This window comes from Pristiophorus japonicus, chromosome 7 (genome assembly GCF_044704955.1).
Source record: "Pristiophorus japonicus isolate sPriJap1 chromosome 7, sPriJap1.hap1, whole genome shotgun sequence".
NCBI lineage: Eukaryota > Metazoa > Chordata > Chondrichthyes > Pristiophoridae > Pristiophorus > Pristiophorus japonicus.
The window spans coordinates 55,329,153-55,401,241 of NC_091983.1; the positions used below are offsets into that span (position 1 = coordinate 55,329,153).

Below are 72,089 nucleotides of genomic sequence, written 5' to 3' on the forward strand. Positions count from 1 at the left end.
CTGCTGGCAGCACCACATCACTGCTTCCTACACTCGCACATGCCAGCTCAGAAACTGGGAGTACGCGGTCCTTAATGTTAGACTTAGCAGAGGGGTCTGCACTGGGTGATGTACCGGGGCCTAGCGGGATGCAGCATGATGAAGAGCCAAGGCAACCTCGGGTGCCATCTCTCCGGGGGTGGGGGGCGAGGTCGCAAGCGAGTTCTGCTGAAGAGGACTCAGACAAGCCCATCGATGTTGGGGCTTATGAAAGAAGGGTGGAGGCCATGCATTTTCAGAAGTTGGGGGCGATAACAAGGGGTGCCACGGAGCCTGTCGCAAGTGCTCCGGAGCGTGGAGGAGTCCGCCTCCCACATTGTGGACAGCTCTGCGCACACTATCATTACCAGCGTGCAGACGATGATGGACCCCCAGATTGTCCGTGCGGATCCTGCTGTGATGCCGCAACTCATTGGGGATGTGTCAGCTGCCATTACAGCACAGGCGCAAGGGAACAAGTGCATGTGTGCTCCTTTGGAAAAGATAGCCACGGCCCTGGAAGCTCAGAATGCTCATATGCATCTGGGCAACAGGTGACGGAGCATCTTACGGCTGTCATGTCTGGTGGCATCGAGGCTGTGTCTGCTCTCATGCAGTCTCACTGGTTGCCACGCAAGAGCTGATTGTTGCCGTCGTGGCTGGGTCCACCACAGTCCATGGGGGAGCTTCCAGTGTCGCACCACACCACCGACCTGTGCTCCCTCAGATTGGTGGGGATGGCGATGTGCTGCCCCCAGGGAGTGGCGCAGGCTCCTCGGACCAGGATGAAGATGTGCTCTCTCAGGATCACAGCAGTCCTGACCCCAAACCTATTACTTCACCATTGTTGACAAGCATGGACTCACCTGAGCCAAGGCCGACTGAATGCACCGAGAACACACCCAGATCCATGATGCAGCCACAGGGGAGACACTGCAGCATAGTTCGAGAATAGAGTTGAGTAAGAAGGAATACAAGGAGATGCACAAGGGTGAGAAATGATTATGTGTATTTTTTTTGCAGCTTTATTTCTTCTGTATTAGATCTTTGTTCCCATATCTGTGCAAGTCTCTCATTTCACTGTGGGCAATGATGTGTGAATGAGCTCATTGGGATGGCCATGGAGATGCAAAGATGCAGGGTGAAGTGGGCATGAACTCATCGGAAACGAGCAGCAATGAGACGGTTCTGCACTTCCCTTGCAGGGTTTGGATGGCGACGACGCCTCCTGCGTGGCCAGCGACACTGCGTCCTGGTCCCCCTCCGGCGCCTCCTCCTCCTGTGCGTCACTCCTGCGCCTCCTCCTCCTGATCCTCTTCCTCAGGTGGTACTGGTGGCTCGTCCTCCAATGGTTGTGCCCTCATGATTGTCAGGTTATGAAGCATGCAGCAGACCACCACGAATTGGAGATCTGCTCAGGTGAGTATTGCAGCACTCCACCAGAGCGATCCAGGCAATGGAACCTCTGTTTAAGGATTCCGATGGTCTGCTCAATGATGCACCTAGTGGCTGAATGAGAGTCATTGTAGGATTGCTGCGCAGCAATTCTGGGGTTGCGAAGGAGAGTCAGCAGCCAAGTGCAGAGTGGGTAGCCCTTGTCTCCAAGGAGCCAGCCGCAATCTTGGTTTGGGCCCAGCAAACACGCCAGGCACACCAGTCTGCTGCAGGATGAAAGCATCGTGGCTGCAGCCAGGATACCAGGCATTAACTGCCATGATTTTGTGGTGGTGGTCGCACACCAGCTGCACGTTGAGGGATTGGAATCCCTTGTGGTTTCTGAACATCTCAGGATTGTTTTGTGGCGCCCTCAATGTGACGTAGGTGCAGTCTATGGCGCCCTGAACCTTAGGGAAGCCCACAATGTGCACATATAAGTCTGCCGCTCCAACTCCTTCTCCCTGCTCATCGGGAAGGAAATGTAGTCGCTCCTTCTCTTATAGAGAGCATCTGTCACTTGACAGATAGAGTGATGCGTGGCGAACTGAGAAAGGTTCGATATGTCCACCGCAATCCTCCTTCCCAGGAACTCCACTTCAGGCACCAGGAAAACGCACTTTAAGCATTTTAACCTGAGCCCCACGCGGTTGAGTCGACTAAGAACCGCCTCCAGGTTCTGCAGATGCTTGACTGTGTTCCGACCTGTGACCAAGATGTCGTCCTGGAAAACCACGGTGTGCAGGACCAACTTCAGTAAACTTTCAAAGTTTCTCTGGAATATCGCCGCCGCCAATTGGATTCCAAGCGGGCATCTGTTATAAACAAAAAGACATTTGTGCGTGTTGTTGCAGGTGAGGGCCTTTGATGATTCCTCCAGTTCCTGCATCATGTAGGCTGAAGTCAGATCCAGCTTCGTGAACATCTTTTCTCCTGCCAGCGTTGCAAAGAGATCGTCAGGCTTTGGTAGTGGGTATTGCTCCTGCAGAGAGAAACGATTGATAGTTACTTTGTAATCGTCACAGATTCTGACGGTGCCATCTCCCTTGAGGACTGGGATGATAAGACTGGCCCACTCGTTGAACTCGATCGGGGAAATGATGCCCTCTCTTTGCAGCCGGTCTAGCTCGATCTCTACCCTTTCTCTCATCATGTACGGTACTGCTCTCGCCTTGTGATGGATGGGTCGCGCCCCCGGAATTAGGTGGATCTGCACTTTTGCTCCCAATGCCTGGTTCGAACAGTGAAGGAAATTTGTTTAAGACCTGAGCATACGAAGTGTCGTCAACGGGCGATAGCGCTCGGATGTCGTCCCAGTTCCAGCGTATCTTTCCCAGCCAGCTCCTGCCAAGCAGCATGGGACCATCACCTGGTACCACCCAGAGTGGTAGCTTGTGCACCGCTCCGTCATAGGAGACCTTTACGGTAGCACTGCCGATTACACGTATCAGTTCTTTCGTGTAAGTTCTTACTTTCGTGCGAACTGGAGTTAAGACTGGCCTTGAGGCCTTGTTGCACCACAACCTTTCGACAGTCTTTTTGCCCATGATGGACTGGCTCGTGCCCGTGTCCAGCTCCATTGACACTGGGAGTCCATTTAGTTCAACATTCAGCATTATCGGGGGACAATTCGTGGTGAATGTGTGCACCCCATGTATCTCTGCCTCCTCGATCTGAGGCTTTGGTTCTCCGTGGATCTGTCCTCCTCTGCAACATGGTGGTTTGCAGGTTTAACAGGCTTTGCAGCTCAGCTGCACACTAGTTGGAGGTGTCCCATTGTTCCACAGCCTTTGCAAACGTACTCTTTGAATCGGCATGAATGGAAACGATGATCACCCCCGTAGCGCCAACAAGGTGTTAATGGCCTTGCGTTCATCACCCTTGATGATGGACTCTGAGACATCTGCAGACGTGCAGCTGCAGTGTTCAGTCTAACTCTTTCTCCATACGCAATAACTGGCAACGAGATACAGATAGTGAACCCAAAGATGCAGAGAACAGTGGGCATCCTGGAGAAATTCTCAGATGGAGATGATTGGGAAACTTTTGTGGAACGACTCAACCAATACTTCGTGGCCAACGAGCTAGATAGAGAAGAGAGCGCTGCCAAACGAAGGGCGATCCTCCTCACCGTCTGTGGGGCACCAACGTATGGCCTCATGAAGAATCTGCTCACTCCAGCGAAACCCATGGAGAAATCGTACGACGATTTGTGCACACTGGTCCGAGAGCATTTGAACCCAAAGGAAAGCGTTCTGATGGCAAGGTACCGGTTCTACACCTACAAAAGGTCTGAAGGCCAGGAAGTGGCGAGTTATTTCACCGAGTTAAGACGCCTTGCAGGACATTGTGAATTTGAAGGACATTTGGAGCACATGCTCAGAGACTTTTTCATACTTGGCATTGGCCACGAAATCTTACTTCGCAAACTTTTGACTGCAGAGACCCAACCTTGAGGAAGGCTTTAGCAATAGCCCAGGCGTTCATTGCCACCAGTGACAATATGAAGCAAATCTCTCAGCACACAAGTGCTGCTACAAGTACTGTGAACAAAGTGATGTTGTTTTCGAATTGTAACGTACAGGGCAGGTCACACATACCTGCAGCTACATCTCTGCAGATGTCTCAGAGTCCACCATCAAGGGTGGGTGTACAGAGTAAATATAAGCTTACATATATAACAGGAGCCAACACACGGGTTTGACAGAATAGGTCTTGGTCCAGTGGCAAGGATTAACCAAGACTACTGGAGGCCTGCTCTGCTGCTCGGGTCTAGTGCGCACACATATCGTAGTGTGGGTTGGCCCGTGCTGCCCCTGTGCCCTCACCTCTTCTGGCCCCGAATTCATGCCTCTCGTGGGCCCCGATCACATCCCGCTCCTACGCCCCATCTCGTCACTCCTGCTGTATCTGCCCATGCTCCAATCACTGACCTGGACCTTGCTGCCGTCACCCTCCTGCACCAGCTCGTGCTGTACCTTGAAGTGGTACATGCCACGGCTGCCCATGGTCACCGCTCGCCGCTCCTTTTATGGCCCCGACCTGCCGCTGATGGTCTCTCGCATATATGCGCACACACACACACACACATAAACACAGTCACACACAGATACCTATATGCACACACGCACACACACACACACACACACACACAGACATATACACACCAATGAATCCTCAAATTTTGTTTGGCTCTGCACGGCCCCTTTAAGGGACTGTGTATGTTTGTATTGAAGAGCCGGTAAACGGGCTGCGTGGCCTCCCTGGAGCGCTGCATTGCCGCACAGCCCGTTTGCCGGCTCTTCAATACAAACACCATGCAGGCCTGGTATTTTGAATGGCCCACGCAGTCTCTTAAAGGAGCACTGATACACACACATACACATACACACAGACAGACACAAATATACACACACATACACACAGACAGATACAAATATACGCACATACACACAGACAGATACAAATATACGCACGCACATACACAGACAGACACACTATGACACATGTGTATACACAAACACAGATATACATAGACATACACATGTACATAGACATACACAAACAAATAAATACACACACGTATAGAGACATACACGTACGTAGATACAAACACACAAAGCATACAATCGTATAAATGGACATACAAACCTATGCACAGACATCCACATATGCCAACATACATGTTGCAAGAGAGTGTTTGAAGACCAGGACCTTCAATCTGGCACAAAGCTTATGGTCTACAGGGCAGTAGTGATACCTGCCCTCCTATATAGCTCAGAGGTGTGGACTATGTGCAGTAGACACCTCAAAACGCTGGAGAAGTATCACCAGTGCTGCCTCCGCAAGTTCCTACAAATCCATTGGGAGGACAGACACACCAACGTCCGTGTTCTCACTCAAGCCAACATCCCCAGCATCGAAGCATTGACCACGCTCGATCAGTTCCTTTGGGTGGGCCACATCGTCCGCATGCCTGACACGAGACTCCCAAAGCAAGCGCTCCACGCGGAGCTTCGACATGGCAAGCGAGCCCCAGGTGGGTAGAGGAAATGCTTCAAGGACACTCTCAAAGCCTCCCTGTTAAATTGAAACATCCCCACCGGCACCTGGGAATCCCTGGCCCAAGACCGCCCAAAATGGAGGAAGAGCATCCAGGAGGGCGCTGGGCACCTCGAGTCCAATCGGCAAGAACAAGCAGAAACCAAACGTAGACAGCAGAAGGAGCGTGCGTCAACCCAGTTTCCCCAACCTTTCTTTCAACCACTGTCTGCCCCACCTATGACAGAGACTGTAGGTCCCGCATTGGAGTCCTCAGTTACCTGAGAACTCACTTTTAGAGTGAAAACAAGTCATCCTCAACTCTGAGGGACTACCTATGATGATGATGATGACATATGTACAGACACACACAAGCAGACATAGACATGTGCAGCAGTCCAGCTGTTATATCAGTTACTGGATATTGTGATGTGGTATTAATGAGAAGAACAAGACCTCCGAAATCCTAATAATATTAATGCTGTGATACTTTGATGTCCTCATAGTCTACTGTTAGGGTTAAACCCCACCTGGCCTCTTTCATCTGATCTATGAGTAAGCTCGCCACGCGTATACAGAGACAGATTAACACACACACATACACACACACACACACACACACACACAGAAACACACAGACATGAGCACACAACATCATCATCATCAGAGGCGGTCCCTCAAACGAGGATGACTTGCTTTCACACCAAAAGGAATGAGTTGGCAGATGTTTCAATGGAGGACCCGATATTCCAGTCCTGAACTTGAGGGGTGGAAGATGCCTGTGCGTGGATTTTTTTAACGTGTGGTGACTGTTGCACATCAGCCACCACATGGGCTTGACAGAGCTAGGCCTTTATCCAGTGGCAAGGGTTAACCAGGATGACTGGAGACACACACACACACAAACAGAAACATCATCATCATAGGCAGTCCCTCGAAATCAAGGAAGACTCTAAAAGTGAGTTCTCAGGTGGCTGTACAGTCCATTACGGGAATTACAGTCTCTGTCACAAGTGGGACAGACAGTCATTGAAGGAAAGGGTGGGTGGGGAGTCTGGTTTGCTGCACGCTCCTTCTGCTGCCTGCACGTTTTCCGCATGCTCTCGGCGATGAGACTCGAGGTGCGCAGCGCCCTCCCAGATGCTCTTCCTCCACTTAGGGCGGTCTTTGGCCAGGGACTCCCAGGTGTCAGTAGGGATGTTGCACTTCATCAAGGAGGCTTTGATGGTGTCCTTGGAATGTTTCCTCTGTCCACCTGGGGCTCGCTTGCTGTTTAGGAGCTCCGAGTAGAGCGCTTGCTTTGGGAGTCTTGTGTCGGGCATGTGAACAATGTGGCCTGCCCAGCGGAGCTGGTTGAGTGTGGTCAGTGCTTCGATGCTGGGGATGTTGGCCTGATTGAGAACACTGATGTTGGCGCATCTGTCCTCCCAGGGGATTTGCAAGATTTTGCGGGGACATCGTTGGTGGTATTTCCCCAGCGATTTGAGGTGTATACTGTATATGATCCATGTCTCTGAGCCATACAGGGGGGCGGGTATCACTTCAGCCCTGTAGATCATAAGCTTGGTGCCAGATTTGAGGGCCTGATCTTCCTCACACATACACACACAGAAACATACACACACGGACGCACATGCACACAGAAACACACACACACAAAAACATACACAAACAGACAGACAGACACAGACACAGAAACATACACACACAGACACACACAGACATACACCTACACGCAAAAACATACACACAGACACACGCAGAGACACACACACCAACACACACGCAGAGACACACACGCAGACACACGCAGACACACACACAGACACATACACGCAAGGACACACACACACACACAGTCACACACAGAGACACACACACAGACACACACACACAGACACACACACAGTCACACACAGACACACACACACAGACACACATGCAGACACACACACGCAGACACAGCACACAGACACACGTAGAGACACACACACACAGACACAGACATACACACACACAGACACACACACACGCAGACACACACACAGACACACACACAAACACAGACACACACAGAGATCTTCCTTTGCTCCAACACCGGGTGGGAGGAGTGTAATTCAATCCACATTCCTGTAATTCCCCACAGAGTTTCGTGAAGACCTTTCAATCTGCATGCATCGGTCTAAAGGAATTGCCAGCGTATTAGGAAATGCAATTGAGATAATTGAAAGCCTTTTGATGCAGGCTAGAATTTTATTGCCTGAATATAGATATGGGGGAGCCTTAGGCCCAAATCTGCAGAGTTAAAGAGAGTAAGATCTGCACAGCCCACCACAGCCCCTGGTGCCATCCTTTGAAGTAATGGTAGACACTTCGCATCATTCATAGTAAAAGCTCTTCAGTGCCCAATGCACCTGACCCCAGGGTCTCTGTGTCACTCACACAAGCAGCTTCCCGGCCAAGTTATTTAAGGTAGTGGAAAGTTAACCTCAGGGGTCAGACGCACAAAAACGTGGGTTAGTGTTGTGCTGTTTAAAGATGAACATTGATTTACGTTGGGGTTAAGAGCAGCAGCAGTTTGGCTAAATAGTCACCAGGTACTAAAGAGCCAGACTTGGTCAAGGTTTCTGGACTGAAAGTTGCAACATTGTTGGCAGATTTCTACGTAATTTTTATATACCAAATATATTATTTCCCATTAATGGATTATTGGTCAGTAGGATTGTAATCTCCCAACCCAATCTCCTGGCATAACTTCAGTAGAAGAATTATGGAAACTTCTGCCAAAGTTATGGCAAGAGATCGGAAGAAACCCCACCGAAATTTCAGGTGTAACGTTTTTAAAAATGTAATCACTAGATGTGTCTTTATAATATGTATCCATTATGGATTTCAGCAATACTGGGAAATAAGGAAATTATTACCCTTATAAACTAGTTGAGGTACTTTAAAATAATACAATGGAGCCCTGTTATTACACTGAGCTATTACAGATCTTGTGATTACAACCTCTCAGTGCAAATTATGTTATTTCAGACTTCATTGCAGATGTCTTATTAATCTTTATCACACTCTGGCATTGCTGACTTGTATTATTACTCATCTTTCATTAAGCTGCATTAGAAACTTACCGTTTTTTAACAAAAAAACCTTCCTGCTCATCTCTGTCAAAGTTCTGTTGCAGTAATTGGAGAAGCTCAAACCTCGATATGGATGATCTCTTGTTAAGAAATCAGATTTATTAAGCCTGACTTGAGTTTATAGTAAGTAGATTTGACAATTGGGTTCTCCCACTTTCTGGGTGGTGGTGTGAGCTGTGGGGAGGACGCTAAGAGGCTGCAGGGTGACTTGGACAGGTTAGGTGAGTGGGCAAATACATGACAGATGCAGTATAATGTGGATAAATGTGAGGTTATCAACTTTGGGGGCAAAAACACGAAGGCAGAATATTATCTGAATGGTGGCAGATTAGGAAAAGAGGAGGTGCAACGAGACCTGGGGGTCATGGTTCATCAGTCACTGAAAGTGGGCATGCAGGTACAGCAGGCGGTGAAGAAGGCAAATGGTATTTTGGCCTTCATAGCTAGGGGATTTGAATACAGGAGCAGGGAGGTCTTAGTGCAATTGTACAGGGCCTTAGTGAGGCCTCACCTGGAATATTGTGTTCAGTTTTGGACTCCTAATCTGAGGAAGGACGTTCTTGCTATTGAAGGAGTGCAGCGAAGATTCACCAGACTGATTCCAGGGATGGTTGGACTGACATATGAGGAGAGACTGGATCAACTGGGCCTTTATACATTGGAGTTTAGAAGGATGAGAGGGGATCTCATAGAAACATATAAAATTCTGACGGGACTGGACAGGTTAGCTGCAGGAAGAATGTTCCCGATGTTGGGGAAGTCCAGAACCAGGGGACATAGTCTTAGGATAAGGGGTAGACCATTTAGGACTGAGATGAGGAGAAACTTCTTCACTCAGAGAGTTGTTAACCTATGGAATTCCCTGCCGCAGAGAGTCGTTGATGCCAGTTCACTGGATATATTCAAAGGGGAGTTAGATATGGCCCTTACGGCTAAGGGGATCAAGGGGTATGGAGAGAAAGCAGGAAAGGGGTACTGAGGGAATGATCAGCCATGATCTTATTGAATGGTGATGCAGGCTCGAAGGGCTGAATGGCCTACTCCTGCACCTATTTTCTATGTTTCTATGTTTCTAATAGATTAAAAATTAGATCCATGCACAAAACTCCCAGAATAAAGTGAAATTGTCAATAAATGAAATGAAATATGTCCCATTAAATGTGCTTAACTAGCATCTTTTTATGTTGCAGACATATAAGTGAATTTAAATGGTGAACAAAACAAGTTTTGACATTATCAGGTGGCTCCTAGATAAGAACAGGACATGCCTGATATTGAAGTGATTTGGTGCATCATTACAGTCAACATTTTAGATTTTATCCGTCTAAAAGTCTTCTGTCTCTGTTCACTGTAGAAATCATGTCTGAAATAAACTTGGTTGCAACTCGGTTTTTTATTGGACTTCCAACAATTTGATAGAAACTGCTGGTAAATTGGCAATGTCGCTTAAAGGCCAAGGATAGCTACTGTGGGAAATTAAACATTTACACTGGTACAGCAGCAGGTGCTTTCCTGAGGTCCAGGCTAATGGGACAGAATAGATGGAGATTTATTGCATGTGAGTAGACCTGACCTATAAGTATTTGCTGATATGAAATTTGGCATTTAAATCTCCCCCGTTTTACTCTTGTAGTTTGACATAATCTTAAATCCACTCTCTCACGCCCCAACCCCACAATTACTGATTTTCTTCATTATTCATTATCCTCTATGTAATTATGTACTGAATAGTGGATACCATAATGAACCATTCATGTTTCGTTCGAGTAGAAGATTAATTCACTGTTTGATTTGTTTAGTCACCAGCATTGGCCAAAGTTTTATTGGGAAAGAGCTGATCAAAAAAGTCTTGTTTTGTCATTATTCGGGGTCTAAAATTGTGGTCGGAGACTTCCTGCGGGCAGATGCTTGCTGACCTGAAAAATTTCTATGCACCTACCTGATGGTCCCACAGGTTCGGACACTCGTGCTCCTGGACCTATGTGCGTAGGCCTACGTAGAGGCCCACATATCCCAGGGGTGCACACCATTCACAAGCATCGCTGGGATCATGTGGACTGGCCCAACCAATGCAAAAAGGGGGATCCCCATTCATACTAATGAGGATTCCATATGTACAGAACCCCCATAAGTATGAATGGGAATACACCCAAAACTATTTTTTAAAAACATCACATATTTAAAATTAATCAAAATGCCATTTAATTAAATATTTAAAACAAAAATGTAATTTTTTGAAAGATTAATTAACATATTTTAAAGGATCTAAAAGTAACCTTACCTTATTTTCGTGTGTTTTGGGGACGGATTTTCATGAGGTTTGCGATCGGGTTATCGCCGCGATTTGACCCTCCATGGCGAAAACCCAGTCGCAAAGCACGGGCGGGTTCCTCGGGTACCTGTTTGCGGCGGTGCTTTCAAGTAGCACTGGGGAGAGGTGCGCCAACGTGCAACAACGCAGATTGCGTTTGCGTCCAAGTTTGGGCTCTCTCTCAACCCGTACGCCACGCCCAGAATAGCAACAGGTCAAACCTGTCGGTGCAGCTCTGCCAGCAGCAGTAAGTATCAAAATCTGCAAAAAAAGGTATGTTAAAGTTTTTATTTTTTTTATTTTTTTGCAGTGATTCGATAGATAAGGGTCTTGCAAATGTTTTTGAAATGTTTTTTTCTTTTTCTTTCCCCCCCGCACCCCCTCCCAAGGCCCCTCTCGCAGCACTCCCGGCCCTGGACTAAAGTTGCCGAAACTCACGGTTTGCGCCACGAATGCCTGTGCAACGCCTCCCTTATCACAGACATAAAGGCCAAAAGTTCAGTCTAAAAACGGTAGCGCAGCGAAAACGGTAAGTTTCACATATCGCTACCGTTTCCGTTGAAAAACCCCGAAAGCCAAAATTCCGGCCCTGAATGTTTAAATGAATGAAAAAAAATATATTTTTATGTCCTTTAAAAGTCTTACACTGGTAAAATCAGGTCTTCTACGTGCAAATAGTCCAACTCTCTTCCCGCGGAGGCCCTTTTCCTGGGAAAAGATTCTTGACAGATCGCAAGTTCCATGTTTTAGCGCGTGCACATTGCATGCCTAAACCTGGAACTTGTGTAGCCCCTGTAGGAATGTGCACATCTCGTATGCACCCGTAGGGGCTGCAAATTACGGCCCACCAATTGTCTCTTGGATTGTATAAGAGATGGATCAACATCCTTTAGCCATGCATTCGGCCACCTCCGTGTCAACTTCACCATTTTTGCCGACGACTGTCTTCAATTTTAAATCATGCCGCTGCTTAAAGAGATCTGGCATACATTTGAACACTTGAAGTTATTGATGCCAAAAGAATTAGACAGAATTTACAGGATAGAAATAGGCCTTTCGGCCCAATGTCTATGCCATTGTTAATGCTCCACACCAGCCTCTTCCCACTCGATTTATCATTTCATCCTATTAGCATAACTTTCTATTCCTTTCTCCCTCATGTAGTTATCCAGCTTCTTCTTAAATGCCTCTATGCTATTCAACTGTGGTAGCAAGTTCCACATTCTCACCACTCTCTGGTAAATACGTTTCTCCTGAATTATGTTCATAACACCTAGAGGAGAAATTCGGTCGTGATTCTGTTGCAGTGTTAACCCGGGCGAAGCGGTAATTTTACCGCCTTGAAAAAGTTTGGTCCTCCCGACGATAAATTTGTCAGAATCGGATGACGAGGTCAAGGAGGCGCTAAATCAACCGTTACACAGTTGACTTGGTGGCACACTAACACAAGTTCTGTTTCTAATTTTTGCAGAGCCATTGCACATGAGCAGCTCTAGCTCCGCAGTGTCTTCAGAGTGCGAAAATGGAGGAGCAAGGAGGACGCCAGCTATCTCCCCGCTTCTCACCCACCGCCCTTGATGCCTTGCTGGAGGCAATGTAGAGTCGCTGGAATGCCCTCCAGGCTGCAGGGGTACGAAGGCCACCGCCTAGGGTTCTGATAAGGCCGTGGAGGGAGGAGACACAGCACATTGCAGCCGGAACACAGTGGCCACAACAGCGATGCAATGTCGCAATAAATTCAACGACCTTACTAGGGTCGTCAGGGTGAGTACCCTTTCTATTCACCTTCCAATGCCTTCATGTGAACCTCACTGTCTCACACAATGTAAAGACTTTTCAGTGCCTATGACTTCTCTATGCCTATCAGGCCATGCTCCTCCTTGCTGAAGCCAGCCTGAGACCATTGTATCGCCTCATCAGACATGTCCTGTCCATCCAAGCGTCTCTCCCTTCTAGCTTCTCACTCAACCTGAGCCCACCTAGCTGTACCTTTCAACTCTTCATATGCAGTCACAGGCCTCGGTCTCATACTTACTGGTAGTTGCTTGTGCCCCAGACCCACTGTTCACACATCCACCGTGTGATGCCATGCAGCATGAACTGCTGATATGCAAACTTCGACATATTACTCGTGAGTACCCTACCCCACACACATGTGGCACACACAGCCGCTAACAACTTTTAGTTTTTATCATTGCAGGTCAAACTCAAGCATAATATGCGCGAGCTGCATCGTAAGGGAGAGGGTCAACCCTACCTCCAGGACCTGACCGAGGTGGAGGAGCAAGTGTCCGCCCTCATGGGCACTGCAGTCGTGGCGGTGGAGAGTGGAAAGGCAGAGCCCCTGTTCGACAGTGGCGGTATGTGACTGAGATGGACATTTTGTGTGAGTTCCCTTAGCCTTGAGGCCACATGCCTTACAAAATAACATTGCCCCTCTCCTTCTTGCCTTCCTGCCCCCTCCCCAGCTGATAACCACACTTCTGTTGCTTTGTACTTAGTTGATGGGCCAGAGGAGCGGCAGCCTGCCCGTGCACCTACGTCTTCAGACAATGGGGAAATTGAGGAGGTGGTGGAGAGCAGTGTGCCAGGACAGGGCGAGACATCCACATTTGGATCGAGTGGGGAGAGCACCTCGGTCAAAGAGGCTGTGTTCCCAGGGTTGGATGAACCTGAGGCTCCTGACCCCAGTGGCCTGCAGCAACGCCCTGCGTGAGGGGCAGCTCGGGGGCCAGTTCCCCGGAGGGTAAGTCAGCCTGTGAGTCCTGTCACAGACAGGCAGATGAGCACCTGGATTTGAAGGCTATGTCCAGGGAGTCAATGGAGATGCACCGCGAGCTAATGGGTATATTAGCGAGGATCCTGGCAAGAGTAGATGCACTTGCTTTGAGTGTGATGGTGGCCACCTCAACCTTTGCATTTGCATCTCAGCAGCCCATCGAGCCCATCCTTGGTAGATTCCAACGGATGATGGACGCCACGAGTGACCATGGGGTCCCAGACATGATGGCGTAGGCCATGGCTGACGTGGCAGTAGTCATTGAGCGAGAGACCGAGACCACGCTACACCTGCATTCTACCATGTCATCAGTGGGTGCTGGCATCAATACGCTCTGTGCTCTGATGCAGGCACAAATTGATACCCACAAGCACTGACTGCTGCCATCATGTCTGGGTCCCCATCAGGCCAACAGGAAGCTAACGATGTCGAAGTTGGCCAGCAATCTGTGCTCCAAGAGATTGCTCCGGATGCTGAGGCTCTGCCCCGGGGGAGTGGCAACCAGTCGGTCAAGATGGAACCTGATGTCCGCTCTCAGGAGGACATCATTCCAGGTCCTACCACTGCCATTCCCCCTTTGCACCTGCTGCAGTCTGCACCACAGATTGCTTCCGCCTATTCTCAGGCGGTGCTGTCAGCAGCCGGGCCTTCCACACCCAGAGCTGGTCCAGGGCGTCCTGCTAGGCTATCTGTCCTCTCTCCCTCAGGTACACAGCAGCCCTCAAGTGGCCTTGCTGCAGGCACTGAGAACCCATTGCGGAGTGTGGTGCATGGAAGAACTCCACGAGGCTGAGTACTGGGAGCTAAACTTAGTGTGACCTAAGTCTTCTTTATTACAACTCCAGAGTGCCTAAAGAACATGGCAGCCAACCTTTTATACTGGCCCTGCACGTGTGTGCAGGTGACCATTAGGACTCCAACAATCACGCCCTCTGGTGGCAAGTATTACATAGTTACATACATAACATCACTCCCCCCCCCCCCCCCCCCCCGCCCAAAGTCTTCAGTACAAGTTATTTACAAGTTGAGGTGATCTGGAGCCGTTCGCTCCTTGGTTGATCGTCTAAGTTCAAACCCTGGCGAGTGTGAGTTGGCCGGACCATTGCTGCACTGCACCGTGGCTGGTCTGACCAGACTGTCAGGAATGGTGGGTACATCCTCGTGATTGACAGCGAGGTCGATTGCTGGTTGAGTGTTTGTTGGTGGATCGTCGATGGTGATGTCCTCTGCAAGTTGTTCCTGGTTGTCAATAAATCGCAATTTGGTCTGATCTAAATACTTTCTGCATGTTTGGCCATTTAACAGTTTGATTATAAACACCCTATTCCCTTCCTTGGCCAAGTCAGTGCCAGCAACCCACTTGGGACCGTGACCGTAATTCAGGACAAACACATGATCGTTAATATCAATGTCACGTGAAACAGCCACGTGGTCGTAGTACATGTTCTGCCGGTGTCGCCGGGTTTCCACGTGATCATTAAGACCTGGGTGGACTAGGGAGAGCCTGGTTTTGAGGGCTCTCTTCATTAACAATTCTGCCAGGTGAACCCCGGTGAACGAGTGGGGTCACATCCAGTAACTGAGCAGAATGCGAGACAAGCGGGTCTGCATGGAGTCATCCGCCACGTGTTTCATGCTCTGCTTGATAGTTTGGACTGTCTGCTCCACTTGATCATTAGACACGGGCTTAAATGGAGCAGACCTGACATGCTTGATGCCATTGCGGGTCATAAACTCATTGAATTCCGAGATGGTGAAACACGGTCCGTTGTCGCTGACAAGGACATCAGGCAAGCCATGGGTGGCGAACATGGCCCGGAGGCTTTCAATGGTGGCTGTCAACGTGCTGGATGACATGATTATGCATTCAATCCATTTGGAGTAAGCATCCACAACTACTAAAAATATCTTCCCTAGAAAGGGGCCGGCAAAATCTATGTGGATCCTGGATCACGGTTTGGAGGGCCAATGGAGCCTCCCTTGGTGCATTGCTCAGTTGCGAGCAAGAGTTGCACTGATGCACGCATGACTCCAAGTCCGAGTCAATGCCAGGCCACCAAACATGCGACCTGGCAATTACCTTCATCATGACAATACCTGGGTGGGTACTGTGTAGGTCACATATAAATGTTTCCCTGCCTTTTTTTGGCAAAAGCACGCGATTACTCCATAAGAGACAATCCGATTGGATGGACATTTCAACTTTGCGTCGGTGAAACGGCTTAATTTCATCTTGCATTTCCCCGGGAACGGTCGACCAGTTCCCATTTAGGATGCAACTCTTTACTAATGATAGCACAGGATCCTGGCTGGTCCAGGTCTTGATCTGGCGAGCTGTGACGGGTGACCCCTCGCTCTCAAAAGCATCCATGACCAGTACCAAGTCTGCGGGCTGCGCCATCTTAACCCCAGTGGTGGGTAATGGTAGCCGGCAGAGAGCATCGGCATAGTTTTCAGTACCTGGTCTGTGGCGGATAACATAGACATAAGCGGATAATGTTAGTGGCCACCTTTGGATGCGGGACGAAGCATTGGTGTTTATACCTTTGCTCTCTGAAAACAGCGAAATGAGCGGCTTGTCATCAGTTTCAAGCTCAAACTGGTCCAAATAGGTATTGGTGCATTTTCTTAACCCCATATACACATGCTAACACCTCTTTCTCGACCATACATGTCGGCTCTCTCAGCCTTAGACAGACTTCTAGGCGCGAATGCAACCGGTTGGAGGTTGCCCGATACATTGGCTTGCTGTAACACACAGCCGACCCCATACAATGAGGTGTCACAAGCTAGCACTAAACTTTTACACGAGTCATAGTGTACAAATAACTTATTTGAACATAGCAGGTTCCTAGCCTTCTCAAAGGCTGTGCCTTGGGATTTGCCCCAAACCCAGTCATCACCCTCACGTAGCAACATGTGCAAAGGCTCTAACAACGTGCTCAACCCGGGTAGAAAGTTACCGAAATAGTTCAGGAGTCCCAGGAACGAACGTAGCTCCGTCACATTCTGTGGTTTGGGTGCATTCTTGATGGCCTCTGTCTTTGAGTCCGTGGGCCTGATGCCATCTGCTGCAATCTTTCTCCCCAAAAATTCGACTTCTGGCACCAGGAAGACACACTTTTCAGCCTGAGTCCCACTCTGTCTAGGTGACTTAGAACCTCTTCCAGGTTGTGTAGATGTTCAATGGTGTCACGACCAGTGACCGTCTTGAAACACAACGGTGCGCGGAACAGATTTCAGCAAACTCTCTATGTTTCTCTGGAAAATGGCAGCAGCCGAGCGAATCCCAAAAGGACACCTGTGGTATATAAACAGCCCTTTGTGTGTGTTGATGCACGTCAGTCTTTTTGAAGATTCAGCCAGCTCCTGTGTCATTTAGGCGGAAGATAGGTCCAACTTGATGAACGACTTCACCCCCCCGCTAACATTGCGAACAGGTTATCCAGCGGGTACTGGTCCTGTAGTGAGCTTCGGTTATCCGTTACCTTGTTGTCTCCGCAGATTCTGACCGTGCCATCGCTTTTCAACACCGGAACAATTGGACTGGCCCACTCGTTGGACTCGACTGGCTGATATGATTCCTTCGCGTTGGAGTCTGTCCAGTTCGATCTCGACTTTCTCCCTCATCATGTGCGGAACCGCCCGAGCCTTGTGATGGACGGGCCATGCATCGGGGCCTAAATGGATCTGTACCTTGGCGCCTGTGAAGTTGCTGATGCCTGGTTCGAAAAGCGAGGGAAATTTGCTCAGCACTTGAGCGCACGAGGCATTATCCACTGAAGATAGTGCTTTGATGTCGTTCCAATTCCATCTAATCTTTTCTAGCCAGCTTCTGCCGAATAGCATTGGGCCATTGCCTGGAACAATCCACAATGATAGGTCATGCACAGCTCCATCATATGATACCTTCACTGCCGCACTTCCAATGACTGATATGAGCTCTTTGGTGTAGGTACACAGCTTTGCATTAATCGGGCTCAGTTTGGGACTTTGTGCTTTATTGCCCCACAGTTTCTCGAAAGCCTTCTGGCTCATTATTGACTGACTCGCGCCCGTGTCCAACTCGATGGATACTGGAACTCCATTTAATTTGACTTTCAGCATCATAGGAGGGCTCTTGTTGGTGAAGGTATGTACCCCATACACTTCTTCCTCAGGTTGAGTTGTCTGTGCTGCGTGATCTGCGCCGGATCGATCATCCTCTGCCACGTAGTATTTCGCAGCACATTTGCACATTCGCTGGAGGTGCCCCATCGTTGCGCAGCCTTTGCACACATAGTGCTTGAATTGACATTGATGGGCCCGATGATTACCCCCGCAGCGCCAACACGGTGCTAATGGATTCACATTCACCCCCGATGGTGGACTCTGAGTCATCACAAGTCTTGCAGCCGCAGACGTATAGGCCCTGCCATATGCAGTTCGGCCTGCTGGTGACGTCATTTTATGCACAGTACTTGCCGGTGAGCTTCGATGTTGAGTGTTATCGTCCGTGGCCATGCACGCCTGGGCGATCGCGATGGCCCTGCTCAGGTCTAGGGTTTCGGCAGCCAGCAGCTTTCGAAGAATGACCGCGTGGCTGATGCCCAGCACGAAAAAGTCCCGCAGCATTTGCCCCAACGCAGCTCCAAAATCGCAAGGTCCTGTGAGGCGACACAGGTCGGCGACATAATCCGCCACATCCTGGCCCCCAGAGAGATGGTGCGTGTAAAAAGGATATCTGGCCATGAGGATACTCTCCTTTGGCTTGAGGTGGTCCCGAACCAGCGTGCACAACTCTGTATATTCCTTCTCCGTTGGTTTTGTTGGTGCAAGCAGATTCTTGATGAGGCCGTATATTTTAGGCCCAAAGACAGTGAGGAGAACCGCCCTGCGCTTGGCCGCGTTAGTGTCTCCTTCCAGCTCGTTGGCCACGAAGTACTGGTCGAGACGCTCAACGAAGGCTTCCCAATCATCACCCTCTACGAATCTCTCTAATATTCCAATGGCAGCCATGGTTGCGTGAAGGTTCATATTCTGTTGCTCATCGCCAATTGTGGTGTATAGAAGAACTCCACGAGGCTGAGTACTGTGAGCTAAACTTAGTGTGATCTTAGTCTTTATTACAACTCCAGGGTGCCTAAACAACATGGCAGCCAACCTTTTATACTGGCCCTGCACGTGTGTGCAGGTGACTATTAGGACTCCAACAGTCGCGCCCTCTGGTGGCAAGTATTACATAAGTACATACATAACACGGAGGAACAGTAGGTGAGGGAGGGGGTTGAGGCAGAGGGGTGGGAATTGTCAGTGTAAGACCCACGAGTAAATGTGTCTCCATGGGACCTTTGTACATATGTTGGGAAGTTTCAGCATCTGTTGTGTTTTTTGAAGGGGCGGGTTCTCCATTTTGTTTTATTGGAGGGTGTGGGATAGTTGGGGTTGTTTAAGGCATGTTTGCAAAATAAAATGTTAGTTTAACCGTATCCTTCAGCTTCTGGTGTCTGATTGTTCAGTTGTGACGGAGATGTGGCATTATCATGGCACAATCATGATCATTATTAGTTGCATCACTCAACTACTTCCATTAAGCAAAGCGTTCCCTTATGAGCTGCCGCCGAATAGCCCTTGCGCCTCTGTGGCTGCTGCTGGTCCTCGTCGTGTTGCTGTTCATTTGAGGCATCTGCAGACTCTTGGTCCTCTTCCTCCTCCTCACCCTGCTCCTCGTCCTCCTGAGGTGGGCCTGCGATCCCCACTGGCAAGGCTGGGCCCTCATGGTGGCCAAGTTGTGAAGCATATCACGATGAATAGTGAGACCTATTGAGGGGAATATTTAAGGCTGCCTTCAGAGCGGTATAGGCAGCGGAATCACTGCTTCAGCACCATTATAGTCTGCACTATGACATTGCGGGTGGCAGCATGGCTCTCATTGTAGCATTCCTCCGGCTCTGTGGTGGGATTGCCAGGTGTCCAGGCCATATCCCTTGTCCCCAAGCAGCCAACCTCAGCCTTGCCATGGGGGCTGAAATAGTCAAGGCACAAGCTTTCCTGCAGGATATACGCATCATGTGCGCTTCCAGGATAGCGAGCATTGACTGCGAGAATGCGCTGCATGTGGTCGCACACCAGCTGCACATTTAGGGAATGGTATCCCTTTCTGTTTCTGAAAACCTCTGTATTCTGGAATGGTGCTCGCAAGGCCATGTGCATACAGTCAATTACTCCTTGCACCCTAGGGAAGCCCGCTTTCCTGGCAAACCCACATGTGCGCTCATCCTCTTTCTCCCTGGTCATCGGGAAATTAGGACGTCCATTCTACGAGTGTAGCGTGCCTGTGTGACGTTGCAGATGCAGCGATGTGCTGCGAATTGTCAGATGCTGCATATGTCCCCTGATGCAGCCTAGAAGGAACCCGAAGGAATAGAAGGTGAGTGCCACCGTGACCTTCACTGTGATGGGCAGCGCAGTCCTGGTGCCAATGTGAGGCTGCAGGTCTTCCTGCAGGAGATAACATATCTCTGTAAATACCTCCTTTTGGAAGCGCAGCTTTCTGACACACTGCTCGTTGGACAAGTCCAGGTATGAGCGTTGCCGCCGGTAAAGCCATGTGAGGTAAGGCCTCCTGCCCTGATGTCTAGGGGCTCTCCTCCTTCGGCCACCGAAATGGCCAACAGCCCTTCTGTCTTGACGCCACCTTGATGGAGCATGTAGAATGTGACGCTGGCAAACTAGTAATGCCATTAAAGTTTTCCAAAATACTTTTTCTCAAGCTAAACTGTTATGTCTATCTGCCGCTACAAACTTGGAGGCTCACACACCGTGTTCTGTGTAAACATTGCACTGACTGTGGCCTCCGAGGGAAGCGTTTCCTCATCCCTTTAAGTAGCCACCTGTTAACGACTCTGCAAGCCTGTACCAATTGTTTTTCCAGACGTTGTTATTGGCAGGCGCTAAATGAGGCAGCTGCACCTGATTTAGTGAGCTGGGTGCTAGTGTGGGCATTGCACCAGGACTGACGTCATGATCGGAGTGATCGTCAGCAGCCAGGCGCTAGCGGTTTGCACCCCCACTAAATCAGCAACGAATTTTCTGGCGGGCACTAAAAGCTACGTGCCCGGTCGCTAAACTCTAACACTCGCATTAACGCCCTCTCTGGGCACTAACTGAGGCTTATAGACAACCGAAAATCCAGCCCATAGTTTTCTCCACATCTACCCTTTCATAATCTTAAAGACCTCTAACAGGACACCCTTCAGTCTTCGCTTTGCTAGAGAAAATAGCCCCAGCCTGTTCAGTCTTTCCTGATAGTTGTAGCCTTTCAGTTCTGGTATCAACCTTGTAAATCTTTCTTGCACTTTCCTCAAAGCTTCTATAATTCTTTTTGTTAAATGGAGACTAGAACTGTACACAATACTCTGTTAGAAATATGCCAGTTTAAGACTATTTCTATTCACTTTAATAATCAGGATCGACTGTAAACCAATCTGGTGGATATATTGGGTCCGAAATTGGTGGATTTAGCGTCCACTGCCGCCGAGTTTTCTCAGCGGTCTCCCTGGTTTCTGGGTGGTCTCCGCTCCGAGCGAGTTTGGTGGAGGCCTCCTACTGGCAGGGAGAGAAGACAGCTGAGTACCGCCCACTGGTGTACGCCGGCATGTGCCGCTCAGAAGAGTCCTCCTGCCCGCCGAGCTGCCAGTTTGGTCCGGGCGGTCCTCCGCTCCAGCAGGGGAAAAGACCACCGTGTGGAGGCAGGTCTAACCTCAACGGTAAGTATGAAGATCTGCAAAAAAAGGTTAGTCCACTTCTTTTCTTTATTTTTTTTGCAGGAATTTAGGTGGATGGAGTCCCCTGAAGGATTTCTAGTGGATTTTATTTTATGTTTTCAAAATATTTTATTTGATCAGTTTCACCCCCCTGGGCCCGACTCAATCCTTAGCGGTACTTTGCCGAGTGTTCGACCAGCTAAACTTCTGTTCCGCTCTCCCCTCCACCGTCTGTGCTAAACAGATCTCTAAGTATTACTTTTATTCTCTTTTTAGGGGTGGGCCTGACCCTAGATATTGACAAGACCTTTTGACCGATAGGGCTTCCCCTAAAAACATAATATCCAATAAGACTTCTAGTTCTTTGTCTTGATCTTTGTTTCAAGAACCCATCTTAAACAGGTCTTAAGATTTTGGCCAAATGTCACTCTGTTTACACTAACTCAGGGTTTCTTCCTGTGGAAATCTCTCTTATCCCTCTCTTCCTGATCCTCTCTTTGATCCCAGAGGCCAAACCAGAAAACTGCTCACTTTAGAATCGTTATCTTTTACGATGTAGCAACATGTTTATGTTGACTCTTCCATTCATTATCTTCGCAAGCAGTTTAGTTAAGGTAACTAAACAGTATTCTTCGCTTTATGCATAAAATACATAAACACGGTTCAAATCTTAACTTAAAAACAACAGATAATCGCTGAGCAACAGGGAGATTGTATATAGTACAAACTATATCCTCCATTTCTAAACATAGAAACATAGAAACATAGAAAATAGGTGCAGGAGTAGGCCATTCGGCCCTTCTAGCCTGCACCGCCATTCAATGAGTTCATGGCTGAACATGCAACTTCAGTACCCCATTCCTGCTTTCTCACCATACCCCTTGATTCCCCTAGTAGTAAGGACTTCATCTAACTCCTTTTTGAATATATTTAGTGAATTGGCCTCAACAACTTTCTGTGGTAGAGAATTCCACAGGTTCACCACTCTCTGGGTGAAGAAATTCCTCCTCATCTCGGTCCTAAATGGCTTACCCCTTATCCTTAGACTGTGTCCCCTGGTTCTGGACTTCCCCAACATTGGGAACATTCTTCCTGCATCTAACCTGTCTAACCCTGTCAGAATTTTAAAACTTTCTATGAGGTCCCCTCTCATTCTTCTGAACTCCAGTGAATACAAGCCCAGTTGATCCAGTCTTTCTTGATAGGTCAGTCCCGCCATCCCGGGAATCAGTCTGGTGAACCTTCGCTGCACTCCCTCAATAGCAAGAATGTCCTTCCTCAGGTTAGGAGACCAAAACTGTACACAATACTCCAGGTGTGGCCTCACCAAGGCCCTGTACAATTGTAGCAATACCTCCCTGCCCTTGTACTCAAATCCCCTCGCTATGAAGGCCAACATGCCATTTGCTTTCTTAACCGCCTGCTGTACCTGCATGCCAACCTTCAATGACTGATGTACCATGACACCCAGGTCTCTTTGCACCTCCCCTTTTCCTAATCTGTCACCATTCAGATAATAGTCTGTCTTTCTGTTTTTACCACCAAAGTGGATAACCTCACATTTATCCACATTATACTTCATCTGCCATGCATTTGCCCACTCACCTAACCTATCCAAGTCGCTCTGCAGCCTCATAGAATCCTCCTTGCAGCTCACACTGCCACCCAACTTAGTGTCATCCGCAAATTTGGAGATACTACATTTAATCCCCTCGTCTAAATCATTAATGTACAGTGTAAACAGCTGGGGCCCCAGCACAGAACCTTGCGGTACCCCACTAGTCACTGCCTGCCATTCTGAAAAGTCCCCATTTACTCCTACTCTTTGCTTCCTGTCGGACAACCAGTTCTCAATCCATGTCAGCACACTACCCCCAATCCCATGTGCTTTAACTTTGCACATTAATCTCTTGTGTGGGACCTTGTCGAAAGCCTTCTGAAAGTCCAAATATACCACATCAACTGGTTCTCCCTTGTCCACTCTACTGGAAACATCCTCAAAAAATTCCAGAAGATTTGTCAAGCATGATTTCCCTTTCACAAATCCATGCTGACTTGGACCTATCATATTACCTCTTTCCAAATGCACTGCTATGACATCCTTAATAATTGATTCGATCATTTTACCCACTACCGATGTCAGGCTGACCGGTCTGTATTTCCCTGTTTTCTCTCTCCCTCCTTTTTTAAAAAGTGGGGTTACATTGGCTACCCTCCACTCCATAGGAACTGATCCAGAGTCAATGGAATGTTGGAAAATGACTGTCAATGCATCCACTATTTCCAAGGCCACCTCCTTAAGTACTCTGGGATGCAGTCCATCAGGCCCTGGGGATTTATCGGCCTTCAATCCCATCAATTTCCCCAACACAATTTCCCGACTAATAAGGATTTCCCTCAGTTCCTCCTCCTTACTAGACCCTCCGACCCCTTTTATATCCGGAAGGTTGTTTGTGTCCTCCTCAGTGAATACCGAACCAAAGTACTTGTTCAATTGGTCCGCCATTTCTTTGTTCCCCGTTATGACTTCCCCTGATTCTGACTGCAGGGGACCTACGTTTGTCTTTACTAACCTTTTTCTCTTTACATATCTATAGAAACTTTTGCAATCCGTCTTAATGTTCCCTGCAAGTTTCTTCTCGTACTCCATTTTCCCTGCCCTAATCAAACCCTTTGTCCTCCTCTGCTGAGTTCTAAATTTCTCCCAGTCCCCGGGTTCGCTGCTATTTCTGGCCAATTTGTATGCCACTTCCTTGGCTTTAATGCTATCCCTGATTTCCCTTGATAGCCACGGTTGAGCCACCTTCCCTTTTTTATTTTTACGACAGACAGGAATGTACAATTGTTGTAGTTCATCCATGCGGTCTCTAAATGTCTGCCATTGCCCATCCACAGTCAACCCCTTCAGTATCATTCGCCAATCTATCCTAGCCAATTCACGCCTCATACCTTCAAAGTTACCCTTCTTTAAGTTCTGGACCATGGTCTCTGAATTAACTGTTTCATTCTCCATCCTAATGCAGAATTCCACCATTATTATGGTCACTCTTCCCCAAGGGGCCTCGCACAATGAGATTGCTAATTAATCCTCTCTCATTACACAACACCCAGTCTAAGATGGCCTCCCCCCTAGTTGGTTCCTCGACATATTGGTCTAGAAAACCATCCCTTATGCACTCCAGGAAATCCTCCTCTACCGTATTGCTTCCAGATTGGTTAACCCAATCTATGTGCATATTAAAGTCACCCATTATAACTGCTGCACCTTTATTGCACGCACCCCTAATTTCATGTTTGATGCCCTCCCCAACATCACTACTACTGTTTGGAGATCTGTACACAACTCCCACTAACGTTTTTTGTCCTTTGGTATTCTGCAGCTCTACCCATATAGATTCCACATCATCCAAGCTAATGTCCTTCCGAACTATTGCCTTAATTTGCTCCTTAACCAGCAATGCTACCCCACCTCCTTTTCCTTTTATTCTATCTTTCCTGAATGTTGAATACCCCTGGATGTTGAGTTCCCATCCCTGATCATCATGGAGCCACGTCTCCGTAATCCCAATCACATCATATTTGTTAACATCTATTTGCACAGTTAAGTCATCCACTTTATTGCGGATACTCCTTGCATTAAGACACAAAGCCTTCAGGCTTGTTCTTTTAACACCCTTTGTCCTTTTAGAACTTTGCTGTACAGTGGCCCTTTTTGTTCTTTGCCTTGGGTTTCTCTGCCCTCCACTTTTCCTCATCTCCTTTCTGTCTTTTGCTTTTGCCTCCTTTTTGTTTCCCTCTGTCTCCCTGCATTGGTTCCCATCCCCCTGCCATATCAGTTTAAATCCTCCCCAACAGCACTAGCAAACACTCCCCCTAGGACATTGGTTCCGGTCCTGCCCAGGTGCAGACCGTCCGGTTTGTACTGGTCCCACCTCCCCCAGAACCGGTTCCAATGCCCCAGGAATTTGAATCCCTCCCTGTTGCACCACTGCTCAAGCCACGTATTCATCTGCGCTATCCTGCGATTCCTACTCTGACTATCACGTGGCACTGGTAGCAATCCTGAGATTACTACTTTTGAGGTCCTACTTTTTAATTTAGCTCCTAGCTCCTTAAATTCGTTTCGTAGGACCTCATCCCTTTTTTTACCTATGTCGTTGGTACCAATGTGCACCACGACAACTGGCTGTTCTCCCTCCCTTTTTAGAATGTCCTGATTCGAATAAATTTTCCATCTGCAGTTCAAAACAACAATTTAAACACAGCATTCGTAACAGTTTTATACATTTATAGGCATCTCTGATTTCTAACAATTCTAGGTGGCCGAAATTGGTGAAGGCTTCCGTCGGCCCAAGTGTCGCCCAAAGAACCGCCAATGGCCACCGAGGTAGTTTGGGCGGGGTTTCCGTCAAAAAGGTCCTTGAAAGGGCAGCGGGCGACAAAGGAGGGACTTATGCCACCAATCTGGGTGGCAGCGGGCGGGAGCTCCCAATCTCCGCGGCAAAGGCACTTGCCGCCCAAGTGCCGCCAAGGATGGAGTCGGGCCCACGGAGGGTCGAAGATCTGAAAAGGAAAATCATTAAAAAAAAACATCGGAACATCTACAGGGGACCCCATCCAGGTAAGTCGCTGAAAAGAAAACATTTTTAAAATGTTTACTAACTTTTTTTTTCAGCTCTTCATACTCACCGTCGGTGATAGAACAGCTTCCAGCCAGCGGTCCTTCCCCGTTCTGGCACCGACTCCTGCCGACTCCCGCCTGCATCAATATAGCATCTCGGTGGGCGGAAGGTCAGTTAGAAACATAGAAACATAGAAAAATAGGTGCAGGAGTAGGCCATTTGGTCCTTCGAGCCTGCACCATCATTCAATAAGACCATGGCTGATCATCACCTCAGTACTCCTTTCCCGCTTTCTCTCCATACCCCTTGATCCCTTTAGCCGTAGGGGCCATATCTAACTCCCTCTTGAATATATCCAATGAACTGGCATCAACAACTCTCTGTGGCAGGGAATTCCACAGGTTAACAACTCTCTGAGTGAAGAAGTTTCTCCTCATCTCAGTCCTAAATGGCCTACCCCTTATCCTTAGACTGTGTCCCCTGGTTCTGGACTTCCCCAACATCGGGAAGATTCTTCCCGCATCTAACCTGTCCAGTCCTGTCAGAATCTTAAATGTTTCTATGAGATCCCTTCTCATCCTTCTAAACTCCAGTGTATAAAGGCCCAGTTGATCTAGTCTCTCATCATACGTCAGTCCAGCCATCCCGGGAATCAGTCTGGTGAACCTTCGCTGCACTCCCTCAATAGCAAGAACATCCTTCCTCAGATTAGGAGACCAAATCTATACTCAATATTCCAGGTGAGGGCTCACCAAAGCCCTGTACAACTGCAATAAGACCTCCCTGCTCCTAAACTTAAATCCCCTAGCTATGAAGACCAACATACCATTTGCCTTCTTCACCGCCTGCTGTACCTGCTTGCCAATTTTTAATGACTGATGAACCATGACACCCAGGTCTCGTTACACCTCCCCTTTTTCTAATTTGCCACCATTCAGATAATATTTTGCCTTCGTGTTTTTGCCATCAAAGTGGATAACCTCACATTTATCCACATTATACTGCATCTGCCATGCATTTGCCCACTCACCTAACCTGTCCAAGTCAACCTGCAGCCTCTTAGCGTCCTCCTCACAGCTCACACCACCATCTAGTTTAGTGTCATCTGCAAACTTGTAGATATTACACTCAATTCCTTCATCTAAATCATTAATGTATATTGTAAAGAGCTGGGGTCCCAGCACTGAGCCCTACGGCACTCCACTAGTCACTGTCTGCCATTCTAAAAAGGACCCGTTTATCCAGACGCTCTGCTTCCTGTCTGCCAACCAGTTCTCTATCCACGTCAGTACATTACCCCCAATACCATGTGTTTTGATTTTGCACATTAATCTCTTGTGTGGGACCTTGTCAAAAGCCTTTTGAAAGTCCAAATACACCACATCCACTGGTTCTCCCTTGTCCACTCTACTAGTTACATCCTCAAAAGATTCCAGAAGATTTGTCAAGCATGATTTCCCTTTCATAAATACATGCTGACTTGGACCGATCCTGTCACTGCTTTCCAACTGCGCTGCTATTTCATCCTTAATAATTGATTCCACCATTTTCCCCACTACTGATGTCAGGCTAACCAGTCTATAATTACCCGTTTTCTCTCTCACTCCCTTTTTAAAAAGTGGTATTACATTAGCTACCCTCCAGTCCATAGGAACTGATCCAGAGTTGATAGACTGTTGGAAAATGATCACCAATAAATCCACTATTTATAGGGCCACTTCCTTACGTACTCTGGGATGTAGACTATCAGGCCCCGGGGATTTATCGGCCTTCCATCCCATCAATTTCCCTAACACAATTTCGTGCCTAATAAGAATATCCTTCAGTTCCTCCTTCTCACTAGACCCTCGGTCCCCTAGTACTTCCGGAAGATTATTTGTGTCTTCCTTCGTGAAGACAGAACCAAAGTATTTGTTCAGTTGGTCTGCCATTTCTTTGTTCCCCATTATAAATTCACCTGAATCCGACTGTAAGGGACCTACGTTTGTCTCCAATAATCTTTTTACCTCTTCACATATCTATAGAAGCTTTTGTAGTCTGTTTTTATGTTCCCTGCAAGCTTCCTCTTGTACCCTATTTCCCCCCTCTTAATTAAACCCTTTGTCCTCCTCTGCTCAATCTTAAATTTCTCCCAGTATTCAGGTTTTCTGCTTTTTCTGGCCAATTTATATGCCTCTTCCTTGGATTTAACACTATCCTTAATTTCCCTTGTTAGCCACGGTTGAGCCACCTTCCCCGTTTTATTTTTACTCCAGACAGGGATGTACAATTGTTGAAGTTCATCCATGTGATCTTTAAATGTCTGACATTGCCTATCCACCGTCAACCCTTTAAGTATCATTTGCCAGTCTATTCTAGCCAATTCACGTCTTGTACCATCGAAGTTACCTTTCCTTAAGTTCAGGAACCTAGTTTCCGAATTAACTGTGTCACTCTCCATCCTAATAAAGAATTCTACCATATTATGTTCACTCTTCCCCAAGGGACCTCGCACAACAAGATTGCTAATTAGTCCCTTCTCATTACACATCACCCAGTCTAGGATGGCCAGCTCTCTAGTTGGTTCCTCGACATATTGGTCGAGAAAACCATCCCTAATACACTCCAGGAAATCCTCCTCCACTGCATTGCTACAAGTTTGGTTAGCCCAATCAATACATAGATTAAAGTTTCCATGATAACTGCTGTACCTTTATTGCACACATCCCTTATTTCTTGTTTGATGCTGTCCCCAACCTCACTACTACTGTTTGGTGGTCTGTACACAACTCACACTAGCGTTTTTTGCCCTTTGGTATTCCGTAGCTCCACCCAGACCAATTCCACATCATCCAAGCTAATGTCCTTCCTTACTATTGCATTAATTTCCTCTTTAACCAGCAATGCCACCCCGCCTCCTTTTCCTTTCTGTCTATCCTTCCTAAATGTTGAGTTCCCAGTCTTGGTCACCCTGGAGTCATGTCTCCGTGATGCCAATTACATCATAACCGTTAACTGCTATCTGCGCTGTTAATTCGTCCACCTTATTCCGAATACTCCTCGCATAGAGGCACAGAGCCATCAGGCTTGTCTTTCTAACACACTTTGCCCCTTTAGAATTTTGCTGTAATATGGCCCTTTTTGCTTTTTGCCTTAGGTTTCTCTGCTCTCCACTTCTACTTTTCTTCTTTGTATCTTTTGCTTCTGCCTCCATTCTACTTCCCTCTGTCTCCCTGCATAGGTTCCCATCCCCCTGCCATATTATTTTAACTCCTCCCCAACAGCACTAGCAAACACTCCCCCGAGGACATTGGTTCCGGTCCTGCCCAGTTGCACCACTTGGCCGTCCGCTGATGTCAGCAGATGGTTCCCGACGGTCCTCCCCTCCCGCCCGCTCCCACCAAATGGAAAGTGGCGCTGGGCGCAACTTCAAGAGGAATGTCGGCGGCAGTCACCGGCAGTGGGCGGTAAAGCTATCAATTTCAGGCCATAAGTGTGATCTAACCAAAGTGCTATATAATTTTAACTTCCTTGCTTTTCGATTCTATTCCTCTACAAATGAACCCCAGTGCTTTGTTTGCGTATTTTATGGATTTGTTAACCTGCATTGCTGCTTTTATTGATTTGTGTATCTGTACCCCGCGATCCCTTTGCAACTTTATCTCATTTAGACGCTTATTTTCCCAGGAGTTTGTGGCCTCCTTATTCCTCCGACTGAAATGCACCACCTCACACTTACCTATATTGAAATTAATTTGCCATTTACACGCCGATTTTGCAAGTTTATTAACATCTTAAATTTTGTAGCAATCTTCATCATTATTAACAGAACCCCCTAATTTGTTGCCATCCGCAAGTTTTGATATTGTACTTCCGATTCCCGAATCCAAATCATTTATGTTAACAAGATTGGTCCCAGCGTGATCCCTGTGGAACACCACTTCCCACTTTCCACCAGCCTGAGTATCTACCTTTAACCCCTACTCTCTATTTACTGTTTTGTAACCATGTCATTGATCACATGTTACGTCAACCTCTTATCTTAGTTTTTCATTCAATTGAAGGGGAAGAAATATACAGACGTAATCACAAAGACTCAAACTGCAGTAACTAAGGTGGTCTGCTATAGTAAGAGCCTACCAGCAACAAAGAAAAATTAAAATGCCGAACATGGCAAATGTTAATCAGATTTGTTGGTGATTGTCATGTATGTATGCTTGGGTTTACTAGCCACCAGGTGGCACGACTGTCGGAGGTCACGTGTGTGCAGCCCAGATATAAAAGGCAAACCATCATGTAATGTGATCACTTTTGACCCTAATTAAGCAGAGCCAGGTTTGTACCTGTGTGAGTTTACAGTATTCAGTCTATCGAGTTATTACATACATAATATTTGCCGATGAGGTAACTTAAGAGCCTTCGCATGCAAAAATGAGCACAATTGGAATTCTGGAAAGATTCGTGGAGGGAGAGGACTAGACAGATTTTGTAGCTCGCCTGGACCAGTATTCTGTGGCAAACAAAATGGAGAAACCCATTGACGCAGTTAGGCACAGGGCAGTCTTCCTCAAGGTTTGCGGGCTGAAAATCTATGGATTCATAAAGAATCTTCTCTCGCCTGCAAATCCAACAGACAAGGACTATGAGGAATTGTGTGCTCTGGTACGTGAACATTGTTGTGTATGTACAATGTATGTACTGTTACATTAGACCACTGAATGTACCTTCACACTGTATACACTGTACCTGTACCACCAGAGGGTGCTACTGGTGGAGACCTAAGGGTCACCTGCGCACTGCAGGTAACCAAGTATAAAAGGGAGCTCACCTCACTGTATTTCCTGGAGTGTATTAGGGATGATTTTCTCGACCAATATGTCGAGGAACCTACCAGGGAGCTGGCCATCCTAGACTGGGTGATGTGTAATGAGAAGGGACTAATTAGCAATCTTATTGTGCGAGGCCCCTTGGAGAAAAGTGACCATAATAAGGTAGAATTCCTTATTAAGATGGAGAGTGACACAGTTAATTCGGAAACTAGGTTCCTGAACTTAAGGAAAAGTAACTTCGACGGTATGAGCCGTTAATTGGCTAGAATAGACTGGCAAAGGATACTTAAAGGGTTGACGGTGGATAAGCAATGGCAAACATTTAAAGATCACATGGATGAACTTCAGCAATTGTACATCCCTGTCTGGAGTAAAAATAAAACGGGGAAGGTGGCTCAACCGTGGCTAACAAGGGAAATTAAGGATAGTGTTAAAACCAAGGAAGAGGCATATAAATTGGCTAGAAAAAGCAACAAACCTAAGGACTGGGAGAAATTTAGAATTCAACAGAGGAGGACTAAGGGTTTAATTAAGAGGGGAAAATAGAGTATGAGAGGAAGCTTGCAGGGAACATAAAAACTGACTGCAAAAGCTTCTATAAATATGTGAAGAGAAAAAGATCAGTAAAGACAAATGTAGGTCCCTTGCAGTTGGATTCAGGAGAATTTATAATGGGGAACAAAGAAATGGCAGACCATTTGAACCAATACTTCGGTCTGTCTTCACAAAGGAAGATACAAATAATCTTCCGAATGTACTAGGGGACAGTGGGTCTAGTGAGAAGGAGGAACTGAAAGATATCCTTATTAGACGGGAAATTGTGTTCGGGAAATTGATGGGATTAAAGGCCGATAATTCCCCGGGGCCTGAAAGTCTGCATCCCAGAATACTTAAGGAAGTGGCCCTAGAAATAGTGGACGCATTGGTGATCATTTTCCAACAGTCTAGCGACTCTGGATCAGTTCCTATGGACTGGAGGGTAACTAATGTAACACCACTTTTTAAAAAAGAAGAGAGAGAGAAAACGGGTAATTATAGACCGGTTAGCCTGACATCAGTAGTGGGGAAAATGTTGGATTCAATCATTAAGGATGAAATAGCAGCACAGTTGGAAAGCAGTGACAGGATCGGTCCAAGTCAGCATGTATTTATGAAACGGAAATCATGCTTGACGAATCTTCTGGAATTTTTTGAGGATGTAACTAGCAGAGTGGACAAGGGAGAACCAGTGGATGTGGTGCATTTGGACTTTCAAAAGGCTTTTGACAAGGTCCCGCACAAGAGATTGGTGTGCAATATCAAAGCGCATGGTATTAGGGGTAATGTACTGGCATGGATAGAGAACTGGTTGGCAGACAGAAAGCAGAGAGTCGGGATAAACGGGTCCTTTTCAGAATGGCAGGCAGTGACTAGTGGAGTGCCGCAGGGCTCATTGCTGGGACCCCAGCTCTTTACAATATACATTAACGATTTGGATGAAGGAATAGAGTGTAATATCTCCAAGTTTGCAGATGACACTAAACTGGGTGGCGGTGTGAGCTGTGAGGAGGACGCTAAGAGGCTGCAGAGTGACTTGGACAGGTTAGGTGAGTGGGCAAATGCATGGCAGATGCAATATAATGTGGATAAATGTGAGGTTATCCATTTTGGGGGCAAAAACACGAAGGCAGAATATTATCTGAATGGCGGCAAATTAGGGAAAGGGGAGGTGCAACGAGACCTGGATGTCATTGGACATCAGTCACTGAAGGTGGGCACGCAGGTACAGCAAGCGGTAAAGAAGGCAAATGGTATGTTGGCCTTCACTGCTAGGGGATTTGAATATAGGAGCAGGGAGGTCTTAATGCAGTTGTACAGGGCCTTAGTGAGGCCTCATCTGGAATATTGTGTTCAGTTTTGGTCTCCTAATCTGAGGAAGGACGTTCTTGCTATTGAGGGAGTGCAGCGAAGGTTCACCAGACTGATTCCAGGGATGGCTGGGCTGTCATATGAGGAGAGCCTGGATCAACTGGGCCTTTATTCACTGGCGTTTAGAAGGATGAGAGGGGATCTCATAGAAACATATAAGATTCTGGCGGGACTGGACAGGTTAGATGCGGGAAGAATGTTCCCGAGGTTGGGGAAGTCCAGAACCAGGGGACATAGTCTTAGGGTAAGGGGTAGACCATTTAAGATTGAGATGAAGAGAAACTTCTTCACTCAGAGGATTGTTAACCTATGGAATTCCCTGCCGCAGAGAGTTGTTGATGCCAGTTCATTGGATGCATTCAAGAGGGAGTTAGATGTGGCCCTTACATTTAATGGAATCAAGGGGTATGGAGAGAAAGCAGGAGAGGGGTACTGAAAGAATGATCAGCCATGATCTTATTGAATGGCGGTGCAGGCTCGAGGGGCTGAATGGCCTACTCCTGCACCTATTTTCTATGTTTCTATGTATCTTCACTCAGGAGTTGCAATAAATGGACTACGGTCACAACAGTTCAAGTACCATACCTTACCTCATGGAGTCATTACTAGAGTGCTTACACATATAACAACTGGCGACGAGATTATGAATTTCTATATGCAAAATGGCTAACCTTAGCAACTTTCAACAATTCGTTGATGGGGAAGATAGATTGGGATGCCTTTGGGGAAAGGCTCAGACACTTTTTCATTGCAAATGACCTGGCAGGAGACGACCCAACCTCACTGGCTGATAAGCGCAGAGCTATCCTGCTCAGCATTTGTGGGTCCACTGTCCACGGCCTCGTCAGGGACCTGCTAGCCCCAGTGAAGACGACAACCAAAACGTACGCGGAGCTCGTAACAATAATACAGGAACAGCTCAAACCTAAAGAGAGCATCCTCACAGCCAGACACCGGTTCTACACCCACCGGCGGCCCGAAGGCAAGAAATTGCAAAATATGCTGCAGACCTCAGATGATTGGCTGCACCATGTGATTTTGGTGACCACCTCATTGAAGCACTGAGGGACATCTTTGTTATTGGAATCGGCCATGAGGGCCTCCTCCACAAACTGCTCTCCGCGCGACTATGGTCACCCTGCAGAAGACAATTAAAGTGAGCCAGACGTTCATGATCTTGGTCTGCGATTCCAAGAGGATGATGACTCACCCCCAGGACTCTAACCCGGCAAGTACAGTGAACCGAATGGCGCCCTTCAGAGGCAAGACTGCTACCCCGAGTCCCACAACCCTCAGTCCGCCACATGGGGCCAACCGGCCAGCCCCATGCTGGCACTGTGGAGGAAATCACAGGGCCCATCAGTGCCGTTACAAAGACTATATTTGCAAAAGTTGTGATGCGAAAGGCCACCTCCTGCGAATGTGTAGAAGAAATTTTACTCACTGAGTCGCTGAAGTGTTGGTCGATCACCCAGGCTCCAGCGCTGATGAAGACGAAGAGAGTCTATGAGGCAGCTCAGCACCAGGAAGAGGTGTACGGAGTTTATATCTGCTCCACCGAGAGTTCCCGTGGAAAACGGAAGTCGAAATCAACGGTGTTCCAGTCTCGATGGAAGTCGACACAGGGGCGAGCCAATCGCTGATGAATCAGACAGCCTTCGAGAAACTCTGGGACAATCCCGCCAAACGACATAAAATGCTCGCGATCCAGGCAAAGCTGCTCACTTACACAAAAGACACCATCCCAGTCGTTGGCAGCGTGAAGGTCCAGGTGTCCCGTGGCAGCGCGATGCACAAGTTACCTTTGTGGATCGTTGCTGGTGATGGTCCAATGCTGCTGGGAAGAAGATGGATGAAGCAAATCCAAATCTGTTGGAGCTGGGAAAGCCTCCAGGCCCAAGCGATCGACGTCCTACGCGGCCCCAAATTTGGATCCATCACAGCACCTGAAGATCTTATCGTCCGACTCAACTGCGTGACGGTGACACAGACCACACAACCCAATGGCGAGATGATCCAACCCAAATGACCAGACCTCACCTTCGGGGCTCCAATGCCAGAACTCCGAGGGAAGAAGATCGTCACAGAAGGTAAATTCCCGGCTTCCGTGGCAGAACCTAGGGAGAAAAGGATCACCGCAGCCAACCTTGTGGAGAGAAAGAAGATGGCGCCCGAACCACGAGGTGAAGCGCCTGAAATCAAGATGCATAGTCCAAGTGGATAGAGATCCTTCGTGTCATGTTTGCCACTCATGGAGCCCAAGTTTCGGGCCGCGCCTAAAACGGCACAGCCCGGACCAGGACGCCCGTTTTTCACGCCAGAAAGTGCGCCAAAAAAAAACTTAACTTTCTCCGGCTCCCTGCAGGTCCTCTGGAGCTGGGCGAAGCGCAGCATGAGCTGTAGGGGGCTGAGCCAGGTCCCTGCGCTGAAAACAGTGCCGGGACCTCTGCACATGCGCGCTACAGTGGGCGCGCATGTGCAGTAGCTCCAGGCACCCAAAACTGTGGGAGGGGCCCGAAGCACGCAGCCCCTAGCTCTGACCGAATGGCCTCACTGGGGCTGCGTGGATAAGGCTCCTCCCACCCAACCGGACTGGACCCGACCGCCGCTCTTCCCCCCCCTCCCCTCCACCGGCGACCCGACCTCCGCTTCCCCCTCCCCCGCGACTCTCCCGCCCCCCCCCCCCCGCCGCTCTTCCCCCCCCCCCCTCCACCGGCGACCCGACCTCCGCTTCCCCCTCCCCCGCGACTCTCCCGCCCCCCCCCCCCCCCCCCCCGCCGCGACTCTCCCCACGCCCCCCCCCCCCCCCCCCGGACATTCGCGACTCTCCCCCCCCAGATCTCAGTGACCCCCCCCCCCGAGACCCGACGCCACCTACCTGTAAATCCAGCCCGATGTCTTGGGCCCGGCCGTTCAGCCTCCTTCTCTCTCTTCCCTCCCCCCCTCTCTCCTTCCCTCCCTCCCTCCCTCCTCTCTCCTTCCCTCCCTCCCTCCTCTCCTCCTCCCAGCCCCCCACCCCCCCTCCTCCTCCTCTCCTCTCCCCCCTCCTCCTCCCCACCCCACCCCAGCCCACCCCCTCCTCCTCCCCCAACCCTCTCTTCCTCCACCACCCCCCACCCCACCCCCCTCCTCCCCCACCCCCTCTACCCCCACCCCCTCTACCCCCACCCCACCCCCCTCTACCTCCCTCCTCCTTCCTCCCCGTCCCCCCCACCCCCTTCTCCCCCTCCCCCCCTTCTCCCCCGCCCCTTCTCCCCCTCCCCTCGCTGTCAGAAACACAGACACTGACAGACAGAGAGTGAGAGAGACACACACAGACAGACAGAGAGATAGAGACACTGACAGAGATACACTGGGGGGACCGTCCCAGCACGCTGTTGGAGGACTCCCGGTGCTGCAGTCTGTAAGTAGAACATTTTTTATTTATTGATTTTTTTAAAAAAAATTATTTTTTATAAAAATTTTTTGATTGACTTATTGGTTGATTTATTGATGTATTTATCATTTATTATTGATGATGGCTCTTTATTTGTAAAACTGAAGTGTTTAATGTTTGTAAACTTCCCTTTCAACCCCCCCCCCCCATTCCCTACACCTGATTTTCTAAAATGTAGACAAGGTTTTTCCAAACGTACAAAAATCTTCACTTACTCCATTCTAAGTTAGTTTGGAGTAAGTTTTCACTGCCTAAATTTTGAAAGCAGGCGTAAGTGGCCGGACACGCCCCCTTTTGAAAAAAAAATTCTGTTCCAAAGTGAAACTGTTCTAATTGACTAGAACTGGAGCAAACTAAATGCCGAGAATTCAAATTTCTAAGATACTCCATTCTAAACCAGTTGCTCCAAAAAAACAGGAGCAACTCAGGCCGAAACTTGGCCCCATGGTCTGCCCAACATCGTTGTAAGCGACAACAGATCTTGCGTCACTAGTCTGGAGTTTCAAGAGTTCATGAAACTCAATGGTATCAAACATGAGAGGTCAGCACCATTCAAACCCGCATCTCATGGTCAAGCAGAGTGTGCTATCCAAACCATCAAGCAGAGTATGAAACGTGTAACTCAAGGTTCACTGCAGACTCACTTGTCACGCATATTGCTTAGTTACATAACAAGACCCCACAAGCTTACCGGGGTCCCCCCTGCTAAACTATTGTTGAAGAGAGGTCTCAAGACCAGGCTCTCTCTTGTCCACCCTGACTTGAACGATCATGTTGAATACAGATATCAAAGTCAGCAGTGGTATCACGATCGCACTGCCGTGTAACACGACATTTCTGTTAATGATCTTGTGTATGTACTAAATTATGGTCAAGGTCCCAAGTGGATCGCCGGTACTGTTACGGCCAAGGAGCGTAACCGAGTATTTATCGTCAAGCTCAAGAGTGGGCAAACATGCAGGAAACATGTTGATCAGATAAAGCTGCGGCACACGGATGAACTGGAACAGTCTGAGGAAGACACAATCAGTGACCAACCAACCTACCCTCAGTCATCAGAGGACTCCGCTGTCATCAATGAATCTGGACTTTCAATCCCTGACGTGGTCATTGCCACTCCCATCAGATCGACTACCCAGCCCCCAGTCATAACAGACTAGAACGCTCGCTCATTGCCACTCCCATCATGCTTTGTAGCATTCCGAGACAGCTTGCTGCCTGCGAGCAACACTATAAATACAATTTGTTGCGATCTTCTTGTGCTATACCTGGGACAAAGGCCCACTGTTGGCCCTGGGATAATTTTACTCTATATAGGCAGCTCCCAGCCTGAATTGATTCCGTACTACCATCCCTTCCTGCGAGTCTGTGTATGGCAACTGCTGAACAGTCAGGCTGTGGTTACAAACCCATGCTAGAGCACACTAAGATCCAGCATGTTGGAATGCCAATGTGATGATATAAAACTCACTTTTCTAACACATTTTCTTTAAGGAATTTTTAAAATCGTTTTTCCACAGAAAAATTTAGAAATGAGTTACATTTAAGTGGTGTGTTTTAAATCAAAGAGGATTCATGTAGGTTTGAAAGTTCCTTCACAGCCATATACTGCAGCTGCTGAGACAAAGAAAATTTTATTTGCTAAAGGGCCATTGAGCATGTGTATTAAAGCTAGATGATCAGTTTGTGAAATGTCGCCCATCACACATTATTTCAAACTAAAACCATAAAAGTAATTTGACATATCCCAGATTCACTGGCTCCGCCAGTAATCTGAAGGCATCTTCCGTGCAGGATGGGGTGGGTGGAATTGAATGGGGGAAACCCGGATGTCAACTAAGCGGGTCAGAATCTAAGATCTCAACTCAATTGAACCAATTAATTTTGACTTCCGAGTTCCACGTCACCAAGCTGTGCAGCGGGCGTGGTGCACACCTGCATGACACGATATCAGCTGTATTTAATGGGATGGTCCATAAGTGGAAATTGGAAGTGTTCAAGATGACCGATGGACATCGAACATGGGCAGCACCTAGATTTAATGATGCCTCGCTGGAATTTCTACTGGGTGCAGTCAGGAGGAGTAGGGACATATTTTTTCCCAGCAATGGGAGGAAGAAACCTGCTGCTCTCATCCAGAAGGCATGGTTGGAGGTTGCTGAGGAGGTGAGCAACCGGAGCGTGTGCCCAGGTCCTGGATGCAATGTAGAAAACAGTTTAATAACCTAACCAGGTCAGGAAAAGTGATTACATTTGCTGATTCAACTACATCCTGTGCTTTAAGCCTGCCCCCCTTTCACTCATCATATCACTCTTCTCAGCCACTCAACTTTCAACAGTACGCAGTCTTCAATTTCTATGCACTTCATCACCTTGCTATTTATCCATCCACCATTGATACTTACCCCAATCCTGATGCAATGTGATCCATTCATCGGGTGAATTACTCATCTTCACTCACTCACAGGCCTATTTCTTCACTCCTTGCAGAAGAACGCACAAAACTCAAGGGAGAGGGACCGGACTGGAGGTGGGCCGCTACAAATAGTACAGCTCACAGATACAGAGGAGGAGGCCCTGGAGATAAGTGGCACATTTGCGTCCCTCTCATGGAGAGACAAGGTCCTCATAGATAGCTGGTGACAGAATTACAAAGATCTCTGACACACATATGCTGACATTTTTTCATCAGTGACTGAACTATGAGAAGACTGAGTACAATGATTGTCAAGATTGTGACTTTGCCACGACTAAATCATATCCCTTTCTTTTGCCTTCCAGAGCCTTTATACATACAGCAAGTGTCGCAGGACACCCGTGAGGAGGATTCCTCAGAGGATCTCATTCCTTCTGAGGGTGCACCATCACAGGACCTACAGCCATGCACCAGTGCAGATACTCACACTTTGGTAGGCCCACTTAGAGAGTAAGTTGCATTTTCACCTGGTGATTCACACCTGATAAGTGAGCACGAACAGTCACTAGTACGAGGAACAGCTGCAGAGAGTCAGCGTTGGAGGCGGGGGCCGTGGGAGAGGGTCAGGGGGCGCAATCCTCTCCGAGCTCTACTCAGCTGGACATTGATGCTAAATCCCAGGGGCTATCATTGAGAAGGAGAATGCTAGAGGTGCATCAGCAACTTCGCTAGGTAAGCGTAGGCGGGCCATGCACATACCCCACAATAGCAGAGAGGATGGAGGAGTCCAACTCGATTGCTGGTGGATTGGTGGCACAGGGAATTGTGAGAATGTTTACCTTGGAGAGTCTGCCTCCATGGAGTTTCAAGCAAGGCTCTCAAATGAGACAATGCAGGCCATGGCCATGGCTGTGCAGACTTTTGATGACACCTTAAACAGGATGACAGATACATTTTCCTGGCCTTACAGCACATTACTGATCTTCACCGAGTTGGTCTGCAGCATTGTGGTAGGAGTGATATGGCACTGGCCCAGGAGAGGGATTGAAGGCAAAATGGGAAATGGAAATAGGAACTCCACTCAATGTGCTCCCACTTCTCACCAGTGGGCCTTCCCCCGCACCGTTCCCCAGCCATTACCCAGAATGCTGCCTCCTCTCCCGATGGCCAAGTCTGTCCCTACACAGGTGCAGGTGGAGGAGTCTTCGGCAGGGCCCTCGAGGGCTCCAAAACCGAGAGGGCCTAGGCCAAAAACATTTCTGCAGTCAAGGCAGGGATCTGAGCAGCCTGCCTCTAGCTCTGCTGAAGCCACACCCGATGCAGCCCGTAGAAGCAGTAGGGAGCGTAAGTTAAATAAATTGTAATTCACCAAAGATATGCATATGGGTGTTTAATAAAATGTTTTGTTGTGAAGTTTCCTTTTATGCCACGTAAAATGTAATGACTTGCACCATATCTTGCCCATTATTTTCATCCCGAGGGTTAGCTCACCCTTTCACTTGCTTCATGAAGAATGTCAATGCATGCCGCGTCCCATTGGGCGGATACGCAATGGGCGGATGAATGGTTGAAGGACGATTCACTGCAAAGGAGGATTGGGGGATGTTTGGTGCTGGTGGTGGAAGCAGACGCCAGGTTTTAATTTTTTATGTTTCACACTTGGCGAACTTTGCAATATTAGGACATCGTGGGCAGCAATGTAAGCGGCTGGTCTGGCGTTTGGTAGCACATCTTCATCCTCCTGCTCCTCCTCTATATTCTCCTCATTGGAAGATGAATGATGAACGCTTTTTTCCTCCTCCACCTGCAAACTTACCTCCTGTGTACGTGCTGATCCCACAACAGCACATCATCGATGATGTGCATGATGATGGTCTTCCTCTTATGTGCTGTCAAACACATCCAAGGTCCCTGAACAGGCAAGGAAAAACTCAATCATCTCGAGCCCAGAAGCAGTCAGAAACAGAAAGCTAGGCAGAAAAGTTGTGTCAGCCTATTACGAGGTAAAGTGTGATGAATTTCTATTTTTCTTGTTCATGAGGAGAGGTCTAATGCTAATTGGATTAAGGTGAAATGTAATTCTAAAGTGGTACACTGGATGTTCACTTACTGAACATAAAATGAAGGCAGCTTAACGATTCATATCAGGCCTCAAAGTGTTTTCAGTCAGCATACTGAAATATTTAAGCATGAGGGCGCATATGAAAAACACAATATCCAGTTCAAGAAAGAAAGACTTGCATTATTATAACGCCTTTCATCACCACCGGATGTCTCAAAACACTTTACAGCCAATGAAGTATTTTTGGAGTGTAGTCACTGTTGTAATGTAGGAAACACAGGCAAACTCCTACAAACAGCAATGTGATAATGACCAGATAATCTATTTTTGGTGTGTTGATTAAGGGATAAATATTGGCCAGGACAGTGGGGATAACTCCCCCGCTCTTCTTCAAAATAGTGCCATGGGATCTTTTACATCTACTTGAGAGAGCAGACATCTCGGTTTAGCGTCTCATCCAAAAGATTGCAAGGCGGTCATATTGTTACTCTTGCTGTTGTATAATTAGACATTGGGCAGTACAAGCACCACTTATGAACATAAGGCATTTGAAACACTTACAAGAATGACCAGTACTACTGAAGCAGCGAGAATCACTGGAACGTATTGACGGGGGCACAAAACGGGTGATATAAGATTGGCCGCCCGGCCCAAGTTTCCTTTCCATTGAAGTTGCCTTTCAGGGAAGGGACATGCCACATGTCTATCTGGTCTGATCTACATGTCACTCGAGCCCCACACTATGTGGTCAACTCCTAATGCCCTCAGGGAAACATGGGATGAGTAACAAATACTGCCTTTCGTAAAAACAACAAACATCAGCTCCTCGTGCAACATAGATTTGAACACTTGTTTTAATTTCAGAGATTTCCATACAATGAAATGGATGCACAAATAATGTTGGATGTATTCATTACAAAATATAACCAGACTACAGGATGATTACACATAACGGAAGTATTCAATACAGTGGGGTACTAAAGTTGCATGATTAGCCATGATCATATTGAATGGTGGTGCAGGCTCGAAGGGCCTACTCCTGCACCTATTTTCTATGTTTCTATATTTCTAAATATATTCATTACGTACACTGTTAACTGCATAACAGGCTAAGACACTGCATAACTATTAGGTGTGGGTCCGAATTTTTACTAGAATGAAGCTTGATGCAATTTCTAAAATGTGAAATATGTTAAACAAAAGGTAATTCTAAAATTAGTTTAATAGAGCATTCCCATCCCTGACATCATGGCACTATAACCAGAAAAGAGTTGAAAGGCACTCTGGGGTAACAAATGTACTTCAGTGTTGAAGTTGCATGATTCAACTTCAAATTACTTTTCTATGGAGCGAATTTTAACCTGCACCAAAAGTTTATGCGAGGCCAGAACTAACTTGGTATCACTTGGAGTCTGGCCAGTGGAAACATAGGTGGAGCCAAGTAGCTACCTTCTTAGGCTTCAACATAACTCTCCAATCAATTTCGAGTATATAGAATTACCTCAGGATCATCTGCCTTTCACAATACTGCTTGGAGCAAAGTGTCTGATTGATGTCGCTCTACAGGTGTTGAGATTATTGATTACATCAGAACCATCACTATGCATTTACTTAGATTGGAAAGAAGAGTCAAGTGGGTAATTTGCCAGATGTAGAATCTGATTGAAAATCAATGGAACGAAATGGGGCCGGATCTATAAGAGCAGGTGATCCACTCTGCCAGATTAATGCCTAGATGGAGACGCTGAAAATTACCCCGTGATCTCAGGTAGGTGGTGTTCTTTAGTTATGCCACAGGCAAGAGATGAAAAAAAATAAACATTGCGGCTCTGTGTAACCTCCCTTGGATACCTATTTTCAATAGTACAGAAATACATTGCTCGCTGATGCAAATAACATAAGTTGATCGCCTCATTATTTGTGTATTATGTCATCACAACGAAAATAGCACACGGCTCAACTATATATCCAAAGCAAAAAAAAGAAGGTATAGCAATATTTACATGTGAAGTTGGTGCCCCATTACAGTGCACGAAAGGTATGAAACATATTTCAGTACTAAATGATTGCAACTCAAATTCTGCAATATATGAAGTCAAGTTCTTTCAATGACACAGCATTTTTCAATTACAAGAAGAGCATTTTTGAGGACCTTTTCCTTTGAAACACTGGCATCGACTACGACACAAGCTGGATTCTCCATTCTTCTGCATGTTGCTTCCATCCTATTGTGCAAAATATTAGAAGCACATTTTTATGAAGGTCAAATCTGTTCTTGGTGCAGACCACAAATTTTTTCTGAGGTGGTCAATTCCTGTCAGCAAATAAGTAACCTGAAGTTTCAGTATTATGATCTTCTGGTTTTTCTTACTCATAGTGTAGTCCTTGGTTTCATCTTCAGTACTTGGAGCTAGCATCTAAACAATGCTGCAAGTGACTTGACGGGCCAAGTTTCGGCGTGAGTTGCTCCTGTTTTTTTGGAGCAACTGGTTTAGAATGGAGTATCTTAGAAATTGCAATTCTCAGCATTTAGTTTGCTCCAGTTCTAGTCAGTTAGAACAGTTTCAGTTTGGAACAATTTTTTTTTCAAAAGGGGGCGTGTCCGGCCACTTACGCCCATTTTGAAAGTTTAGGCAGTGAAAACTTACTCCAAACTAACTTAGAATGGAGTAAGTGTAGATTTTTGTGCGCTCAGAAAAACCTTGCCTACACTTAGAAAATCAAGCGGAGGTTACAAATCAGGCGTAGGGAATGAGGGGGGGGGGGGCGGGAGGGAAGTTTACAAACATTAAACACTTAAGTTTTACAAATAAAGAGCCATCATCAATAATAAATGATAAATGCATCAATAAATCAACCAATAAATCAATCAAAAAAATTAATAAAAAATAAAAAAACATTTAAAAATCAATAATTAAAAATGTTTCCACTCACCGACTGCAGCACTGGGAGCCCTCCAACAGCTTGCTGGGACAGGGCACCCCCAGTGTGTCTCTCTGTCTCTGTCAGTGTGTTTCTCTCTCTCTCTCTGTCTAGCTCTCACTCTCTGTCTGTCAGTGTCAGTGTCTCTCTCTATCTGTCAGTCTCTATGTGTTTCTGACAGCGAGGGGAGGGGTGGAGGAGGAGGGGAGGAGGGGGGAGGAGGATGAGGGGGAGGGGGGAGGAGGAGGAGGGGGGAGGAGGATGAGGGGGAGGGGGGAGGAGGATGAGGGGGAGGGGGGAGGAGGATGAGGTGGAGGAAGGGAGGGGTGGGGAGAAGGAGGAAGGGAGGGGTGGGGAGAGGGAGGGGTGGGGAGAGAGAGGGAAGGGGGAGGGGGGGAAGGGGAGGGAAGGGAGAGGAGAGGGAGGGAGGGGGAGAGGAGAAGGAGGAGGCTGAACGGGCCCAGCCGATGTGAAGAAGCCGGGCCCAAGACTTCGGGCGGGGCCCGCCTCCAGCAAAATGCCGGGCGGGCGGGCCCCGCCAAAGGAAGAGGGAGCGGACCGGAGTTAAAGGTAGGTGGCCGGAGGAAGCCGGAGCTGGGGGAGGGGCGCGGAGCGGGATCTGGGGGGGGAGCAGAGCTGGGGGGGGGGAGCGGAGCGGGAGCTGGGGGGGGGGAGCGGAGCGGGAGCTGGAAGGGCGGGGTGGGAGCGGGCAGCAGAGCGGGAGCTGGGGGGGGTGAGCGGGCAGCGGAGCGGGAGCTCAGGGGGGCGGGGGGTTGAGCGAGTTAGCTGAACAGGGGAGGAAGCTGGAGCCAGAACAGGAGCTGGACGAGGGAGGTGCAGCCTGAACTTCACCACCCCAGTGAGGCCATTCGGCCAGGGCTAGGGGCGGCGTGCTTTGGGCCCCTCCCACACAGTTTCGGGTGCCTGGAGCTACTGCACATGCGCATCCACTGTAGCGTGCCTGTGCAGAGGTCCCGGCACTGATTTCAGCACAGGGACCTAGCTCCGCCCCCCACTTGGGCCCCATATTACTATACTGAATCACTGCAAAGATGATTCTCCTGGTCAGCAGTAACCTCAGCAGGAAACCAGAAGAACCCCCATGGAATTACAAAACCAAAGTGGTACTCTTCACACGGCACCCTCCAGGAACCTCGCAACTACTGAGAAGATGGCGGCCCGAATTGTGAGGCTAGGTGCGGAGTTTTAAATCTTTATTTTTGCATGCAAATAAACTTGGCCATCAAGGTACAATTTCAAACAAATATTAATATGGTTTTTGAAGGACCTGTTTGTGGTACATTCCATTGCTATTTCCATCAGCACTAACAAACACTAGTTCACGTGTGTCTTATAAATTGGTACTGTATTTTTAATAAATCATTATAAATTAAATTACTAAGACTGCCTATTTCCATCTCCATAACATCGCCTGTCTTCGCCCCTGCCTCAGCTCATTGCTGCTGAAGCCCTCATCCATGCCTTTGTTACCTCCAGACTTGACTATTCCAATGCATTCCTGGCTGGCATCCCATATTCTACCCTATGTAAACTAGAGGTGCTTCAAAACTCGGCTGCCCATGTCCTAATTCGCACCAAGTCCCCCTCACCCATCACCCCTGTGCTTGCTGACCTACATTGGCTTCCGGTTAAGCAATGCCTCGATTTCAAAATTCTCATCCATGTTTTCAAATCCCTCCATGGCCTTGTCCCTCCCTATCTCTGTATTCTTCTCCAGCCCCACGACACCCCTGCTCTTGAGCATCACTGATTATAATCGCTCAAACATTGGTGACCGTGACTTCTGTTGCCTAGGCTCCAAGCTCTGGTGCTCCCTGCCTAAACCTCTCTACCTCTCTACCGCTCTGTACTCCTTCAAGACGCTTCTTAAAACATACCTCTTTGACCAAGCTTTTGGTCACCTGCGCTAATTTCTACATATATGGCTCGGTGCCAACTTATTTATCTCATAATACTCCTGTGATGTGCTTTGGGACATTCCACTATGTTAATGGCGCTATATAAATACAAATTGCTGTTGTTGAAATTAACTTGCACAGGCATGATGGGCTGAACGGCCTCCTTCTGTGCTGTATGATTTTATGATCAGCTGTTCCATAAACATCAGCGTGAATTATTTCTTAATGCAATGTAATCTCCTATTGCATTGCTCACAGGTGCCTGGAATGCAGTTTTTGAATTTCTCCAACAGAAAAGACCCATTCCCACCTGTTGCTCACTGACATCCTGCCGCTACTGTTGGAGTTGAGGGCCCAACACGGAGTTGCTGCTCCAGTCTCCCCCGTGCTGAGTTATCAGTTCCAACAACACACTGGGACAATCCCAGTTGCAAAAACATTTCAATAAGAAAGTGTAAAGTCCTGTCCCCTCAGTACAGATTCACACGAGGCATGTAGTGAAGTCAAGGTCACTCTGGACCTGCACCTTATTTCACAGCTCTGGAATGCTGCACTTGCCTGAGACCATGTCCTTATATACCTGTCTCTTGCAAGTGCACCCCTGGTGGTAAGGTATGCTGGTGGTTACAGCTCATATCTTATTACAGTCATGTATAGCATGTTGGGATACAGTTATATATAATAATGTAAGATACATGACATCACCCTCCCCCAAGGTCTTATTGTCTTTATAGGTTCAGTCTCTCAGGTGGTCTACGCTCTCGCGTGGAGCGTGTGAGTTGTGGTTCAGTTGTTTGCCTTGGTGTCTGTTTTTCTTTGGATTTGGTTGCTGGTATCTCGCCTGGGCTGTCTGTTTCGATTGGTGTGATTGTTGTTGACTCGCCTGGGCTGTCTGTTGGGATTGTCCTTTCCTCAGGTTGTTCCCTCTGTCTGTCCACCAGGTGTGGTGCGAGTTCCACATTGTAGTCTGCCTCTGGTTCCGCAGTGTTGTTGGTAAATCTGCTTTTGACTTGGTCCACATGCCTCCGGCAGGTTTGCCATTGTCCATTTGCACTACCAGTAGCCTGTTTCCTTCCTTGCCCGTTACTGTCCCTGCAAGCCATTTGGGACCCCTGCCATAGTTTAGTACAAACACTTTGTCCCCTATCTCATTCCATCTCCCCCTCGAATTTCTGTCATGGTACTCAGTCAGCTTACAGCGCTTTGCCTCAATGATTTCGTGCATGTCTGGGAGGATTAATGAGAGCCTTGTTTTTAAAGTCCTTTTCATCAACAGTTGCGCGGGGGGGATCCCAGTCAATGAGTGCAGACGAGATCTGTATGCCAGCAGCAGTCGCAACAGGCGACCCTGCAGCGTGGGACCTTGGATTTTAAGCATGCCTTGTTTAATGATTTGCACTGCTCTCTCCGCCTGGCCATTGGAGGCCGGCTTGAACGGTGCTGTCTTGACATGATTTATGCCGTGGTCAATTATAAAATCTTGGAATTCTGCGCTGGTGAAGCACGGACCATTGTCACTAACCAATATGTCAGGGATTCCGTGCATTGCAAACATGGTTGCGAGGCTCTCCACAGTGGTGGAGGTTGTGCTCGAGTTTAAAATGGTGCATTCGATCCACTTTGAAAATGCATCTACAACTACAAGGAACATTCTGCCCATGAATGTGCCCGCATAGTCTATGTGCACCCGCAACCACGGTTTGGTAGGCCAGGGCCAGGGGCTCAGTGGAGCCTCCCTGGGGGCATTGCTGAGTTGGGCACAAATGGTGCACCTTCGGACGCAGAGCTCCAAGTACGCGTCAATACCAGGTTACCAGTCGTGCGATCTGGCTATGGCCTTCATGAGAACGATCCACGGGTGCTCATGGTGGAGCTCCCGGACAAATGCCTCTCTGCCTCGCAGAGGCATGACTACTTGGCTGCCCCACATCAGGCAGTCTGCTTGTAGTGATAGCTCATGCATGCGCCTGTGAAAGGGTTTTAATTCCTCGGGGCAGGCATCACCAGCCTCTGCCCAGTCACAGGTTAGGATACATCTTTTTACTAAGGATAACGTGGGGTCGCTGGCCGTCCAGGCTCTGATTTGGCGAGCCGTCATGGGCGAACCTGTGGACTCAAAGGCATTGATTGCCATGACTATTTCACATTCTGTTCGTCAGACCCTTCCATGGTCGCCAGCGATAGCCTGCTGAGCGCATCGGCACAGTTGTCTGTGCCTGGTCTGTGCCTTATGGTATAGTCGTAGGACGCCAGCATGAGTGCCCACTGTTGAATTCGCGCCGAGGCGTTGGCGTTTATTGCCTTGCTCTCGGATAGGAGGGACGTGAGGGGCTTGTGGTCGGTTTCTAACGCGAACTTGGTCCCAAAAAGTTATTGGTGCATCTTTTTGACACCGTACACGCACGCGAGCGCCTCCTTCTCTCCCATTCCGTACCCGCGCTCCGCCCGCCAAAGTGACATGGAGGCATAAGCTATGGGTTGTAATTTGCCCGCACTATTGACATGTTGCAAAACGCACCCGACCCCATATGCTGACGCATCGCATGTGAGAACTAGCTTTTTACCTGGGTCAAAGAAAGTCAAAACACTGTTGGAACACAGAAAGTTGCGTGCCTTATTGAAGGTGCGTTCCTGGGCATCCCCCCAAAACCAATCACACCCCTTCCTGAGTAGCACGTGGAGAGGCTCCAGCAGCGTGCTTAAGTTCTGCATAAAGTTCCTAAAGTAATTGAGTAGCCCGAGAAAGGCGCGCAGTTCTGAGACATTCCGGGGCCTGGGTGCCAGGCGAATTGCTTCTGTTTTGGACTCTGTTGGGCAGATTCCATCAGCGGCAATCCTTCTGCCCAAAAATTCAACCTCGGGTGCGAGAAACAGGCACTTGGATTTCTTGACTCGTAGGCCGACCCGATCCAACCGCTTTAGTACTTCTACCAAATTACAGAGATGGGAGTCAGTGTCCCTGCCCGTGATAAGTCTGTCGTCTTGAAATACAACCGCCCACAGGATGGACTTGAGCAGACTCTCCATGTTGCGCTGGAATATGGCAGCTGCCGACCTGATGCCGAATGGGCATCGATTGTACATGAAAAGGCCTCGATGTGTGTTGATGGTGGTGAGTAGCTTGGATTCCTCGGTCAATTCTTGCGTCATATACGCAGATGTGAGGTCTAATTTTGAGATAAGTTTACCTCCAGCCAATGTGGCAAATAAGTCCTCCGCTCTGGGCAGCGGGTACTGGTCCTGTAGGGAGACTCTGTTTATGGTAGATTTGTAGTCCCCACAGATTTGTACGGATCCATCAGGCTTCATGACTAGGATGATGGGACTTGCCCAGTCGCTAAATTCCACACGTGATATAATGCCTTCCCGCAGAAGCCTGTCTAGTTCGTGTTCAATCTTTTCCGTCATCACATAGGGTACAGCTCTGGCCTTGTGATGGACCGGTCTAGCATCCTGTGTGATGTAGATTTTGACTTTGGCCACTTTGAAAGTACCCACACCTGGCTGAAAGAGATGTTCAAATCGCTTTATAACTGTTGAGCAGGAGGTCCGTTCCTCTAATGACATGGCATGGACATCATCCCATTTCCAGTTTAGTTTTGCCAGCCAGCTTCTCCCCAGCAGTGCTGGGGGGTCTCCTGGGACAATCCACAGGGGAAGTCGGTTCACTGTTCCTTTGTGTGTGACAGAGAGCATGGCGCTGCCGAGGACTGGTATGATTTCTTTGGTATAGGTCCTTAGTTTGGTGTCGACCCTTGTGAGTTTTGGTCTGTTTCTTTTTTGCGGACACAGTCGTTCAAATTGTTGAGCGCCCATGAGAGATTGACTCACTCCTATATTCCAGCTCCATGTTGACAGATATCCCGTTGAGTAGGACCCTCATCATTATAGGAGGCGTCCTGTTGTAGGAGCAGCGGCCATTGATCGTGTTGACCCACTGTACATCGGTGTCCCGGGTACTGTCCCCACCATCTTCTGGTCCGCTTTCCGACCCATCCAATTCGTGTATCAGCCGAGCTGCCGTTTTTTTGCACATGCGGGCCAAATGCCCTGTATTTTCACAATTTCTGCAAACAGCCTGCTGAAATCGACATCCCCTTGACGAGTGCCCACCCCCACAAATCCAGCACAGACCTGTTCCATTGTTCAAAGTGTTCCCAAAGAATGAGCTGCGTCTGGCTGATCTTTCTTGAGCTTCTCTCAGTTTGTAGTTGATTGCTCGCATTGTGTGTTGATAAGGTGTGAACGGCCATTCCTGTGGCCCTTGATGGCTTCTGCCTGCTGTCGAGAGCCTGTTCTCCCGGTTTTGTCTGTGTGTGGGGGTAGCAGCTTGTTTAGTGCTGTGAACTTCTTGTTCCGATATTTCGTTAGTTGTCGTACCTGCATTGTAAATCAACCTCGTTTCTTCTTCCCCTACCAAGAATGTCTGTGCAACCAGTGCTGCTGCCTCTAGGGTCAGGTTCTTGGTCTCTATGAGCTTTCGGAATACGCCTGCATGGCCTATTCCTTCAATGAAAAAGTCTCTCAGCATTTCTCTCCTCAGTTCATCGGGGAACTCACATAAACTAGCCAACCTCCAAAGTTCCGCCACGAAGTCGGGTATGCTCTGGCCCACACAGCGTCTGTAGTTGTAGAACCTGTGTCTGGCCATATGTAGGCTGCTCGCTGGCTTCAGGTGGTCTCTTACCAGTGTCCTCAATTCTTCAAACGACTTGCTTGCTGGTTTCTCGGGTGCCAACAGATCCTTCATTAAAGCGTATGTTTTCGAGCCACAGCTGGTCAAGAGATGGGCTCTTCTCTTGTCTGCCTTATCGTCACCTAACCAGTCTTTGGTTACAAAGCTTTGCTGGAGCCTTTCTATAAAGTCCTCCCAATTGTCTCCCGCATTGTACTTTTCATCTGATCCGTTGTTCGCCATTCTGTGGATTCTGTATTCCTGTAACTCGTCGCCACTGTAAAGTCCTGTCCCCTCAGTACAGATTCACACGAGGCATGTAGTGAAGTCAAGGTCACTCTGGACCTGCACCTTTATTTCACAGCTCTGGAATGCTGCACTTGCCTGAGACCTGTCCTTATATACCTGTCTGTTGCAAGTGCACCCCTGGTGGTAAGGTATGCTGGTGGTTACAGGTCATATCTTATTACAGTCATGTATAGCATGTTAGGATACAGTTATATATAATAATGTAAGATACATGACAGAAAGCAAACAGGGAACCAACAATCTAACAATTATCATAAATCATAAACATATATTTATATCGTGCTCTTTATGTGACAATGTCCCAACACTTTACAAAGCTGGAAATGAGTAATGAACAGGGTGTAAAGGAATTGGGGAGGGGAACAAGTCAGAGAAGCAGAAGGTACATATTACATAAGAACACAAGAAATAGAAGCAGGAGTCAGCCATTTGGCCCCTCGATCCTGCTCTGCCATTCAGTAAGATGATGGCTGATCTGATCTTGGCCTCAACTCCGCTTTCCTACCTTCTCCCCATAACCCTTGATTCACCTATAGTTCAAAAATCTGTCTATCTCTACCTTAAATATATTCAATGACCGAGCCTCCACAGCTCTCTGGGGTAGAGAATTCCAAAGATTTACGATCCTCGAAGAAATTCCTCTTCACCTCTATTTTAAATAGGCGACCCCTTATTCTGAAACTATGCCCCCTAGATTTCCCCATGAATGGAAACATCCTCTCTGCATCTACCCTGTCAAGCCCCCTCAGAATCTTATATGTTTCAATAAGATTACCTCTCATTCTTCTAAACTCCAATGAGTTTCGGTCCAACCTGCTCAACCTTTCTTCATGAGACAACCCCTTCATCTCAGGAATCAACCTCGTGAACCTTCTCTGAACTGCCTCCAATGCAAGTATATCCTTCCTTATATAAGGGAGGGAGAGCTAACCCAGAGAGCTGTGGATGCTGAGTCATTGAATATATTTAAGGTGGAGATAGACAGATTTTTGAGATTAAGGGAATAAAGGGTTATGGGGAGTGAGCAGGGTATTGGAGCTGAGTCCATGATCAGATCAGCCAAGATCTTATTAAATGCCAGAGCAGGCTCGAGGGGCCAAATGGTCTACTCCTGCTCCTATTTCTTATGTTCTCCTTATAGAAGGAAACTGTACAGTTGTAGCAAGACTTTCCTACTTTTATACTCCATCCCTCTTGCAATAAAGGCCAACATTCCATTTGCCTTCCTAATTACTTGCTGTACCTGCATACTAACTTTTTGTTTCATGTACAAGGACCCCAAGATCCCTCTGTACTGCAGCATTTTGTAATCTCTCTCCATTTAAATAATAATTTGCTTTTTTATTCTTCCTACCAAAGTGGATAACCTCACATTTTCCCACATTATACTCCATCTGCCAAATGTTTGCCCACTCACTTAACCTATCTATATTCCTTTGCAGATTCTTTGTGTCCTCTTCGCAACTTGCTTTCCCACCTATCTTTGTATCATCAGCAAATTTGGCTACAGTACACTCGGTCCCTTCATCCGTGTAATTAATATAGATTGTAAATAGTTGAGGCACCAGCACTGATCCCTGTGGCACCGAACTAGTTAGTTTGCCAACCTGAAAATGACCCATTTATCCCAACTCTTTGTGTTCTGTTAGTTAGCTAATCCTCTATCCATGCTAATATATTACCCCCAACCCCGTGAGCTTTTATCTTGTGCAGTAACCTTTTTATGTGGCACCTTATTGAATGCTTTCTGGAAATCCAAACAAACTACATTTACTGGTTCCCTTTATCAACCCTGCGCGTTACATCCTCAACGAACTCTAGCAAATTTGTCAAACATGATTGCCCTTTCATAAAACCATGCTGACTCTGCTTGATTGTATTATGATTTTCTAAATGTCCTGCTACTACTTCCTTAATAATGGACTCCAGCATTTTCCCAAAGACAGATGTTAGGTTAACTGGTCTATAGTTTCCTGCATTCTGCCTCCCTCTCTTCTTGATTAAGGGCATTATATTTGCAGTTTTCCAATCCACTGGGACCTCTCCAGAATCCAGGAAATGTTGGTAGATTACAACCAGTGCATCGACTATCTCTGCAGCCACTTTGTTTAAGATCCGAGGATGCAGACCATCAGGTCGATGGGACTTGTCTACCTTTAGTCCTATGAGTTTACCTAGTACTTTTTCTTCAGTGATAGTGATTGTTTTAAGTTCCTCCCTGGAGTATTGCTGAAGAGGAAAGTCATGGAAGGATTCAAAAACAAGGACAGGGATCTTGGAATGCTACTTTGGTGTCCGCTAATGGATGAAAAGTAAATTCCAGCAACAACTTGTGTTTATATAGCACCTTTAGTGGAGAAAATCATCACAAGATGCTTCAGAGAGAGGTAGGAACAGATACTGAGGCAAATGACCAAACACTTGGTCAAAAAGCTGGATTTTAAGGAGGATCAAATGAGGAAAGGGAGGTGGTGAGGCAGAGTAAGCAGTTTATTCTTAATAAATCCTAAATAAATAAGCCAAAATGGCTGCAGTCTCCTCTGTGCCCTTAGAATTTTGATCATCTTGCAGCAAAAATCCCTTGATCAAAGATCCCTGCTTGTTTCGGGGAAAACGTCATCAGTTCCATAACGCGGCATTTTTCGGGCAGCCTTGTCAGTTTGTCTCGGAGATGTGCGTAAGATTCTGCACCTTGAATCCTGTTTTCAGAGACGATGCAAATTGAGTACGTTTGACCGCGGGTGAGGAGCTGGTGCAAACGGGAATTCTCATCCCAGGGCCCCTCACAGGTTGGGCTTAGAGCAAAATAAAGAGGCTCGAGGTTATTGCTGCACTCGATTGCAAAGATCCTTTTGACCCATTCTTTATACAGAGCTGATCCGAGGGACTGGGCCATCTCTCGGCTACAGCGGACATTTATTCTCGCTGCAGTGACTGGCGATCGTCGGCACGGGCGCGGCCTGAGTCAGCGGTTCCGCCAAGGGCACTTCATGAAATCAACACTGAAACTGCTGGGACTGCGGAACCGAAACCCAGCCGCCGATAAACAATCGTGACGTTTGGAAAGTGAAACTGTCCATAAGGCCGAATGAGATGCCGTAGAAAGGAAACTTGGCGGCATTCCCTTGCCAGACTTGTGTTTCTCCAACTCTCGCGGGTTTGCTACTTTAATAGCAAGCTTAAAAACCCAAAGGGATCATAACTGTAGTTCTGGCTATTTATATCTCAAGAGGAAATGTTATACTAAATCGTAATAACATTATATAAGGCCCCACATTTATAAATAAAAAAAATTACAGGGCTCTGGGGAGAGAGCAGGGGAGTGGGTCTAATCGATAGCTCTGCTACACAGCCGGCACAGGCATGATGGGCCGAATGATCTCCTTCAGTATCATATCATGCTGTGATTCTATGAATTTATAAAGTACCAAAGTAAGTTACTAAAAATGGTTTTACATTTCAAAATCTGGGGGAGAGGAGAACATGTCTGGAATGGTGAAATGATGAAAGAAAGCACCATCAATTGAGCATTCGTACCTCTCAAAAACCTGGTAGAAAAGCTTGAAAAAAGACTGAGCGAACTTAAGATCCGAGTAATTACAGGCCAGTCAGCCTAACCTCAGTGGTGGGAAAATTATTGGAAAAAATCCTGAGGGACGGGATAAATCTTCATTTGGAAAGACACGGATTAATCAAGGACAGTCAGCATGGATTTGTCAAGGGAAGGTCGTGTCTGACTAACTTGATTGAATTTTTCGAGGAGGTAACCAGGAGGGTCAATGAGGGCAGTGTGTATGATGTAGTGTATATAGATTTTAGCAAAGCTTTTGATAAGGTCCCACCTGACAGACTGGTCACAAAAGTAAAAGTGCATGGGATCCGCGGCAAAGTGGCAAGTTGGATCCAAAATTGGCTCAGAGGCAGGAAGCAATGGGTAATGGTTGATGGGTAGTTTTGTGACTGGAAGGCTGTATCCAATGGGGTTCCGCAGGGCTATGCGCTGGGTCCCTTGCATTTTTTGGTATATTATCAATGACTTAGACTTGAATGTTGGGGTATGATTAAGAAGTTTGCAGATGACACTAAAATAGGCTGTGTGGTTGATAAGGAAGAAGAAAGCTGCGGATTGCAGGAAGCTATCAATGTACTGGTCAGGTGGGCGGAACAGTAGCAAATGGAATTCAATCTGGATAAGTGTGAGGTAATGCATTTGGGGAGGTCTAACAAGGCAAGGGAATACACATTAAATGGTATGACACTGAAAAGTGTAGAGGAACAAAGGGACCTTGGAGTGCAGGTCCACAGATTCCTGAAGGTAGCAGGCCAGGTAGATAAGGTGGTTAAGAAGGCATATGGAATACATGCCTTTATTAGTCGAGGCATGGAATACAAGAGCAAGGAGTTTATGCTTGAACTGTATAAAACACTGGTTAGGCCGCAGCTGGAGTACTGTGTGCAGTTCTGGTCACCACATTGCAGAAAAGATGTGATTGCACTGGAAAGGGTGCAGAGGAGATTTACAAGAATGTTGCCTGGACTGGAGAAGTTTGGCTATGAGGAAGATTGGAGATGCTGGGTCTACTTTCTTTGGAACAGAGGAGGCTGAGGGAGACCTGATGGAGGTGTATAAAATTATGAGGGGGCCTGGATAGAGTGCATAGGAAGGACCTGTTTTCCTTGGCAGAGGGGTCAACAACCAGGGGACATAGATTTAAAGTAATTGGGGGGAGGTTTAGAGGAGATATGAGGGGAAATTTCTTCATCCAGAGGGTTGTGGGGGTCTGGAACTCACTACCTGAAAGGCTGGTAGAGGCAGAAAGCCTCACCACATTTAAAAAATACTTGGATGTGCACTTAAAGTGCCGTAACCTACAGGGCTACAGACCAAGCTGGAAAGTGGGATTAGACTGGATAGCTTTTGGTCAGCTGGCATGGACACGATGGGCCGAAATGGCCTCCTTCAATGCTGTAAATTTCTATGATTCTATGATCCTGTTAAAAGTCATGAAATTAACCATTGGTTGCAGTTTCTGCAGCTACAAAGCCACATCAAAATGTTCATACCTGCTCATAGTAATGTTACAACAATAACTTGTATTTATATAACACCTTTAACATAGAAAAATGTCCCAAGGTGCTTCACTTGAGTGTTATAGGGCAAAAATAAATACATTTGACACCGAGCCACATAAGGAGAAATTAAGACAGATGACCAAAAGCTTGGTCAAAGAGGTAGATTTTAAGGAGCGTCTTAAAGGAGGAAAGAGGGGGAGAGGTTTTGTGAGGAAGTTCCAGTGCTTAGGGCCCAGGCAACAGAAGGCATGGCCACTGGATAGTTTTTGGTCAGCTGGCATGGACACGATGGGCCGAAATGGCCTCCTTCAATGCTGTAAATTTCTATGATTCTATGATCCTGTTAAAAGTCATAGCAGTTATAATCATGGATGCTCAAGAGGTCAGAATTTGAGGAGCGCAGATATCTTGGAGGGGTTGTGAGGCTGAAGGAGATTACAGAGATAGGAAGGGGTGAGGCCATGGAAGGATTTGTAAACAAGGATGAAAATTTTGAAATTGAGGCATTGCTTAACCCGGAGTCAATGTAGGTCAGCGAGCACAGAGGTGGTGGGTGAGCGGGACTTGGTTCGAGTTAGGACATGGGCTGCTAAGTTTTGGATGACCTCAAGTTTACTTAGGGTAGAATGCCAGCCAGGAGTACATTGGAGTAGAGAAGTATAGAGGTAACAAAGGCATGGATGAGGGTTTCGGCAGCAGATGAGCTGAGGCAGGGGCGGAGACAGGCAATGGTACAGAGCTGGAAATAGGCGGTTTGAGTTATGCTGCGGATATGTGGCCGGAAGCTCATTTCAGGGTCAAATATGATGCCTAGGTTGTGAACAGTCTGGTTTTGCCTCCGATAGATGCTTCAGAGAGGGATGGACGTGCTGGCTAGGGAACGCAGTTTGTGGCGGGGACCAAAGATAATGGCTTCCCAATATTTAATTGGAGAAAATTTCTGCTCATCCAGTACTGGATGTCGGACAAGCAGTCGGACAATTTAGACCCCATGAAGTGGTGGTGAGGGAGAACTGGATGTCATAGAATCATAGAAATTTACAGCACAAAAGGAGGCCATTTCAGCCCATTGCGTCCACACCGGCCAACAAAGCGCTACCGAGCCAATCCAATGTTCCAGTGCTTGGTCTGTAACCTTGTAGGGTACGGCAATTCAAGTGCGTATCCAAGCAGTTTTTAAAAGTGGTGTGGGTTTCTGCCTCTACCATCCTTTCAGGCAGTGAGTTCCATACCCCCACCATCCTCTGGGTGAAATTCTTTTCCCTCAAATCCCCTCTAAACCTCCAATTACTTTAAATCTATGCCCCTATACCTCTCTGCTGAGGGAAATAGGTCTTCCTATCCACTCTATCTAGGCCCCTCATAATTTTATACACCTCAATAATGTCCCTCCTCAGCCTCCTCTGTTCCAAAGAAAACAAACCCAGCCTATCCAATCTTTCCTCATGGCTAAAATTCTCCAGTCCAGGCAACATCCTCTTAAATCTCCTCTGTACCCTCGCCAGTGCAATTACATCTTTCTTGTAATGTGGTGACCAGAACAACATGCAGTACTCTAGCTGTGGCCTTACTCGTGTTTTGTACAGTTCAAGCATAACATCCCTGCTCTTGTATTCTATGCCTTGGCTAATAAAGGCAATATTTCCGTATGCCTTCTTAACTACCTTATCTCCCTGGCCTGTTACCTTCAGGAATCTGTGGACATGCACTCCAAGGGTCCTTTGTTCCTCTACACTTCTCAGTGTCGTACAATTTAATGTGTATTCCCTTGCCTTGTTAGCCCTCCCCAAATGCATTACCTCACACGTCTCCAGATTTAATTCCATTTGCCACTGTCCTGTCCACCTGACCAGTTTATTGATATCTTCCTGCAGTCTACAGCTTTCTTCTCCATTATCACCCACACAGCCAATCTTTGTATCATCTGCAAACTTCTTAATCATACCCCCTACATTCAAATTAAAATCATTGGTATATACCACAAAGTAAGTGGGCAAGTGGTGGAAGGTAGAGCCAGAAGGGGAGGCTTTGTTTAAAGGTAAGATGTAATCATCCCTCAGCCAAGTTTCCGTCAGAGCCATGATGTCAATGCAATCATCCACAATAAGCTTATGGATGGCAAGGGCTTTGTTCGCAAGTGAACGGACATTCTGCAAGGAGATGCGGAGAGGATTGGTGATGGCTGATCCACTGCCACCATACACAGGGTCAGCACTTGGAGGGATGAGTTGGACGGGGAGGAGATTGTCAAGATAAGACCCCCATGGGCAAGCTGCGTGGCAAGGTTGGTGAGAGAGTAGGATAGGACAGTTGGGGTTACTACTCGTGAGGAGACAGTGACGAGTGCCATAGTGGACCCTTCAGAGGATGTCAAGTGAGGCACAGAGGGAAGCTGTAGGCTTATATAAGAGGGAGTCAAGCCTGGGAAGGTGGTAGAAGAGTAAGAAGGTCGAAGAGTAATAAAGGGTTGGGGTAGGGATTTGGGAGGACAGAGTAAGAGAGGAGAGATAAAAGGCGGCATGACAACAGGAGACAACAGTCAGGGATTGATAGTAAAAAAGAAAAAGCGGGTTAAAGAAATAGAAATAGAAGTGAATGGCTCGGGTCCGAAGCGGCAGCCAAAATGCACACGCAAATGGACACGGATAAACTCAAGTTACATAGGCCTTGTTATGTAACAATTATAGGAATGCATATTTCCTGGTAGCAACAGGGATTAGGTTGGTGGCAATAGTAAGAAGTCCAGAGTTAAAGTTGGAGATCCCGTGGAGGGCAAATGTTGACATCGGTAGGATGGAATCGGTTTGGATCATCAACGAATTGTAGTCCAAGTTTGGAGCCAGCAGGTGAGCGAAATCCAGAAGCTATTTGAAGGGTAGAGAATTGAAGGATGGAGCTTATTGCCGTGGTAATGAGAGTCGGTTTCAGTGCAGGAAGATGATGGTGAAGTTCCTACAAAGTTGGAGGTCACCATAGATCAGAAGCAGCGGAGAAAATGTAATATCACATAAGCCAGCAACCAACAAAGCAGAAAAACGTGTCACCCATCTCAGCAGAGAAACAGCCACAGTGAGGAAGATAATTTTTTGATTTAGCAGATTTTTGACACAGTAAATGAGTCTTACAGTGTAGTCCAGCACAGAAGCGTAATGGAGGAACGTAGTCTTGATGTCCAGTGAAGCCCAGGAATTCAGAAACCAAAATTGAGAAGCAGACAGCAGGGATGGGGGATCGGTGATGACGGTTAAAACAGTTAACTTGTAGTTGGGGCTAAAATGCACCAACTGATGAAGCCTGGGGAACATGAATAGTGGAAACGAGAAGATTTGGGAGAGAAAGGGTAGAGGATGGCTGGAGATTCCCATGGATAGAAGTAAAAAGCTCCAGAGCTCCTTATGGAGCTGCTAGTCTAGCGGTAGACATGTAACTGCTACCATGGTGTTGTGACTGTTACCTTAGGTGTAACACCATTAGTAATTTTATATAGGGTTTCCAATTCCCCTCGATTTCCCAAGCGTCTCCTTGAATGGGGCATGGATCTCCCGGACCCTGCTAATAGCAATATTGGGGAAGTTACAGTCTTCCATTATCACTACTCGATAGTTCTTGCACTCTCAGTAATGTATTTGCTAATCTGCTCCTCTATCTCCTTCCCACTATTTGGTGGCCTGCAAAATACACCAAGTAGGGTGATAGCTCCTCTATTGTTTTTTAACTCCAACCAAATAGATTCTGTTTTTGATTCTCAAGGACATTGTCTCTTTCTCGGAATATAATATTTTCCTTAATCAAAACTGCAACCCTTCCTTTTATCCCTCTTTCCTTATTTTTCCTGAATACCTTGTACCCAGGAATATTAAGCATACAATCCTTCCCTTTTTTGAGACAGGTCTCAAGTTATCAGCACTACATCATATTCCCAATTGGCTATTTGCGCTTGCAGCAACCACATTTTATGCATTTACACACATACACTCTGTTATGTATGCAATAAAGGTTCAAACTGAGTACTGTTTAACTAAGCATGTTACAACCTTAGCTTTGCTTTATTTAGACCCAAAAGGCCTGACTCTCAAAATGGCTGGCCTTTTATACCTGAGCAGCACCATGTGCATGCTGCTTAGTGGCCTCCAACAATGATGCCATCTGGTGGCTACAAACAGAATGTACATACATGACAGTACCCCACTCTGAGATCTTATCACAGTCTTTCACAGGTTGAGACGGTCTGGTGCTTTGCGCTCCCGGGTTGACCGTCTCAGTTTGATTCCAGCCTTGGCTGAGTGTGGGGGGTCTGTTGTAGCTGATGGCTGGATGACTGACTTGTTGGGGTTAGCAGTGGCCATGTCAGGAATTGCAAGTTAATTTTTATTGAACGGGCCAGTGATGGAAATTCCGGGTTCACTGATGACCCTTGAGTCCTCTGAAGACTGTTGGTAGGTTGGTTGGTTGTCGGTGGTTTCTTCGTCCAACTGCTCTGGCTCATCTGTGTGCCTCAGCTTTGTCTGATCCATGCGTTTCCTGCAAGTTTGCCCATTCTTGAGCTTAATAACGAATACTCTGTTGCCCTCCTTGGCTATGACTGTACCAACGATCCATTTGAGACCCTGATCATAGTTCAACACATATACAGGATCATTAACAGAAATCTCACGTGACACAGTTGCGCGATCGTTGTACCCTTGTTGACTTTGTCTTCTCTACTCAACATGATTATTTAAATCCAGGTGTACCAGAGATAGCTTGGTCTTAAGACCTCTTTTCATCTTAAGTTCAGCAGGCGAGATCCCTGTGAGTGTGTGGGGTCTTGTCCTGTAACTCAGCAGTATGCAGGACCAGCGAGTCTGCAGTGATCCTTGGGTTACTCTCCTCATGCTTTCCTTAATAATTTGTACTGCACGTTCAGCTTGCCCGTTGGACGCAGATTTGAACGGTGCTGACCTTACGTGTTTTATGCCATTAAGTTTCACAAACTCCTGAAACTCCTGACTGGTGAAGCACGACCCATTGTCGCTCACCACTATGTCAGGCAGCATGTGTCACGAACATGACATTGAGATTCTCTATGGTTGCTGTGGAAGTGCTGGATGACATGATTATGCATTCTATCCATTTCGAATAAGCGTCCACCACCACTAAAAACATCTTGCCCAGGAAGAGACCTGCAAAATCTACATGGATCCTGGACCAAGGTTTTGATGGCCATGACCACAGACTCAGCGGTGATTCCGCTGGTGCTTTGCTGAGCTGCATGCAAGTGTTGCACAGATGCACGCATGCTTCCAGCTCAGAATCAATTCCTGGCCATCATACATGGGACCTGGCGATGGCCTTCAGCATCACTATACCAGGATGTGTGCTGTGTAACTCATGCACGAACTTCTCTCTTCCTTTCTTGGGCATTACAACGTGATTGCCCCACAATATGCAATCTGCTTGAATAGACAGTTCATCCTTGCGAAGAATGTACGGTTTGGCCTCCTTGCACATTTGCTTAGGTATGGCAGACCAATCCCCTTTGAGGATGCAACCCTTTACCACCGATAATATCGGGTCCTGGCTGGTCCAGGTCTTAACTTGTTGAGCCGTGACAGGGGTTCCTTCACACTCAAAAGCATCCATGATTAACATTAGATCCGCTGGTTGTGGCATTTCCACCTCCGGTGTGGGCAATGGCAACCGGCTCAAAGCATCGGCACAATTCTCTGTGCCAGGTCTGTGGTGAATGACAGAATCATACGCAGAAAATGTCAGCGCCCACCTTTGGATGCGGGATGAAGCGTTGCTCTCAGAAAACAATGAAATGAGCGGCTTGTGATCAGTCTCTAATTTGAACCTCAGACCGAACAGGTATTGATGCATCTTTTTAACACTATACACACATGCTAAAGCTTTTTCTACCGTGCTGTAGGCTCTTTCTGCTTTAGACAAACTTTTGGATGCATATGCAACAGGTTGAAGTTTCCCCGACTCATTGGCTTGTTGGAGTACTCAAACAATTCCAAATGTCGATGCGTCACAGGCCAAAACTAAACATTTACCAGCAGCTTGTTCGAGCAAAGCAGATTGGTGGCTTTCTCGAAAGCTCTATCTTGTGATGCGCCCCACAACCAGTTGCCTTTTCTCAACAGCATGTACAGTGGTTCGAGTATGGTGCTCAATTTAGGTAGGAAGTTACCAAAGTAGTTGAGTAGACCCAGGAACGAATGCAGCACCGTCACATTCTGTGGCTTGGTGCATTCTTGATGGCATTGATTTTCACGTCAGCAGGTCTGATGCCATCAGCAGCGATTTTCCTCCCGAGGAATTCGACTTCCGGTGCCATGAAGACGCACTTCAAGTCTGAGTCCCACTCTATCCAAACACAGTAGAACCTCTTCCAGGTTGTTCAGATGTTCCTTGGAGTCACGACCGGTGATCAGGATGTCATCTTGGAACATGACGGTTCTGGGAACGGACTTCAGTAGACTTTCCATATTCCTCCGAAAGTGTTATGTATCTGTAAAGCATGCACTCCCATATTCCGCCACCAGGGAGTGCATCCCCTGAAGTCCCAAGGGATCCCAGCATCCCTTGGGAGCACTATATATAAGCCGGCCTCTAAGGCCTGTTCCTCACCCTTGGGTGTCTTAATAAAGACTGAGGTCACTGTTACTTTAACCTCCCTGTGTGCAGTCTCATCTGTGTTAGGAAGACAATAACTGGCGACGAGTATACGAATCCAACGCAAAGATGCAGCAAATTGTGGGCATCCTGGAGAAGTTCTCGGAGGGTGAGGACTGGGAAGCCTATGTTGAATGGCTACACCAGTACTTTGTAGCCAACGAGCTGGACGGAGAAGGAAGCGCTGCAAAAAGGAGAGCGGTCCTCCTCACGGTCTGCGGGGCACCGACCTATAGCCTCATGAAGAATCTTCTGGCTCCGGTGAAACCCACAGATAAGTCATATGAGGAGCTGTGTACACTGGTTTGCGAGCATCTTAACCCGAGGGAGAGCGTGCTGATGGCGAGGTATCGATTCTACACGTGCCAGCGATCTGAAGGTCAGGAAGTGGCGAGCTACGTTGCCGAGCTAAGGCGACTTGCAGGACAATGTGAGTTTGATGGTTACCTGGAGCAGATGCTCAGAGACTTTTTTGTACTGGGCATTGGCCACAAGACCATCCTACAAAAACTTTTGACTGTAGAGATACCGACCCTCAATAAGGCCATTGTGATAGCAGAGGCATTTATGTCCACCAGTGATAACACCAAACAAATCTCTCAGCACACAAGTGCTAGCAATGTTCATAAATTAACTGGAACTGTGTTTGCGAGCAGAAATGTACAGGGCAGAAACCACGAGTCTGCAACTGCCAGCAGGCCTCAGGTGACCCAGATGACTCAGAGTCCGCAACAAAGGATGAATGCAAGGCTATTCACACCCTGTTGGCATTGTGGAGGCTTCCATTCAGCCGATTCATGCCGCTTCAAAGGATATGTTTGCAAGAGCTGCAAGCTCTGCAAAACCTGCTAACCACCACGTGGCAGAGGAAGATCGATCCATGGTAGATCAAAGCAATTTCGAGCCTCAGAGAGAGGAGGCAGATGCTGAAGTACACGGGGTGCACACATTTTCGACGAAATGTCCACCTATAATGCTAAACGTAAAATTGAATGGCTTACCCGTAGCCATGGAACTGGACACTGGCGCTAGCCAATCCATCATGAGTAAAAAGATGTTTGAGAGACTGTGATGCAACAATGCACTCAGACGAGCCCTGAGCCCCATCCACACGAAACTAAAAATGTACACCAAAGAGCTTATCACTGTCCTGGGCAGCACCATGGTCAAGGTCACCTACGAGGGCACGGTGTAGGAACTGCCACTCTGGATCGTCCCGGGCGATGGCCCCACACTGCTTGGAAGGAGCTGGCTGGGCAAAGTCCGCTGGAACTGGGATGACATCCGAGCACCATCACATGTCGATGAGGCCTCATGTACCCAGGTTCTTAACAAATTTCCTTCCCTTTTTGGGCCAGGCTTTGGAAACTTTTCCGGGGCGAAGTTGCGGATCCACTTGGTCCCAGAGGCACGACCCATTCACCACAAGGCGCGAGCGGTACCTCACATGATGAGGGAGAGAGTGGAAATTGAGCTGGACAGGCTGCAACGCGAGGGCATCATCTCCCCAGTGGAATTCAGTGAGTCGGCCAACCCGATTGTTCCAGTACTCAAAAGTGATGGCATGGTCAGGATTTGCGGCGATTATAAAATAACTATTAATCATTTCTCGCAACAGGACCAATACCCGCTACCTAAGACAGATGACCTATTAGCGACACTAGCAGGAGGCAAGACGTTCACCAAGCTCGACCTGACTTCGGCCTACATGACGCAGGAGCTGGAGGAGTCTTCGAAGGGCCTCACCTAAATCAACACACACAAGGGACTCTTCATCTACAACAGATGCCCGTTTGGAATTCGGTCGACTGCAGCAATCTTCCAGAGAAACATGGAGAGCCTACTCAAGTCGGTACCACGTACGGTGGTTTTTCAGGATGACATATTGGTCACGGGTCGGGACACCGTCGAGCACGTACAAAACCTGGAGGAGGTCCTCCAGCGACTGGATCGCGTAAGGCTACGGCTGAAGAGGTCGAAATGCATCTTCATGGTAACAGAAGTGGAGTTTTTGGGGAGAAAGATCGTAGCAGATGGCAAGATAGAGGCTATCAGGAATGCGCCCAGGTCACAGAACGTCACGGAGCTGCGGTCATTCCTGGGACTCTTCAACTATTTTGGTAACTTCCTACCGAGGTTAAGCACCCTCTTAGAGCCCCTACATGTGTTATTGCGTAAAGGTAAGAACTGGGTATGGGGAAAAAAACAAGTAATTGCTTTTGAGAAAGTCAGAAACATTTTATGCTCCAACAAGCTGCTTGTATTGTATAACCCATGTAAAAGACTCGTGCTAGCATGTAATGCATTGTCGTACAGAGTCAGGTGTGTATTACAACAAGCTAATGTTGCGGGGAAGTTGCAACCTGTTGTCTATGCTTCCAGGAGCTTGTCTAAGGCCGAGAGGGCCTACAGCATGATTGAGAAAGAGGCATTAGCGTGTGTGTTTGGGGTGAAGAAAATGCATCAGTACCTGTTTGGCCTCAAATTTGAGCTGGAAACCGATCACAAGCCCCTCATATCCCTGTTCGCTGAAAACAAGGGGATAAATACTAATGCCTCAGCCTGTATACAAAGGTGGGCACTCGCGCCAACAGCGTATAACTATACCATCCACCACAGGCCAGGTACCGAGAACTGTCCGGATGCACTCAGTCGGTTACCATTGCCCACCACGGGGTTGGAAATGGCGCAGCCTGCAAACTTGTTGATGGTGGCGCAGCCCGCAGACTTGTTGATGGTCATGGAAGCATTTGAAAATGATAAATCACCTATCACGGCCCATAAGATTAGGACTTGGACCAGCCAAGATCCTCTGCTGTCCCTAGTAAAAAGCTGTGTACTGCATGGGAGCTGGGCCAGCATCCCCGTTGAAATGCAAGAGCTAAGCAAGCCATTCCAGCGGCAAAAGGACGAGCTGTCCATTCAGGCAGACTGCCTATTGTGGGGTAACCGCGTAGTGCTCCCCAAAAAGGGCAGGGAGACATTCATGTCGGATCTCCACAGCACACACCCGGGTATAGTAATGATGAAAGCGATAGCCAGATCCCACGTGTGGTGGCCCGGTATCGACTCTGACTTAGAGTCCTGTGTACGGCAATGCAGTGTGTGTGCTCAGTTGAGCAACACGCCCAGAGAGGCACCACTAAGTTTGTGGTCCTGGCCCTCCAGACCATGGTCGAGGATTCATGTCGACTATGCGGGCCCATTTCTCGGAAAAATATTCCTGGCGGTGGTAGATGCTTTTTCAAAATGGATTGAATGTGAAATAATGTCGGGAAGCACCGCCACCGCCACCATTGAAAGCCTGAGGGCCATGTTTGCCACCCACGGCCTGCTTGACATACTGGTCAGTGACAACGGGCCATGTTTCACCAGTGCCGAATTTAAAGAATTCATGACCCGCAATGGGATCAAACATGTCACCTCGGCCCGTTTAAACCAGCTTCCATTGGGCAGGCAGAGCGGGCAGTACAAACAATCAAATAGAGCCTTAAACGAGTCACAGAAGGCTCACTCCAAACCTGCCTGTCCCGAGTACTGCTCAGCTACGGCGCAAGACCCCACTCGCTCACAGGTGTGCCCCCGGCTGAGCTACTCATGAAAATGACACTTAAAACCAGACTCTCACTGGTTCACCCCAACCTACATGATCAGGTAGAGAGCAGGCGGCAGCAACAAAATGTAAACGATGGTCGCGCCACTGTGTCACGGGAAATTGATCTGAGTGACCTTGTGTATGTGCTAAACTATGGACATGGTCTGTTAGGGGAAAATGGGAAGGCTTCTCCTCCCACGAGCGGGCCCCCTGATATCGAGGGTCGACGCTCGCCCCAACTCGCGTAACAGCCCCCGGAGTTAGCAGACAGAGACGGATGGCAAGGTATAACGATTTTTTATTACGAACGTCCGGGAACACCTCTTATCACAGCCACCTGTGAGTGGAGATGCTCCCCGAACAGCACAATCATACAACTTTTATACATTTCAAAAACCCCTCCGTTCCCTGGTAAGACCTCCCTAGATCTCTAATTGGACTACCTTATCAGTGCTACTTCTCTAATTGGACTACATTATTCGTGCTTCTTTGGATTGATAGGCCAAGACCCTCATGACCACCTTAGGCCGTGACTAGAATAACTTCATTAGGTCAGAATTTGTTGATTCTCCTTGATGCCCGTGAGTCCGCTTCGAGCCTCTTCGCAAGGTCTTATCAATGTCTGTTTCGGTTCTCACATCGTATCCTGTCGGAATATTATTGAATTGATAACTTCTGGAGCCTTGGTACAAGCCGAAGAGAGGCCTTTTACCTCCTTATGGGTCGGTGCAGGAACCAGCACTTTATCCCTTGTCCCGCTGGTACCCCTAATGCCAAATTTCTCTTACATGGTCCCAAGTGGATCGCGGGCATGGTGTTAGCTAAAGAAGGGAGTAGGGTGTTTGTAGTCAAACTAGGCAATGGACAAATTTGCAGAAAGCACCTGGACCAAATGAGGCTGCGGTTCACAGACTGCCCTGAACAACCCACAGCAGACACCAGTTTTTTCGAGCCCACTACACACATCCAAAGGATCAACGACACCACCCCAGACCAGGAAATTGAATCCATCACGCCCAACAGCCCAGCAAGGCCAGGCTCACCCAGCAGCCCTGCAGGGCCAACAACACACCAGCCCAGCGAGGGCACAGCCAACACACCAGAACAGACATTTGTACCGAGGCTGTCCACCAGGGAAAGAAAGGCTCCCGGTTGCCTCACCTTGTAAATAGTTTTCACTTTGACTTTGGGGGGGAGTGATGTTGTGTATCTGTAAAGCATGCACTCCCATGTTCCGCCACCATGGAGTGCATCTCTTGAAGTCCCAAGGGATCCCAGCATTCCTTGGGAGCACTTTATATAAGCTGGCCCCTAAGGCCTGTTCCTCACTTTGGAGTGTCTTAATAAAGACTGAGGTCACTGTTACTTTAACCTCCCTGAGTGCAGTCTCATCTGTGTTAGGAACACAATAGAAAGGGCACCTGTGGTAAACAAGCAGTCCTTTGTGCGTGTTAATGCACGTAAGTCTCTTCGATGTCTCGACCAACTCCTGAGTCACATAGGCCAACGTCATGTCCAGTTTTGTCAACAACTTCCCTCTGGCTAGCATCGCAAATGAGTCATCAGCCTTCGGTAACGTGTACTGATCTTGTTTCGAAACTCCGTTGATCGTAGCCTTGTAGTCTCCACAGATTCTGACTGTGCCATCACTTTTCAGCACAGGAACAATGGGGCTGGCTCATTCATTAAATTCGACCGGTGATATGATCCCTTCACGCAGGAATCTGTCTAGTTCAATTTCGACCTTCTCCCTCATCATATACGGCACTGCCCAAGCTTTATGATGGACAGATCTTGCACCCGAGTCCACGTGGATCTGCACCTTGGCTCCCGTGAAGTTGCCGATACCCGGTTCGAACAGCGAGGGAGCCTTGCTCAATACTTGGGCACATGTATTTTCCTCCGATGACAATGCCTTTATGTTATTCCAGTCGCATCTGATTTTCTCCAACCAGCTCCTGCCGAGCAGCTTTGGTCTATTGCTTGGAACAATTCATAGCGGTAACTCGTGAAACGCACCGTTATATGACATTAATTTGTGCACTGCCAATCACCTTTATCAGTTCTTTGGAGTACTTGCGTAGCTTGGCGTTAACAGGGCTCAGCCTGGGCCTCACATTCTTAGTATCCCACAGCTTATTAAATGCCCTCTCGTTCATGATCGATTGATTCGCCCCCGTGTCCAGTTCCATTGATACCAGTATCCCGTTAAACTTCACATTAATCAAAATTGATTTACTCTTGATGATGAAGGATTACAGTCCATAGACTTCCTCCTCTGGAATCTCAGATTGCATATCCAGATCCGCACTAGTCTGACTCTCATCCTCCACATGGTGTGTTGCAGCTCACTTGCTCATCTGCGGACACTTACGCTGGAGATGCCCTACTCTCAGAAAGCCTTTGTAACTATATTGCTTAAATCGGCACTGCTGGTGCCGATGATTTCCCCCACAACGCCAACACGGAGAAGTCGGATACATTCTCGCTGGCGGACTTTGGGTAGCCACAGGTTTCGCGAATGCAGCCAGATAGGCCCTGCCACGTGCCGCTCTGCCGAACGCCGAATCAATTGCATTTACAGTACTTGCTGAGATTCGGTTCTTCACCGCTATTTGCTTTAGACTCCTGTCCGCCATCATACATGATTGAGCGATCTGGATGGCCCTTTTTAAATCCAACTCCTCCACCACCAGAAGTTTGCACAGGATCACAGGTTGATACAGATAACAAAGAAGCCCCGCAGCATGTCTGCCAACACCGTCCTGAACTTGCACGGTCCCGCTAGACCTCTCAGGTCGGCAACGAATTCCGCCGCGCTCTGGCCCTCCGATCGAACGTGTATATAAAACCTGTATTTCGAGATGATGATATCGTCATCTGGCTTGAGGTGCTCCCGTACCAATGTACACAACTCCTCATACGTTTTCTCTGTTGGATCACTAGGCAGGAGTAGATTCTTCATCAGACCGTAGATCTTTGAACCGCACACAGTGAGGAACACAGCCCAGCGCCGATCTGCATCATTGACCCCCTTCATTTTGTTGGCCACGAAGTACTGGTTCCAACAGCTCACATAGTTTGCCCAATCTTCTCCCTCCACGAATCACTCTAAAAATCCAATCGTGCTCATTTTGCAAACAAATGTTCTTGTATTCTCATTGCCAAATGTTATGTATGCAATAAAGGTCAAACTGAGTACTGTTTAACTAAGCAAGGTACAACCTTGGTTCTGCTTTATTTAGGCCCAAAAGGCCTGACTCTCAAAATGGCTGGCCTTTTATACCTGAGCAGCATCATGTGCGTACTGCTCAGTGGCCTCCAACAATGACACCATCTGGTGGCTACAAACAGAATGTACATACATGACACACTCCAAACCTAACAGCCCTCTTTGCATTTTCTATAATCCCACGTAATTCTGGGAAAAGTGTGTGCTGGTCAAATAGAAATAGAGCAGTTGGAAGGCAAAACAAAGGGAGTGACACACAAATAGACAGTAGGATAGAAGCAGATTTCCTGGAAGAGAGGTATAAACCTTGAATTTCTGATTCTGGGGAAATGAGGGATGTGAATCTCATGACGGAGGCAACTGCTGTGGGGGCAGGGGGGAGACGGCGGGAAATTGCTTGCCTGGCCAAATTTTCCTACAATCTACTTCCTAATATGGTCTGCTGATAGGTCAAGGATACAAACAACCACAAGTAGAGGAATCCTGCAGGAAGGCTTTATTGTTATGCAGAGGACCATGGAACGAATGACAACTTCATGGTCTTTTGAAAAGGAATCCCAAAGCACAGAACAAACTTCTCTCATGAATTCTCTAAATGGCACCATTAAGCCAATGCCCATTCAGTTATAGGAAGGAGTCTTATTACCAGATTTGACAGATGGGGTGACACTTGGGGGAAAAAAGTCAAGTGATGCCCTGTGGACTATTCGTAAGTAGATAGGGTCCGAGGAGGTGGCCTTCACTCAATAATTCAGTGCAAGTTCCCACTCCAACCAAAGCAGTGAGGAAGTGTGAGAGATGGGCAGCTGCTGGCAGTCACGATGTTGTCAGATGTGGCTCCAGCTTTTGCAGATATACTGAGTGAAGCAGCACGCACAGGTTCAAAGCTATAGAGCTTGGCAACTGACAGCAACCTCTCAACAAAATTGCTCCTCTCACTTGGAGCACTTTGCCACAGGCTTAGATTGAAGAATGGAAAAAGCACACCATACGGCCAACAAGAGAAAGCACGAGCGCACATCTAGTCCTTGAAACAATGTAAATAGCATCAGATAATCTTTTCAATTATCTTTTACCCGGATACTGTTTGCTGGGTGGGATTTTGGCAAGATTCTAAGTGCTGGTACATGGCAGAAAGAGAGGCAATGCAGGTTGAGTGGAAGGAATGTGTGTCATATTCATGGCAATTACACTGTGTTTGCTTTCATCGCACAATCGCAGGTGAACAATTGCAGGAAATGTTTGTTTCGGGGCAAATGTGTCTATCTTTGAAAAGCCAGGTAACTGAAATTGAGGATTCTCTACTAGATACATGAGTCGAGGATCTTAAGGAAGTTGACGAAATTGAAACGTGAAATCACTTTCGATCTCTGTTCTGATGAAATGAAACGTTGCCTGCACAAGGGATCGGTACACGTCACTGCCTTCCTGTCATGAGCTGTACAAATATAATTCACCAGACCTAAACATCAACAGAGTCGCTGGTGAGAAACACACAAGAAAGCGACACCACTCGAGATTTAAAAAAATGTATATCGCGGTCATTTGTATTAAATTTCTGGTGCAAGCTTGCATCGACAAGGTGGGCGAACTCTCACGGTGGCTGGCGAAGATCACAGCATTGGTTAAATTTGGGATCAGTGAGGGGAGACGGGAAAGCGTAAAGAGTAGCGGGGAGCAGAGCAGAGAGCGGACAGCAACTCCGACCAGCGTCAATTACCACTTCACCCGCCAATGCAACTACAAGTGCGGCTTCTGTTTCCACACCGCCAAGACATCTTTTGTGTTGCCCCTGGAGGAAGCCAAAAAAGGACTGAAGCTATTAAAAGCAGCAGGTAAACAACAGTAGCGGAATCCGCTACAATAAAAACAGAAAATGCTGTAAATACTCAGACAAAGGGTCATCGACCTGAAACGTTAACTGTTTCTCTCCACAGGTGCTGCCTGACCTGCTGAGTATTTGCAGCATTTTCTGTTTTAATTTCAGATTCCAGTATCCGCCGTATTTTGCTTTTGTATTAGCGGAATCTGATGCCGGCATTGTAATGCGGTTTAGTTTCTCCTCATTCAGAATAATTATCTGCATACTATTGCAGATGCAAAATTAATGGGGAGAGGAATAATGCACCACTAACATAAGTAAATTGGGCTGTAATTTGTTACAGAGTATGAGGTTGCTATGTGCCCGTAAGGACTGCTCAGGTTCTGGGTTTAGGCATGCACTGCAAATGGAAAATTTCTCTCTTATCTACTTTGTCTCCACCCCTCGTGATTTTGAACACCACTATCAAATCTTCTCTCAATCTTCTCTGCTCTCCCAGCTTCTCCAGTCTATCCACATAACCAAAGTCCCTCATCCATGGAATCATTCTCATAACTCTTTTCTGCTCCCTCTCTGAGGCTTTCACATCCTTCCTAAAGTGAGGTGCCCAGAATTGGACACAATACTGGCCGAACCAGTGTTTTATAAAGAATTGGACTCAATACTCCAGTTGAGGCCCAACCAGTGTTTAGTGATCTGGAGTCTGAGTTCCTTTTTCAACTATATTGTGAGACAAAGATTGGTAGGATCATCTTGATAGCGTTCCCTTATCTTTTGATATCTCGGGATTCAGTTTTTAAATTTGTTTTTGTCTTGTCCAGGTATGGAGAAAATAAATTTTTCGGGAGGAGAACCTTTCCTACACAATCGTGGGGAGTTCCTAGGAAAGCTGGTACAGTATTGTAAACAGGAGCTGAAATTGCCCAGTGTCAGTGTTGTGAGCAATGGGAGTCGGATCACTGAGAAGTGGTTTAAAAACTATGGTAATTTGTTTTCTGTCTATACTCAGGTCTGGGAATGGGGTGCACGTGTCTATAAGTTATATTCTGATTGCAGTTTATTTTCTAACTAAATACTGCTAAAAGGAGTTACAATGAAATAAATATATACAAAAATAAAGTATCCTTTCCCAATGGCCCAGTTAATAAATGTACTGTTT

The 72,089-nt window shown here is 47.4% G+C and overlaps 1 protein-coding gene across 1 annotated transcript in view; it reads left to right on the forward strand.

The window, feature by feature from the left end:
- Positions 1 to 70,636: 70,636 nt before the first annotated feature.
- rsad2 (radical S-adenosyl methionine domain containing 2) overlaps positions 70,637 to 72,089 on the forward strand; it is an 11,318-nt gene continuing 9,865 nt past the window's right edge. Inside the window, exons 1-2 of the mRNA XM_070884363.1 lie at positions 70,637 to 70,943; positions 71,752 to 71,913. Of these exons, the coding sequence (XP_070740464.1) occupies positions 70,637 to 70,943; positions 71,752 to 71,913 (469 nt within the window). The remainder of the gene's footprint in view (positions 70,944 to 71,751; positions 71,914 to 72,089) is intronic.